The following is a 69,674-nucleotide window of genomic DNA, read 5'->3' as shown; positions in this document are numbered from 1 at the left end:
TCGGCATTAAAACAAAGATTATTTTCCATTAATGATATGAACGAAATGCAAAAAAAGCTAATAATCGGAAATCCTTCCTCATATCTTCGTATAAACAACTAGTGTTCCTGTTGCAACAACCGCGAAAAAATTATTAAATCGTTCAAAATAAACAAATAAAATAAATATCCAACCTCTAATATTATATAACATAAAACACATAAAGAATTTCGCATTTCACTCGCATCAGCTGGTGCGTATACTATGTTCATTGATACTCATACTGGCACTAATCAATCACACTGCCACTAATTTTAAATGCTTAAAATGTTTTATTTTTCAACATTATAACGGATGATTGACGTAGGATTTTAAGAATAAAAAACACATTCAGATTTGCAATATTAACTTGTATACTGTTTTAGTTTATAATAGATATTATGAAATAATTTGTTTTTATTAAATTGGGATAAATTGCCAACAAACTCGAGGGAAATATAAATTTTATTTTTCGCAATTTTTAGAATAAAATACCGAATAACTTTTATTAGACGTGTGACATACATACATATATTTAGAAGTTACACATTTTATAATAATTCGTTTTGTGTTTCTTTGTATTTTTAACTACAATATAAGGTCTCTACATACATTTTTGTATTTCTTACACATTTCAAAAAAGCAGTCAACATCACTTGCGGTCGTTTACAGCTTAGGGTTTTTAACATTTCATGTATATATGTATATGTATGTATTTGTATCTATATTTATTATATATTAGAACTATGAAATCCTTGCGGCCTTATATATGTGTGTGTATATACAAACACTCTTAGGCTATAATATTTATTTTTTATACATATGTATGTGCGAGTAATAATACTTGTTCTTACCTAGAATCATATGTAGTTAGCTAGTACTTGTAGTTTGATTTCTCATTTGTTAATACTTATAATTACATATAGACGTACTATGTGGAGCGTCCATATATTCTCTTTTGTATACTTCCTTGCAAGTAATTTTAGGTTTGTACAAGTAAACCGATAACAGTAAATAACGATCAATAGTTTTTTCTTTCTTTTTTTCAACTATTGATATGTATGTGTTTGCAGTACATACATATGTGCTTATATGGGGCAGACAATGGAGGGGAATTCGCTATCAATTAAAATATTTTAATATATTTTTTCTATATTTCAACTACTTATATATTTGTAATTTCACTAGTAAGTTATATTATATATACGAGTATATAATATTATGAAGCTATGGCTGTCCAAATAATTTTATAGTCTTTACTATTTGTGAATTGCAGGCATACTATGGATATGTGTGTTATATATTTTTTATTTAACTAGATTTACATATTTCATTAAACGCAAAAATATATTATTCATTAAATCGATAACGTACAATAGTTTCCACGAAATTTTAAAGCATGTTTTGAAGCTTTTAAAGAAATATCTAAAGAGCAGAATGTCATCTTTACCTCGAATTTTGAGGGATGCAGCTTAACATATTTCATCATTTCGCGTTGTGTCGAAGTTTACTTTATCTATTCTACTCTAAAGCAGTGTGGCATCCTAACTGTATATATTTTCGAAAATTACCTAAAGTTAATAGGGTCCTATTGAGAATAATCATACTACTTGGAGGGCATGATCACATGTTATGATCTCTTCTATTGAATTGATTTCGTATGTGGTTAATTTCCTTAAATTCAAAATGAATTAATAGTTAGAAAAGCCTTTCTCAGCCACAGCCTGTTTTATCATGCCTTAAACACTATTCTACTTCGTTGCCCATCTATTCTTAAGAGAAATCTTATTCTGCAGAAAAAGCAATAATTAAAGATCATAAGTATGTATACTCATATGTTGCTGGGAAAGTGAATACATGTCAACATTTATGAACGGATGCGTCTTATTAATATTATTATTATAATTTCATATATAGGTTTTTATATATGTATGGTATATATAATTCATCTCACAACTTACATTAAAATGATATGTATGCGTTTTCAATTTGTAGATAATTTGCAAGTACTTTTATTCAACTAACTGTTTCAACATTTAACTTCATCTCAAAATTTCAGCTTTATTTAATGCATTTGTTTAACATACATATATACATACATATGTATGTATTTCTTAAGTGTATTTAAGCTAACACACCCGAATCAACATTAACACTCAGATGTTCATGCTTTAATATTTTTTGAATTATTTCTAATTAATATTTTTTTTTTCAATTTTTAACAGCAAACAACCGTTTACTTCCTAAAAGCGTTTCTCATACATTTTTATATCTAAATTTGTGTGTATGTAGAAGAGGGTTTCAAATAATGGAAGGTCACATGATAGAGTTTTGCATCTCACTTGCAGTGCAACAATAGCGAACATACACACTACAAGTATATACAATACTATATATTTTTATACTTTTGCTGATATGTATACGTTACAAACAATGTATTGCTTAACAATTTACATCTGGCGCTCAAAAATAGTTTTTTCATGCATCTTCTTTGTCTTGAAAAATTAAAAATGTAAATTGTGCACATAAATTGAGAATACTCGGAACGTTGCGAAATAACGGTTTATCTTGAATTATTTTGATCAAACTGAATGAGTCACTTAATGAGTTAGAATAACATATAACCATTTTTTTTCGTTTTATGGTTTGACCATTACATACCTATAAAGAAACCTTCAAATTTTTTTGTTTATAATTTCAATATATGAATCATATCTTTTTTAATTCAGTTCATCGTAAATTACGAAATCTGGGTCTCTACTGTTAATTTGCATTTATTTATATGTTTAATATAAATCAAAGAATAATATGAAAATTAAACATTTAGCCCCATAGAAGGGTCGTAGTAAGATCGTGAAACTAAAACTTTCGATGTCTAATATGAGAGTTCTTTAAAGTCGCGATCAAATAGAGAAAAATTTATTCAATGATAATTCACTAGCAATGCGTTTGAACTTCTGCACATGATTTATTAATGATGAGAAAGTAAATGAATGACAAAATTTTAAGACTCTCACTCAGAGTTGCAAATAGTACGAACATTAAAAAAATAATTGAATTAACATTTAAATTATTTATTATTATTAAACATTATATATACATCTTAATTAATTATAATTTTAAAATTTCTAATCACAAATACCGGATTGAAAAATACAAATAAATTGAAAAAAAAAAAAAAATTTAATATAAAAATTCGCTACGCTGCTAATGTCGAAATTTCTAATCCCAAACACCGGATTAAAAAAGAAGAAATACATTTGTTATTCCAAAAAATGTATTTGGGATTAACACATAATAATTAAGAATTAAAAAAATAAGATTTTTTTTCGAATGTCCTGGTTTTCGAGCTTAAATAAAAAATCCATATACAAAGTTGAATCCAAACTTTTTTAATTTGAAAACTTGCAATCCTGCTCACACAGATAAATTCTAAATCCTTTTTAACAATTTTGTATATAAAATTATTCATCTTTTTTACCTCTAGATGGATGGTTAAGTAAGACTTCACCCTATTAAATGTCTTCAACTTTCCGGGTATTGATTTTTAAAAATTTTTAAACTCAAAAAAAAAGAAATTTTAGTTTCTCATTTCATATATTAAAAAAAAAGTTCAAATTTTTTACAAGACATTTTTTAGTGCAAATATACATCTTTTGGTAAATACTTTTTAAGTTACTTCAGTTAATTATAGGTATGTTTTTATAAATAAATTGTTAAGTCCAATACGGATTGATATGTTTATTTGTTTTTTTCGAGTCTTTAATGCTCATTCTAATTTTTTAGCGAACTCCTTTTTAATTAAAAATCTTTTATGTATTGATATGTATAGCATATTAAAAACTTAGTTCTTTAAATGTACCATAAGTATATAGTAAAACAAAGTATTCAACTATTTTTAACAAAATAAATTTCACTATGAAAAGTCATGGTATACAAAAAAAAGTTACCAAACTGGAACAATAAAATATATATATATTATTCACGGCACCTGAGCACTTTGTATATTCTTAAAAAGAGTTTTACTTACTGAAATGCAAATTTTAACAAATAATGATGCAGAAAATATAACATTACTTAGTATACCTATTCAATATTTAAGCAAACAACAAGGTTAGTCACTACTGCGTTTTCTGTGCAAAGTTCATCCTTATAAACTGTTTTAGATTAGATTCTTAATTAAAGATTCTGTTGCAAGCAAGCACAAAATACATACAGAGAACAAACGAACCTATATAGATAATTAGAGATACTTATTAAGACATTTCTGTCTAATACTTATTTCAAATAGAAAGTTTAACATTGCATTACTTTTAAAGTGTTTACAATACGCACTATTCTTTAAGTAGTTATTAGCCGTAAAACACATTTAACAAAAAACAAAAAGCACAAAGTGTTAACACTGGCAACACTACACAAAAATAGTTTATAACAGCAGATAAAATATGTATATGTATATATATTTTTGTATATTTAATTTAGTTTTCTTCTACTTTCGCATTTTTTTTGCGTTGATATGTTTGTTTCATAAGCTTAGTCATTAACATAATTGCCTTCAAACTCCATTGTCCAACTGCTTGGCAAGCATTCCTATAAGTCTACACCAAATATAATTGCATTTAAATTTATGTTTGTATGTGTATGAGTTTCATGAGCACTTTTGCTTAAATTCTGTATTTTAATTTGGTTTTTTCCAATCATTTAAGATGATAGCGAATTTTCCTCTCTTACTTTTCAGGCGTTTTTTCCACTATTCAAATTCGAAAATTTATATTTTAAATAATTAAATTCAATTTTATAAGAATGCATCTGTAGGTGTATTTATGTGTATTTGAATATGTGCTTAGAAGGCAGTATTATCATGCTCAGCAGTTGGCACAGCCATACCTTGACCGCTTAAATTTAGACCCATGCCCACATCACAGCCGACTCCGCCTCCTCCGCCGCCGCCGCAGTCACTGGCACTGCTGCCACCTTTACCCGTCGCCTTGCTCAACATTTTCTGCACTTGCGCCTGCGCTGTCTGCTGATTCATGCGTTTCGCCTCGGCTACGGGTAAATCGTCGTCGGACTCGAGCGCCGGATTAATACGTCCGTTACGCTCATCTTTGCCAGCCATCGTGGCTGCACCATAGGAACGTGCCAATGGACCAGCCATAACAGAAAGCTGAAAATTGTGTTGAAAAAATCACAGAAAAAACACAGTGCAGTAAAAACTATATAAATAAGTAATTATATTTCAAAGGTCGGTAAATTATAAATTATTTAATTAATTTTATATTAATTTCAAACAAGAAAAAACGTTAATTTCGGTTGCAACGAAGCAAGAATACCCTTCACAAATAAAAAAGTGTTCCATATAAGGACTTCATTTGGATCGATAAGTTTGTATGGCAGCTATATGCTACATTGGTTCGGTATTGGCGATTCCGACAAACGAGCAGCTTCTTGAAGAGAAAAGGTCATGTGTAAAATTTTAGATCGATATCTCAAAACCTGAGACTACTTTGCGTATATACAGACAAACGGACGGACAGACGGACATGACTTAATTGACTCAGCTCATCACGCCAATCATTTATATGGGTATATACTCTGTAGAGTCTCCGAAATTAAAAATTAATAAAGCTTAGTCAGGGTATAACAAACAAGGGAAGGTAAATTATTAATAAAGTAAAGTACTACATGTGATTCAACTTTTGCTTGATGTTTTTGATTCAAGAAAACAGTCAAATTGTTATATAACCGCGCAATGAATAATATATAGAATATGGGTTTTGAATTTTATTCTTTTTAAAGATGACATTTTTGCAATAAAAGAAAAAACAGAAAGAACCATGAACGAATTCAAGGCGACATGAGGTATCAAGATTTTTTCTAGCTCAATCTTTCTGCTTACATTTTTCGAATTGTATTCAAAACTTACCTGCTCTCCAGCTTCTGAAGGCTCTCCCACTCTTTGTACATCTTCAGGAATATTCACTACACAACGAAAATAGTCGTAATTCGGTGGAAGTTTGCCCGATTCGAACATCATTCTGAAAGTTATGAAAAAATATAAATTTAACACTTAACTTCTCTTTGAGCAACTAAACGCTTGGTACGTACTTTGTCCACCAAGAAACACCTATCAGCGTGATCAGACTCATTAACATGGCCGTGGTACGGAAGGGGAATAACTGGGTTTGTGTCTCCTCGTCGTAGCCGGGAAAATGTATGAGAGGCGCCAGACCAAGCATTGCCTCACCACCCGACAAACGAATTAAGAGCGCCACTATATAGGCAGCTAAGCTGCCGTAAGTATTACAGTGCTTTTTAAAGTGTACGACCATCAAAAGTTGTGGGAACAAAATGACATACACCAAATCCGAGCACATGGACCTGAAATTAGTATAAAACATAAATAATCTGTTTAAATATTTCAAATCTGACGTCGCATTTACCAAAGGCCATAGATGGAGGGAATCGTAAGTGCCATTATAGTTGAAAGTATACCCACAATTATTATGGCCACGCGCATTACCCAAATAATTTCCATCTCGGAAGCTTTTTGTCGGAAAATTAATTTGTAAACATTGCGCGCAAACATGGATGCAGCCGAAAGCACTGACGAATCCGCCGAGGACATGACAGCTGCCGAAACGGCGCCAAGACCAAAGAATGATACGAAATCGGGTGTAAGATACTGTAGTACCATAGGTAATATCATGCTAGTTTGCTCGACGGTTAGTGGATAGGGGCCAGTATATTCGGTTTCATTCCATGCTTTAACAGAAAACGTTAGAAAATTTGTATTACAAAACAAACTTTATAACTTTAATGAATCATTAATTTAGTCACAATTATTGTGAATTTACCTGTTGCTTTGGCAATGGCGCCAATGAGTACCGGAGGGATCGCCATAAGGATGCAACCAGCTGCCGCAACATATGACAACAATTGAGCACGACCAGCTGTCTTGCTTGATAACACTCGCTGAAAGTACACCTGCCATGGTATGCCACCAAAGACCAATAGCAGTCCATAGTCTATGTAGAACCATTGTTTCACCGGTTCCACATGCCCGATCCAGTCAACCTCCATTGAGGACAAACTCTTCACGTGATCATTGGCCCAAGCGAAAGGTATGCACATCCACAATCCAATAAATATGCAAAATAGTTGTATAACATCGGTATAAGCGACAGAGTATAAGCCACCGAAGAGCGTGTAGAAAATGGCAATACATGACGAGAGTATCACCGAAGTGCGATGGTCCATGTCGATAATTACAGACAGCGTAGCGCCTATAAGAATTACACCGTTCAATAAGAAACGATTAAGTTATTGACACATAAAGCACAATACAAACACACCCAAAGCGGCTAAAATGCCAGCAGCCCAGAATACCTCTCCACAGAGGGCCGGCAGAAAGAGCAAACCACCCATGCGTTCACCAAAAGAGTCCTGTAGCGGATCCAACATGGTTATGTAACCTTGTTTCCGCATAGGATTTGCAAAGAAAATGCCACCTAAAATTATACATCGCACGAGCAATGAGGAAAATTATAATCTTACTCTCGAAGTGCTTAACACTTGCATGGACAAACTTACCGAAAACCAAGCTTAAGGCATAACCAAATGGCGCCTGACACCACACCAGTCCGGATGTGTAGATGGCCTCTGCCGTGCCGTTTATGTAGCCACCACCCACCCAAGTTGCTGTTCAGCAAAAAGTAAGAGAGTGCATTATTTCAATGTCATTGCTGTATATAAAATTTCTAGGTGATTAGACGTCACCACAGCCGTTGACCTCCAACACATGCACAACGGACTCACTCTACTCACCGGTCATTGTGAATATGCCTACGAAAAGACCAATTGAGCGTCCTGCCAGCATCACCTCCTCCTCGGAATCATTGCCTGCCGCCTTCTTACGTCCCGCCCATATACCCACAACCAGAATTAGTAGATAGAAGAGCACGATGCTCACCACACCAGCGATATTAATCATGTTGGGACGTGTATTATCTCCAGATTATTGTTTCAATCAAAAATGTACTGTAATTTCGTATGATTCGAGTGATGACCTTGTCCAAGCGTAGTTTCAATTTTCTATTATTTAGTTGTCATGGACATATGCGAGCCAAAGGAACACTAGTTAAATGAAAATAATGTGAATAATAAATACTCACTGTAGATTTATTATGAATTTCAAAGAAGATAAACTATGAAAATCATATAACATTTATAATTTAAAAATTAAAAGTTACTAATGCATATGTGTGTAGGTACATATATATTTTGTATACGCTGAACAGAGTTATATAGTATATAAATTATCAGCCTGATGAGCTGAGTCGATTTATGGTCAACGTAATCGGTCTACTGAGCGTACTATTCGCAACACCATCACCTATCTTGAAACCCAGCACTCATTATTGGATAATATTCGACCGAATAGACAACGTCCAGCACGCAGTGAAGAAAATGTAACAGCCGTAGCTGATAGTGTACACGAAGACCGTGGAGAGTTGATTCGGCGTCGTTCGCAGTAACTCGGACTGACGTATTGAACGACTTGGCGCATTTTACGTCGAGATCTTAAATTGAAAGCAAGATCAAAATACAGCTTGTGCAAGAACTGAAGCAACTCGCCCTTCCTAAGCGACATCGCTTCTCTCTATGGGCTCTTGAAAAGTTCCAAGAAGATCCGAAGTTTTCGAGCCAAAATTTTTTCAGCGATGAGGCCCATTTCTAGCTCAATGGGTATGTAAACAAGCAAAATTGCCGCATTTGGGACGAAGAGCAACCTGAAGAGATTCAAGAGCTGCCATTTCATCAGGAAAAAACAACGGTTTGGTGTGGTTTGAGGGCCGGTGGAATCATTGGTCCATATTTCTTCAAAAATGATGTCGGTAAGAACGTGACCGTCAATGGCTACCGTTATCGCGCCATGATTATTTGATGCTTGAAATTGAAGCTTGTGATCTTGGCGACATTTGGTTTCAACAAATGTTTCACTTCCCACACATCGCATCAATTAATGGATTAATTAACATAAAATTTCGTTGAGCAAATAGTTTCACGTTTTGGACCGGTCGATTGGCCTTCAAGATCGTGTGATATCACACCGTTAGACATTTTCCAGTGGGGATATGAAAACATCACGCGTGTCATTCGCCAGTTACCAGTCGAAATACTCGAACGAACCATCGAATATTGAACTTAACGGATGGACCATCTGAGACGTAAACGCGGCCAACATTTGGAAAAGATAATCTTCAAAAAATAAGTTCCAAAGAATGTTCTTTCGAATGATAATACACATTATCCATTAAATTTGAATATTCTGTGTAAAAAAGAAGGGAACCTCGAAATGGACCAACCTTTATAAATGAAGAATATACTATCAAACCACAAGTTAAAAATATTATGTTCTAAAATTCGATAGGATTAAGAAAATGTAGAAAAATTGGAATGACAAAAATAAAATAATCATTGGAAATAATAATAATTTAATTGTGTGAATTTAATCATTAAAGCGTTGCCATTTCCTGATTAACGCTGAGGTCGCGAAAATGCATGAAAAGTTCAAATACTGTCTATATATATACAAATATTGCTTTAGAAGGATCGACCACAGTCTTTATATTGAAATTTACCGCTGTAATAACACAACACATAAAGATATATTGAGTAACGGTATACGCAGGTCAGATTAAACAAATAAATTCATTCACAAATTTTTTTACTGGAACTTGAAGCAGAAAGAGAAAGCGTACACAGACACAGCTTAGTTAAGCACAATTACATTTATCGAAGCATACTTTTAGGCAATGATATTTGATTGGAAAGTGTCAACGGTGAATTGTTGAGTTCATTATGAGTGGAAGCAAATGGAGGGAAAGAGCGCGATTACAAAAAGTAACAACAATAAAAAAGGATAAAATTATGTGATTGGAATAAGGGAAAGAAGTTCTTTCGTATTGTTTGACTTTGAATAATGATTTAAATGACGCCTATAGATAACAACCAGTTCGACGGAATTTGCGTTGTAATCAAAAATTATGCAATAGTTGGAAATTCTTTCTAATAAAATAAATAAAATATATTTCAAAGAAGTCAACACACCTTTCAGAAACAGTTTTAGTTTAGATACTGTTTTCAATTAATTTAGAATATTCAATTTTTGTATTTCGTTTTGGTTACTTAAATAATTGTATACTTCTTTTACAATATATGCTTCGAGCATGAATTTAATGGCCAATTTATGTTTTATATTATATTTATTTCAAAAAACTCCGAGCACAAGTATTTTTGTTAATGAAAATTGCAACTATCGCCCCAGCGTAGGGACGTCTTTTGAGACGGACTATTTCTCGTTTTAAAATGTAACCCGCACATGTGCTCGAACGTTTGTCAATTCACAAAACGCTCGCATCAAAGATGGTATTTGCTATTTCGTTGAATTCAAATCAAATACACTTTATTTTCCGTTATTCTCACAAGTTATGTAACATTCGATTACAGTTTAAGATCTAAGACGTTGAACGTAAAGTATATTTATGCTCAGCCGAATTAATGATCGCAAACGAAAAGCATTGGTGGCATACACAATCGACACGCACTACTACTACTATGTATACACTCGGTAGAGCGCCTTAAAATATATAACTTTCTTTTCAGCGTCCACCTTGACTGGACACACTAATTGCTGGACGAATAGGTATGCGCGAAAAGAAAAGTGCGCCTGAATGTATACTTCAGACGATTTTTAATGACGTCGAAAGCAATTCCATTCCGATATATACTTAATGTGACGCTTCTTTGGATAATCAAATTAATTATTATTTTTTATTTTTAGTTATTATATTATTATTATAATTATTTTATTTTGCTGCAGTCATCACAAACCGGCGCCTAAGTCGGTGCTAACGTTTCGGTGGCAATTCGGTAACTGATTGCCAAAGCCTGGAAGAGTTCCTGTGAAGGTATTTAATCGAACCGTGAAATTTTAGTGTGTATTTGTGACTGAGTGCTTGATTTATTTTTGGAAGTAGTCGGAAAATTTGAGCGGCTGGAAAACTAGGGGCAGCACATTCACGTAGGAGCCGTAATGGAAGAGCAAAATAACTTAGAAGCCAAGGAGGGGAAATGTGGTAAGAAATGTAAATTCAACACGAGCGTACATTAAAGCATATATACTTAAATACATACATATAGTTATTATAGAATAGTAGAGTTAATATAGTACAAAGTTTATTTAGGATATGAAATAATACATAGTGTATATTAACACATGTAATTTTAAATTTGTTCTAGCTTAGTTGTGATTTAACACATATAATTAAAATGTCTGCATTATATCTTACAATTTTATTTAATTTTTTCTCTATTGTTTTTTTTTAATTTTCCATATAATTATAGATGTAGATATATATTTATATAGTTTTTATATAAAAAAACTAGTAAAACCCATCTGGCATTATAGTTTACGTCAAAATTGATTTGCATTAACAGCTGCTTTTTAGCATGTAAACGATTAACTTGAGTTTTTGATTGTACATTAAATGTTTATTACATTTCGCGCGCACCAAGATTCTACTATTTAAAAAGTTTAATAACACAATATATTGTGATTTGAGTGCGGAAAATATTTGTGCTTTAATCATATAACTTAGATTTAATTTGGCACAAATCATGGAAGAATTCAAAATTCCTCTTATGCCACCAAACACATCAGGCAAAGTGGAAAAACCTCCAGAGGCGCAAGCAAGCGAAGTTAAAGATGTGAACAAAGATGAAATAAAAGATATTTCAAAACCGCCTAATACCACTAATACACCAAATCAAGTTTGTCCTTACAAAGTGCCACCATGGTCCGAGCCTCCACCCGAATCTACCAACTATAAATTTGAAGTTTTGAAATCGGGTCAAATTATAAGTGAAATCGATAATTTACAAAAGCAAGCGATTTGGAAGTTTGGGCGATTACCACCACCAGCCAACGATCTCGAATTGGCTCATCCCACGATTTCTCGTTTTCATGCTATTCTTCAGTACCGCCCCAACAAGGAACATTTACCATCTGACTCAGAGAAAAACACCGATAATCCTAGTGCAGATCCCCCAGAGGGTTGGTATATATACGATCTTAATAGTACGCATGGAACATTTTTGAATAAGCAACGTATACCCCCTCAGGTTTTTATACGCATGCGTGTTGGTCATATGTTACGTTTGGGTGCCAGCACAAGATCATATATTTTGCAAGGTCCAGAAGAAGATTCGGAACCAGAGTCAGATTTAACTGTAACAGAACTACGTGAACAACAAAAACAAAAGCAAGCTGCCGCAGAAGCTGAAGCGATAAGGAAAGCAGCGGAAGCAGAAGAGCAGGAACGAAATGAGGGCATCAATTGGGGTATGGGGGAAGATGCAGATGAGGAAACTGACTTAGCGCATAATCCATTTGCAAGCACAAACAATGAAGAACTATTTCTCGATGATCCAAAGAAAACTCTTCGGGGCTATTTCGAACGTGAAGGACTGCAATTGGAATACAAATGCGATGAAATGTCTGCAGGATCGTTTGTTTGCCGCGTAGAACTACCACTTGATGATGCATATGGCCGCCCCATTATAGCTGAAGTTGTGCATAAAGGTCGCAAAAAGGAGTGTGTTGCGCAATGTGCTTTGGAAGCTTGCCGAATTCTAGATCGACACGGTGTTCTACGTCAATCAAATCAAGGTAAAAAATTTAAATAAATCGATCATGATAACATAAACTATTAATGTTATTATTATTTTTTTTTTTTTTTTTTGTTCAGAACCTTTAAAGAGAAAAGTAAAATCTCAAGCAGATTCTGACGATGACGATTTTCTTGACAGAACAGGGGATATTGAACGAAAAAAGCTGCGAAAATCAAATCCTACAACTAATGTCGCCTTAACATACGAAGATTTGGTAAGAAATACACATTTGCATTTGTTTTTTTCGAGACTAATTTTATCTAAAAATAAACATATTTCTTTTAACTTCAGCTAAAGAAGGATTCTGAATTAGAAGTGGAACTGCAAAGAGTTGCGGAGGATATTGCGCGTTATCAAGAAACACAACGACGGCTGAAGGCTTCTCAATCGCATAACAGCGAAGATCTAGATCACTTTATGGAAAACTTAACCGATGACTTTTCTAACCAGGACAAAACGGAAATACGAAAATTGCGGGTAAAACGGCTTATCTAACAATTTCAATATAAAAAAGCGATATTAATTGACATTTCTTTTTTCTTGCAGTTGGAACAACAACGGCTCAATATCGAAAAACAAAAGGTGCAAAGATTAATAAAATTAGCAAAGCCAATAGATTTCCATTTAAATATGTCCAACGAAAAGGCAAAGGCTGACTCTGCAAAGAGACAGCTACCCATGATTGGAAAACGTAATCAATTTAGTAAATTTAAGATTGCAAAGATGGTTACAACTAATAAGAGCGAAAAGACAAATAAGACAAATTTGGCTTCCGATGAAGAAGAACTGGAGGAGGATAATGAAATCGTTTTGCCACACAGCAGTGTTGTAGCTAAACCTTCTTCGATAGAAACGGTTGCTTCTGGAGAAGAAGTAGCCATGGTTACGAGAGTTACTAAAGCATCTTCGCCATCCTCAGATTGTGCTAAAAAGCTGTACGGCCCCGCTGTAGTCATACCTATAACCAAAAACGATAAGGAAGAGCATGTATTAGATGATACAACTATAAAATCATCCTCAACAGAATGCGCCCATATTGAAGATTCTACAGAAGCAGAGAATACAAGAAAAAAGCGAAGACAGCGTCAAAGGCAACGTCAAAAGCGGCAAGAAATTGATATGGAAGAGCTCGAGGAACACGAGTCCAGTGAAAAGTATGCCAAATGGGTGCCGCCACCTAATCAAAGTGGTGATGGTTATACAAAATTGAATGACAAATATGGATACTAGGCTTTTTTATTTGAACGTATTGTATCATGCATTTTTATAAAAAATTGTAACTACAATCACAAATAATTTAAATTTAACGAAAAATTTTAAACAACAAAGAAACGTAATATTAACTGCCTTTGGGTTTTGCCAGTTCAATAATTCTTGGCGATGCTTTGGCTTTAAGCGCGGCTGGAGAAATTGCAAAGGGATTTTCACGTATATGTGTATTTTCGTACTCTTTTGGCTCAGCCAACTCTTTAATGCGAGCGGTGGGGCGTGCCTTAAGTGCATTCGGAGATATAGAGAATGGATTCTCCTTTAGGTCCGATTCTCCCACTCCTTTCTCGCGTGCTGTAGCTAACTCCTTAGTGCGTTTGGTGGCTAAAATTTACAAAATAATTAAATATTTATTTATACAAGTATATATGCTATGTATAAGTAGGCAAATGTGTAGGCAAATTGTTGAATTACCTTTGTAAGTTAATGCTGTAGGATTAATAGGCACTGGCAAGCTTTGAATAAGTGCGGAGTCATCATGCGCTGTTGGTTGTGCCATTTTCTTTATATTTTCCGACGGCTCATACGACTTCATGGCTGGTGTTAGTGTCCAAGGCTCTTTAGCCGGTTCTTCAAGCGTCTTGGGTAAAGCAAGAACCTTGAATCGGCTCATCTTTTCGAGTTTCATTCTTTGCACAGGCTATGAAATAAAAAAAGTAGATAAGTGATTATTTTCATTCAAATAAATTTTAATTATTTCATGTTATAAATTTTTTTCCAAATGTTTTTTTTCGCTTGGTATTCCGAAAAATTGGCTCTCTAAGAAAGGCTCTTTAAGTATTAGCTCTTAGTTTTAACGGGAAAGTTCTCCGCTTTACCGCTATCTATTATTTCGGTTTTTTTTTTTTGTAAAGCTAACCGTTTAAAAGAGATTAACGGATATCGCATCAATATAACATTTAGCGGTCATACAAACTGAACGATCAGAAACATGAAATATTTTTTATTTGTCGAGATATTGCTCGAAATCCGGCACGGCTTATTTTCCAAAGCAACGGTAAAATCTTCTAAGAAATTGTACAGATCGGACTATCATAGCAAATAACTGCCATACAAATTGACCGATTAAAATCAAGATTAAGATCCGTTGCCACGACAGTCGGATCTAAGTAACCGGAACGGATGCCGATTTTTATCCGGCCAAGCACTGTAAACTCGGCACCATTCCTCAAAATTACTTTAGGAATGTTTTCGGCCGCTACAACAACAACAAGATTAATATCTTTGTAACGCCATAAGCAATGCACATGTGTTCGGTATTAAAGCTTCGGTACAGCCGAAGAAGTTAACGTTTTTTCTTGTTAATTTGAATTTAAAATTACCAGTTTCGGTTGCTTTGGCTCTTTTTTGGGTTTCGCCAACTTTTTCAGATATTTTGTGTGTTTTTTCCATTCAGCCTCATCCCATTTCTGTATTGGCACTCTGAAAATATGTTAACACACATACACATATACATGTATACACTTCTCTTCATCCGTAAGAAAAATATATATAATTTACTTTTTCTGTGGCGGTTGTATGTTAGCCAGGCGACTATATACAGACAGTAAGTTCAGACGAATTAAGCGATTTATGCCCAATATTCGCAGGGGTTCAAACCAGTCCTTAACTGTTTCTTTAAATAAAAGTAGTCTCCTGTTAAAACAAAAGAAAATAATCAACAAATTGTTTATGAATTGATCAATACATTCATTGACTTACCGCACTGCTGGTAAAGCCAATTGTTCTGTGCGTGTTCGTATGCGCACATCTCGAACAAATTCAATGGGTTTTTTATATTTACAAGGACATTGGGGTATAAATCGACCTTTGATGGGCCGATTATGCTGAGCGATTTTAAGTAAACGTTTACGTTTCGTAAACATATGCTTGTGGCGTGCCACTAGCCGATGCCAACTCTTATATATGTCCGGTAGAAAACAACTTATATTTTCGGGCAAATGATCAAATGTAGGACAACATTTGGAACTCCTTGAAACTTTATGCATTTTTTAATTTTTTTTAATTTTTTTCTACACTACAAATTTTATATCGAATTTCAATATTTATCAAAACAACTTCATATGGTTGTATTTTGAAAAAATTATTCCGAAATTCTAGATTTTCAAAAACCAAAAATAATCAATAAGCAGGTGGAAAACTGACTCAAGTGAAATGAAAGTCAAATTCTTATACTCAAATCAGAGATTGCAAATATGCTTTAACGATCAATTGCCTTATGCCGAGGTCAAATTCCAAAATAATATTTGGCGGTTGGACACTGTATTTCAAATCAATAACGACCGATGCAAAATACAATAGCCCACTACCAAGAAGCATCATTTGGAATAAGAACTCGCATTTAACCTACAACTAAATATTTATTCAATAAAAACATTAACTTAAAATTTAAATAAAACACATACATAATTTGCACTTTCAAGTAAATTAAATAATTCCGATAAGGCCAAACACTAAAGCGTGTATGTCTTCGGCTTGGCCAACTCCCTTAGACGTGGTGTAATTCTAGCACGAAGCGCATTTGGAGATACTTTAAATGGATTGGCGCGGGTATGCTTGTCAAAGTAGTCTTTTGGTACTGATAGTTCCACTATCCTTTGAGATGTCTTTGCCTTTAATGCATTTGGACTTGTTTTGAACGGCGCTTCTTTGACTTCCGGTTTGTGCTGATAAACAGGTGGTGAAGCCAATTCTGTAATACGTTGCGTAGCTGTAAGAAACGAATGCAAATTTGCTTAATCTCTCAACATAAATATTGCTTTGTACAATGTGTTACTGTGGCTATTAATTAGGCTATATCTTATATAGGCTTTGAAATATAATTATAATTATCTAGCATTGTATAAATTTTTTAAAATTTTTAATATGTTTATGTTTCATAAAATTATTTTAATTTATTATGTATTTCTAAATTCAGTAAACAAACCTCTATAGCTGAGCGCCTTTTCCTTCACACGGTATACCTCCTCTGGATCAAACACTTCGTAAATACGAGGTTTGGATATTTTTAAAATTCTATCAGAGGGCGTGTAATATTTCATATTGTTGGTTAATACCCATTCTTTGGGTTCATCGCTTTCATATTGCTTTGGTTTCGACAAATTTTTGAAACGTCGCAGTGCCGAGCCTGCGCCCTTGGCTTTTGGCATAAGTCCGAAACCCTATTAAAAACGTTACATATTACATATTAAGCTAGGTATATTCGTTTGAAAAAATTTTCCATATACAATAGCAATATTTGGGCAGGTCTAATAACAGAACTTAAGTCAGTACCTTCGGTAGCTTTGGTTGCTTCGCTTTTTCTTGCTTTTCTAGCTTAGCAGCCTTTTGTTTCTTCTCTTCATCTTTGTTAATATCAACTCGTGGTTTGGCAAGCTTCTTTAATCGCTCCTGCCTCAACGTCTCCTCAGCGTCGGACAGTTTCTGCGGTTTTTCTCTGAGAAAAAATAAAAATTTCAATCAATGCGAAGCGAATAAGCTAAATAATTTACTTTTTACCACTTACTTTTTAATGGGAGGTTGCTTGTTCGACAAGCGGCTGTACAAAGATAGCATACTCTTACGTAACATTCGATTCACAGTGGATTTACGTTGATTGCTGAAACTCTTAAAGGAGTCACGTTCTTTTAGTTGCATAAGTCGGCTGTGAAGTGTCATTATGGCTTATCAAATTGAAAAAAAAAAATCAAAATGGGTCACTCAAAAACTTACATCACAGGTGGAAAAGCTAACTGTTCTGTTCGAGTACGGGAAGGTATATCATCTCGCACAATCTCCACCTTACGATTACCAATCTCTGGGCAAAAGCAAGGCGTCAAATATTTGCCCGTTTGACGTCTCGGCTCAGCAAGAGCCCAAATGCGCTTATTTTTGGTTACCATACATTGGTAGCGTTCAAGCAGCTTGGAATATTGTGATCGCAATTCAGGAAAGAAGCACATGTGCTCCGCGGCCACTGCCAGCGGAGCTATACAGCATTGCGGTCTGTATGCTGGCAGATTTTTCATTAGCATTTTCAATTTAACACGATATCTTTATGAAACGACTGATTCCGTTCAAACTTTATGTGTACCCGATGCACCAGCGGATAATACAAGCTTGTTTAGCTTCGGCAGTGGTTTTTAACATTAGGCTGAGCCCTTTATTTATGCAAAACTTATCGGTTATTTTTTTATATTTTTGCTTTCAACCAAAATTTTCCCGTTCAACTATTATATACTGAAATTTTGAAATACAATTCATTATCGCTCAATGACAAATTTATCTGTTCGTCCTTGATATCGTAAATGAATGAATCAAATCGAAATTAAAAATTAATTAAAAAGTATTGTACGTCTTGACCCGCTGTTATGCATTCGTATCTTTTGCGAAATAATACACTTTTCAGATTCCTGTATTAATATAATTGATTTTATTCTGTCTCGACATTTTGAAAGAGCGTCAATGCAGAGCACAGGACAGAAGCAACATTTGCGACATATTGGTATGGCATGATGTACATAATAAAGTTTACTTTGCTAAGGCTTTAATTAAATAAGATATTTTCTGTAACGTGCAATTTTGTAGAAATTAAAATTTAAATAATGCATTATATCATAAGAAAAAAAGAAAAAAATATAATAATCAAGTTGTTAGCCGATATTAGATATCTATGTATATATGTTTGTCTAGGTAGGTCAAAAATTTAACTAGTGTATGTATATTAGATTAAATGTAAATCGTCGATTGATAATAGTACAACGGTTATAACATAAAAGGTTTTTAAAGTACATATTCGCCAAATTATTACTTCAAATAAAAAAACAATATTTGATGCTAAAAATTTTGTTTTGATAAATCTTAACAATATTTTCTGACGATCTTTTGAAGCCCTCGTTGGACACTTTTGTTGGCTGAACGTCTTTTACTTTTATTATGTCTGATATTAAGCCAAAATAATTTACTCAACTAGCTTTGTTACTAGATTTACTTGGTCGCGCACAGCTGTTACTTTGTTTAATGAATGTTGGCTATGACAGCACGTGTATAGTCTTGTGTTGTCGACTGGCCACCCAAATCCTTGGTCCGTACCTTGCCATCTTTCAGAACTTTGTTAACAGCATTAGTTATCATTTCGCTGTATGTTGGCAAATTGACGTGACGCAACATTTTCGCGCCACAGAGAAGCATGGCAGTTGGGTTGGCAACATTTTTACCCACAGCTTCTGCGAAAGTGTGTCTTGCACCCTATAATAACAAGTTCGTTAAATAAAATAGATGTTTACATATATCACATATGTTTATCTAACCGGTTCAAAGACGACCGTTTCGGCCGAATATGATGCGCCAGCAACGACACCGGCTCCACCAACAAGACCGGAACCGATATTGTCGAGTATGTTACCATAAAGATTGGGTGTAACCATAACGTCAAACTTGAAAATTGAGATAACGGTAATATATTTTTTTATGGAAAAATATTTGTCTCACCTGGTTTGGTCGTTGAACCATTTGCATGGTTGTATTGTCAACAATCATTTTCTCAAATTGAATACGTGGATACAGTTTTGCCATTTGCTCGCAAGACTTAAGGAAGAGTCCATCACCCAACTTCATAATATTAGCTTTGTGCACAGCAGTAACCTTCTTGCGGTTATTCTTGGTAGCATAGTCGAAGGCGAACTTAGCAATGCGTATGGACTTCTTTGAGGTAATGATTTTCAAGCATTCCACAATACCCGGTACAGATTCATGCTCAAGCGCCGAATATTCACCCTCCGTTTGTTCACGGATAATAACGGTATCAATGCTCTGATGGCGGGTTTTTACATTAGGTAAACTGCGCACGTGCACAACGTTGGCGTACAGATCCAACTGCCTACGCAATTTCATATTCAAAGTTTCAAGTTCACCAGCAACGCTGTAATCGGGAGTGGCCAAAATTCCCTGCAATGAAATATGCATGTTAGTGATGCATTGTAAATAAATAAAGTGCATTTTAATTTCTTTCTTACCTTAATACAAACTTTATTCTTTTGAATTGAAGCTACTACATCTTCCAATTTGGCACTCAAAATTGGATTAACTTCGGATAAAAAGTAGTTTTCGAAGTCTACTGGTGCATTGGTTGCCTTAATAAGGATGTATATATTTTGAAAAATATTGATAAATAATGTATACATTCACTGATATTTTTAATTACCTTGAAGACTTCCTGTAATGCATATACCAATTCCGGACCGACACCATCGCCTGGAATCAATGTGCATGTCACACGGCTACCTCCAAGAGCGCCAGAGTCCTGTTACGATTTACAATAAAAACTAACATAAAAAAAACTATATAAAGATTTATTTTCTTACTTGGTTAACTGCTGATGTTGTATGAATGGAGCGGACTGCCGTTGCCTAGAAATATATTATATTCAATTACCATAAATCTATCAATATAATAAAAGCTTGTTGAAATTAAGGCTTGTAACCTCAAAATTCGGACTAAATTCGCACTACGACGATTTTGTTTATGTAAGAATTGGCAAGTAGTAACAAATAATGGCAGTTGCAAACTACACCAGTATTTACTCACCTGCATCAGCGTGCGACCGAAGGTTCTTGCTAACATTGCCATGTTTATATATTTTAGTATCAACAGTTACAAAACCCCAGTTAAATATAAAGTTCCGCTCCGTTCAAAAATAAAGTTGGAGAACAATCAGCAAATCGATTTAAGACCTTCCAGTGGGAAAATTCCATTATTCAATAGCAAAGGAAAACTGTCAAATCGTTAATCGAACAGATGATTGTAAAGGAATGTGATTGCCATTTCCTTTTACTTGAATACAAACCAAACAAAAACTTAGCGAATATGATAATTTTTATTTTATAATATATAAGAAGAACTTCAGCAAATTTATAAATTAATTATTATTTCGTAAATGTATAGAACATGTGCAAAGTGTGTAATTTTTTGTAAAAACTCATTATATTTATTCACAAAAAATTAAAATAAAAACAACAATGAGATGATTAAAAAATAAAAAATTTTAATTTTCGAGGCCTCCTTCATTGGGGAGCCTTAACTATACATTTACCAAAAATTTTATGGTAACTGTCGTTTTTTTGATGGCAATATATAGACAACGGAAAAACTTTTAGCAAAGCAATATATGGTAAATGCGACATTCTTTTTAGGTATTTTTACAAACTTAATTCAAAACTTATGTTTGCAAAGGGAATAATCTTATCCAAACAACGGCAAATAATGTGATCGTTTTTTCTTAATAAACAAAACATCTATTCACAATATTTATTATATTATACATATATATTATAAAATATAATAACTACCTAATTTTACCATATATTGTATTGAAATCGTCAATGCAGTGCCGAATTGCGATGGTCCTGTTTACATTATGTAGCCACCGGTGTGAATATCTTAATTTTCTCTCTCTCTACATTTATTTGCTGTCAACTGTTATCATTCTGCACCGAATGACACAATTGACTTTTGATTTAGCTTTTTATAAAAAAATATATAAAAAAATTTATTAAGATAAATTAAAAAAACTATAAAATTATCAGTAAATTCATGGTATAATTATTGCAAATTTTGATGTTCTAAATTCTTATCTAAAGTGCTAAATCATACTTTCGGATGGCTTTAAGAGTCGCTTTACGTCTATATAAAAATTGCTCTAAACTTGTTGCCGGTGGCAGTTCTCCATCACAGTTCATTCGATTGAAGTGTTCAAGGTGAGCCGCAGAAAACTTTTAGAAAGCTGATGTCTGTCTAATCTGTGTAGTTATCTTTTAGACCTTTTTTCGTTCAACGAGAAAGGTGATTAATTTAGTTTTCTTTTTTAATCCTTAGTGGATCTAATATTCCGAAAATGCGTTTCGTACAATTTTTGCGTAAAAATGATAACCGTAGGCGGCTTGGAGTAGTATCTGAGGATGGAACAAGGCTCGTAGAATTATCCGGTGGAGCTTGCATTTCCAACGATATGGTTTCATTTATCTCTCAAGGTATTTCAATGGAAGAGGTTGAACGCAAGTTAGAAGGTCTACCAAGTGAAGAAATGTCCGATTCCCACATTCTTTTACCGCCTGTGGTGAATCCACAAAAGATCATATGCATAGGATTGAATTATAAAGATCATTGTGAAGAACAAAACAAACCTGCTCCCACCGAGCCCATTTTTTTCAGCAAGTTTAACACAGCTTTGACAGGACCAACTGGAGATGTTATCGCACATAAAATCACTACGGTAAGTCCAAAACGAGAAAGTTTAAGTATGTGTATGTAACTGATCTCGTGTTGTGATAAAAATTATTCCGATAAGTGTTTAACTGATAATGAATTAATTAAACGCCTAGTCTATTTTGTTAACCTTTTATAAAATAGACTTAAAATATAAAATTTATGATTTTTTAGAAAATTGATTGGGAAGTTGAATTAGCTGTGGTCATTGGAAAGGAAGCCAGAAAGGTGTCAAAGGAAAATGCCATGGACTATGTATTTGGTTACACAATAGCTCAGGACATTTCTGCTAGAGATTGGCAAAAGTCACGTAATGGAGGACAATTCTTAATAGGAAAATCAATGGACACATTTCTTCCTTTGGGACCAGCAATTGTCCATAAAAGCCTTATCAAAGACGTATATGACCTAAATATTCGCACAGTTATCAATGGTGTCGAAAAGCAAAACCACTTCACTGGAGATATGATTTTCAAAATTGACGACGTCATACATAGATTAACGCAGAGTATCACTCTGAAGCCAGGTGATCTTATTCTAACTGGTACACCAAAGGGTGTTGGCATGTACCGAAACCCACCAGAATATTTGAAACCTGGTGATGTTATTGAAACTGAAATACAATGTTTAGGTAAGATGGTTAACAAAGTAGTCGCAGACTCTTGAAGCAATAATTTGCAAAGGGTGTATCGCAAATAAGTGTAAAATGGTTCTGCATTTAAAAAGTAACTTTTGTGATTTGTTAAATTTTTGTTATAATTGGGAAATTATTGAAACTGTAACTAAAAATAAAGAAAATCCTATATAAATTGTAACGAATATATTTTTTATATATGTAGTTTTTGTCGCAAGCGAAAAAAATGTTTGTGTCGGTGTTCCACATTTCAGATAAAAGTTTACATTCAGTTAAATTAAGATCTTTGTTTAAAATCTTTATATCATATTTTATAGGTAATAAAATAAGCAAATGATTCCAATACAAGCACTGGATTACAGATAATGCAGATACCTAAGCACAATTATTTTAAACCTTAAATGGTTTACTTTTTGTTGCAAAGAATTCATCCCTTTTATGGTATGGCGCGTATGGGTCATCTATGTAGTATTTCGGACGACGCCAAAAACTAGTAACCATTTTGTCCAGCATATAACTCTGTGTTGAATTTGTGAAAATGTGTTGACGTAATCTTCTGCGCAGCTCGGGAGATTTTTTAAACATTTTTTTATTTCGTCCCGTGTGCGTGCGTACCCAGATTCCCCAATCGAGACGTTTAAAGCGTTTAAGAACTGCCTTTACGGATTTTCGTTTCCCTTTATTAAGCGAAAATTTCGTTAAGGAACGCGTTTGCTGTTGAGTAGAACCAAAACCTGGCACAAAAGCATTTAACACATTGGTTGGAACTGTTGATGAAAGCTTAGAAAAAAGATTGGAATTTGAAGTTGCCCACCGGTTACATACTTGGTAAGAAAATGCACGCCTCATTGGGGCGATTGCGGTATTTTGATTTGCTAAATAAGTGACCGTACGGGCGGCTGAAAAGTTATACAACTTTAAGATATTGACTTATTTAAAAATATTTACAAATTTACCTCCAGAAAATAATGCCCGAAGCATTTTTTGTTTTATTTATGTGGTCCGATTAATGTGTATAAATTATTTCAGATTGATTCCATAACCAGAGTAGAATATAACCAAAAATACATATGATATTGACATTTAAGCATGACATTGCTGCACTGCATTGCCGACACATGTAGATGTCAGTTTTTTATTATTGTATTTCGAATTTCCTTTCCTCACTTGTCATCGTATCATTTCCACTCTCTGTGCAAAATAGTGGCTCAGTTTAGAGTAAAGCAGAAAAAAGTTTTCGTTTTTGTCTTGATCGCGGGAGGACGTTCAGCACCGGCTCGTAAAGGAATTGGAATTGTACACACGATATTAAGTTTTCCAAAATTTATAGCAATATGTATCGTCTAGCATTAAAACGACCATGCCGAGACGCCATACAGGTTAGTGTGAATATCTTAAAGAATTGTGTTGTAAAAGATATAAAATTGCTTATGTGCCGTCATCACATCTACGCGTGAGGTACTACAATCACTATCACTCAACAAAACGGAAAGCAAAGGGGCAACGAGCGCTCTTCTCACCTTACCACCCGTGTAGACAAATTGATTGTTATGTCATCTTTTAATGCAATATTCCTACGTTTTGACCAAAAATAAACCAAATGCCAGAAGAAAATGGATATGAATCTTAAATAATACATATTCTTTGTAGTAGCATGTTGTGCGAAAACTCTACAAAAAACTACACAATATGAATGGCAATTTTTGTTATTATTAGTTTATTATAAGATTTCCGCTCCCCCCCTCGTTTGCGTACTGTGATCACTTTTTTATTTAATTTTAATTGCATTTCAGATCACATTGAATCAATATAGCCGAAAAAACTATAGCAATGGTCTACCACCAAATGTACGAGAAGCCGGTTTTGGCAAAGTGCTGGTATTTCTATCGCCCCTTGTTGCTGTAGGCGGAGTTATTGGATATGCGAAGTCAGTTAATATCATACTTAAATAGAATTTATTCATATAAATAATGTCAATAACAGATATGATCCGAAATTTCGAAAACAAGTCGAACAAAATGTTCCTGGTGCTGACTACGTTTTGAAAGTTGCTTTAGAGTCAAAAGATCCTCTTGCAGACATAAATAAGCAGTTTGATGGTGTCAAGAAACAATTCAACAATGTTACGAAAACGATTGATAGCGCCACATCAACTGTCACCGGTTGGTTTGGAGGCTCCGAAAAAACCGCTCCTAAGCGTAAGTTTTTTAAGTTGTACACTGGATAATTATTGATAAATAGTAAAATATTAAATTACACAATGCAGAAACAGAAGTTGCCCCAACGAAAATCTCCCCGCCAGCAAAACCAGTGAGTTACAAACATATATGTTCTAAATATGTATATTCATAAAAAAGGTTCCAGTTCAACACAAAAGTTTATTCATCTAGGTTACAGCAAGTGCTGCTAAGGAAGCGTCTCCTGCTGCAAAGCCTCCTACTGCCAAACCTAGTGAACCTGTCCGAATAAGTAAACAACCTGAACCTTTGCCGAAGGATGTGACCGACTTGGAAAATGCTGTTGAAGTTGCAGCTGCACTTGCTGTGAAAGAGTACAACAAAGCTATTGCTATTCTCAAGAGGTATTTGTCTTCCACTTTCCTCAACTTGTCTAGTTATATAAGTTTGAACTCCCATTCCAGCTTTAATAATGATGTACGTAAAGTCGTTGATGATGCCATCGACAATGTTGACACCACGAGATGGACTTCTTTAAGGAACAAGACAAGTGCTCGTGATACTTCCGTTGCTACTGCAGAAAATTCTGCACGTGAAGCTATTGACAAAATCGGTAATCAAGCACAACACTTGAAATTGTTAAATATTTCGATATATTACCCAAAATCATAATTTTATGTATTTAGAAAAGTGTGAGATTGCATTAAGCAAAGCTGCAACCGCTGATAATCATGAGCAGATCGTTACCATACGCAAAAAAATTAAAACGTTGGTGGAACACATTAACCACGTCAAAGATGAGTTATATCAGCATAAAGATCTTGCCACTGTGTCCGAAAAATATTGGCGAAATGTGAGTATGATATAAAAAGCAATAGCGATCACTGTTTGAGTAAACGATTTATAATATTGGTTATAGGTGGAAAAGGCACGCAACTACTTCATTGAGGAAATTGAGTCTATATTCCCCGGTTTAAATTTGGCGGATCAGAAACTAAATCTCTCAAAAGAAGATTTGGATTTATTTATCATGCATGCTTACTCCCATGTACTGGCTTACCAAAAGGAACTGCAACGTTTGCAAACTGATGGTGAATTAAGGCTGAAACGTGTCATAGATTCCTTTCGCGGTGATAACGAATCGGAGGCAGTTAAAGCCCAATTGGATTATCACTTGGAAGCTGAGAAGCGAAAATTGGCACTCGAACATCAGAAGAAAATTTTCCAAATCCGAGCTGATTCCGAAAAACAATTGCGTCAGCAATTGAAAAAACAAGCTGAAGCACATATTGATCACTTGAACGATGCGATAGCCATGAAGGAAAGCGAAATGAAGCGTAACTTCACCCGTGAATTGGAAGACAAATTGGCCACTGAAAAAGCTAATTATAAATTACAACTTGCGGCTATGGTTGGAAAAATGCGCGGCATGGATGCTGCTCTACAAGGTAGGTACACTTTTCCCTTGCTTATAAAGTGCAAATTTATAACAAGTTTCTTTATAAACGCTACTAATAAGAAATTGATGATGAGCTTAAAGGTACAGAGTTCACCCAATAAACCTTTTTATAACCTGATATTAATATTAAAGTTTGAGCAATATGAAAATAAATTGCTTATATTTACAGCGCGAGCTGAGGCGGAGCGTTCTGCCCATCAAGCGCAAGCACTTTGGGCTGCCTGCCAGGCCTTATGGGCTACAGTAAGCACTGGTGAACCTGGCGTACACTGGCGCAATAAGTTGCGTCCTCTAAAGAGTGAAATCAAGGCGATTTCTAAAGTAGCTGGTAATGATATAAAACGATCCAATAATTGTATCCCATGCTATAAAGTTTTTTAATTTTGTTGTAGAGGGTGACGAGCTGGTTTCTGTTGTCATACAAAATTTACCACCTGCCGCCAGTGAGCGTGGCGTGTTCACAGAAGATGCATTGCGTGAACGGTTCATTAATGTAGAGCGCGTTGCACGCAAACTAGCGCTTGTACCCGAAGGCGGGGCTAGCCTACCCATCTATTTCCTGTCATACTTACAATCATTGTTCATTTTGAAGCCTGACGATCCCATTTCACAGGATGAATTGCAAAACAAACCGTTTGATTACAGTAAATTGGACACCTATGATATTTTGAATAGAGCTAGGCAAGTCAGTTTGTTGTTACTTACCTTAAATATATATCTAATATCATTTGCTTTTTGCTTCAGGTATTTCGTTGATCGTGGAGATCTGCTGCAAGCCTTGAAGTACATGAATCTATTGCAAGGCGGTGCGCGTCGTGTTGCATGTGATTGGTTAAATGAAACGCGTCTAACGTTGGAGACCAAACAAGCTGCCAATACGTTAATGGCCCATGCTGCTGCCAGTGGCCTATTATATCTGTAAATTAAAATAATGAATTGACTTAAACCGTAATAGAAGAAACACATTTTTCTTGTTGTTGGATAATCGTTACAACAACAACAAGAAGAATCGATTGCATGCGGAAGTCATTTGGTATCAATCAATTACTATATTTACATTACACTTATCCGGCAAATTAAGTCAACGCTTTAAATAATTATTTAAATATTCCTTTTACATAATTATTTTTTTTTTTTTAAATATTCATTAATTTATAATTGTTGATTTAGTTGCGCATTCCGAATGTAAAGAAATGAACAAGTTGTTGTAATGTTGATAAAGAAATAAAGGAAGAAACACATCCGCAATGTAGCTTGAGTAAAAATTGAGATATCTTTATGAAACTTGGTAGACATGTTTCATGGTACCGTGAGACGGTTGGTATTGCAGATGGGCGTAATCGGACCACTGCCACGCCCACAAAACGCCATTAATCAAAAACAAATAACTTGCCATAACTAAGCTCCGCAATAAGATACAAGACTGTTATTTGGTACACAGGATTACATTAGGGAGGGGCATCTGCAGTTAAAATTTTTTTTAAAAAAGTGGGCGTGGTCCCGCCTCTAATAGGTTTAATGTGCATATCTCCTAAACCGCTAATGCTATAATAACAAAATTCACTGGAAGCAAATATTTTTAGCACTTCTATTGACGGTGTGAAAATAGTTGAAATCGGGTGGCAACTCCGCCCACTCCCCATATAACGGTACTGTTAAAAACTACTAAAAGCGCGATAAATCAAGCACTAAACACGCCAGAGTCATTAAATTTTATCTCTGGGATGGTATGAGATGACTTTATAGGAACCGCGTTCAAAATTAGACAGTGGGCGTGGCACAGCCCACTTTTAGGTGAAAACCCATATCTTGAGATCTGCTTAACCGATTTCAACCAAATTCGGTGCATAACGTTCTTTTCATGTTTCTATGTCACAGTGCAAAAATGGGCGAAATCGGACTACAACCACGCCTACTTTCCATATAACACCATTTTAAATTCCATCTGATTATTTCACTTTCCACTATGCAAATCAGGCAACAATGACTGTATCGGGATAAAACTTTGCGTGAATAATGCGATTAAAGTATGCCACCTTGTGGCCAAAAACTGTCTAAATCGAACCAAAACTGTTTAAGCCCCTAAGTACTAAATATGTGGACCCCAGTGCCTATAGTTGACCTTCTACCGAAAATATCAGCCAATCCACAAAGAAATCTCAAACGAGTATACTATTTGACTTTGCGAGAGTATAAAATGTTCGGTTACATCCGAACTTAGCCCTTCCTTACTTGTTATTCCTTACATTTATACACGGACTAACGGGCACGGCTAAATCGTCTCAGCTCATGATGCTGATCATTTCTATATATATTTTGCAACGTTTTCTTCTGGGTGTTACAAACTCTGTGGCAAACTTAATATACCCTGTTCAGGGTATAATAATAACAATAAGTAAACTAAAATATACTTATAAAAAAAATTTTTCAAATTTGTTCAAAATATTATTGTTTTTGTAAATATTTTATTTGAATATCCTATCAGTTAAATATATACATAATTAGTAAGTGTAATCCAGTAGTTTTGAAATAAATTAAACTAGCGCCTGCATTCAAATACGAGATACGAGAAAATATCAATTCAGTTTATTGGTCAACTTTGCCGCTGCTATTTTCCGTTCGATTGCCAGTAATGGTGTCCAATGCTGAATACTTCCAACGCATATAAGCGACTCTCATGCGATCCCAAACATTTCCGAACGAGTCTATTGCAGGACGCACATCAAGTATGGCAAATTTATAATCCTTGTCCACCATGCCGCCATCGTAGTAATCAATAACGTAACGCACATCTTTACCACAACGATCAACGATCCAGTCATGACGATCGAACGGCAATTCATAGCTATTAAATATAAATAAAATTATAATTTCGCGAAAGAACTAAAAAAGAGAAAAAACAAAATACATACCCTAGCCAGCTGCGAATGCGCGCACGTGGACTGTAATCGGCAGCTTTGCCACCAAAACTCTTCAATCGTGGATTTCCGCACTCCCTAGCATGTAATGCTTCCCACTTAAGCACCTCTTTCCAGGCTTGTTCATTGTTGGCATTATGAATGAAAATAATGTCGCCCATATCTTTCTGTGAAATATCGTCATTCTTCCAACGCCAACCTTTCCTTAACATTGCATTCCAAAACATTTGCTGGCTTGGATATTGCCAAAACTGCTTACTACCGTCTTCTGTCACTTTTGGTATGCTCGATGTTTGACGGTCTGTGGACAGAGAAAAGGGTTGATCTGGTGCTGGTTGTTGATTGGCAGGTGGCATCATATTGAGTGGGTTAATATCACTTTGACCATGTTGAACGGGACATTCGGATGCTGGTGCAGTGGCAGTAGTCGTAATTTTCTCTTGTTGCCGTTGTGGTGGATTTGTTGGAACTGCACCTCCTTTCTGGTGCATTGGACATTCTGGTGGAGGTGCAGCGCCAGTGGCAAACATGTGAGTATGATCTTTAGGCATTTGTGGTGTTGCCTCCATACGGACGCTTGTAATTGTATTACCCATTATCAATCTATAAGTACATTAATGTTTATTATTAAACTGGGTCATATGATTTTACATCCCTCGTATACTGGGTCAATGTTGTTGCATAATTAAATCAATTTCAATGTCTTTGCGACTTATTGTCAGCACTTACATTTAAAACAATTGTAAATATAATATTAGTATTAATGTAATTTAAGAAACACGTCGAGATTACACGTCTAGCAATTTATGTAATTTTGTTACAAAAATTCTTTCCCCACGAAGGGGAGTCTCAAATCTACGAGTACTAATGATGTTATTTAAAGCTTTAAGGTTATAATATACACATTGAGAGTTTAATTTGACATTTGCTGGGGGATGCAAGTAGCGTTGCCATACTAAACCATAACGGTTCAATACTAGTGTGGTGAGATTATTTTTTTGTTTGGACATATTTGTTTTTAAAGCAATTCAAGCTTGTATAAGTAGAGAACCTAGAATAAATATAATCTAACAATTATTATAATCGGCGCGTAAGTTTGATAGTCAATCAAGTAAATGACATAAGAACGAATTAGAAATGAAAATTCCAAATAAAATATTTCGGCAGATCCGAACTCTATCTTTCGCTAGATGGTGCACTTGACGTAATGCGCTTAAATTAAAAATCAAATATCGTAAAAAAGGAAAAACTGCACTGAGAACGTAGATGTTATTAGCCAGTAGTTGATATTCGAATAAAAACACATTATGATTTTAATATACTCTTTAAAACGTAATTATTAATGCTTCAAGAAAATGTTTTTCATATTTTATAAGCTATGGATATTTGTAGAGGTATAAAATGGAAGCAGAGAACGTAAAAACGTACGCCTTCCATACGTTCTCTGCTGTTGGATTTCCCAGTATAAATTTTCCTATAAGTATAAGAAAATCACCAAAAAGTCCCAACTCGTATAAAGACCCAATACAAAACATGATCTCTATTGGTTAAATTTTAAATTAATTCATATCTACACTTAAAAGTGTTAAAGATCTGGTCAAAAAAATAGAAATAAAAAATTTAAGAGAAATTCTTTCTTTTCGAGGTAAATTAAAACTATTTGTACCTATTAGGACTAATATTATATATGTAATATTCCTGCAGTACTCTTCGTGAAAAAAATTGAAAGCAAATTTTTAATATAATATGTAAACAAAATGAATTATATATGGCAATCATCAATAAATATATGAGCGCCATATACTTATATTTACATACATATGTATATAATAACAAAAAATCATACGGCTATTTTATTATATCTATAATACTATAACAAAGGTCATCACGTTCTATTCTGTCGCTATTATCTACTTGACATTTGATTGACTTAAGTTTGATTTTAGTGGCTGTTTGTGTTGATCCAGTCCCGACCGAAGCTCCTTGTGGCGACCATCACTAATCCTTGGAGAATCATCTAATATCAATTGGACAGAAAAATTTGTTTTATGAATACATAATCTAGTGCCTGATCGAAGCAATTTTTATTAACAAAATGACGGTCTCAGGAAATTTTTTTCAGATTTTCGGAAAAAAACTAAATTTTAATTAATTGTTTATAAAAATCGATATTAAAAAAAAATCATTCGATTAGGCACTAGGCTTTCATGTTTTTAATAAAGATGCAATATAAATTTCTAACGAGCGGTTTTCGAGCTACAGTCGTCACCAATTCAAAAAACATACATTCTTATATATTTGCACGAACGTTCCAAAGCGCTCGAGAACCCTTTGCAAATCATCGAATAGCTCGAAAAGTATTTATCGGATTTACTTCAAATTATATACTTAAAAAAAAGCAAAAAAATCGATTTTATGAAAATTCTGCCTACCGCTAACACCTTAAAAATGGAGTTTAAAAATTGACTCCGACGGACAACAACGCCTCCTGTTTCGGAGAATAACTGCTAAATAGCATTTTGAAAATATCCAGTTCATTCGATGAACACAGACTTTGCAAAAATTCTATGTATAAAAGGGATAGCTTCGCTGAAGGAAAGGCATAGAAACATCTTTTGAAAATGGCAGAACCATATACTTAATTTATTGGAAATCTGATCCATAATTGAGCAAATATTTACAAATATTTAATGCTCCTTTCATATTTGTTTCATAATTCATTTGAATTTAGTATTAAATATAAATTTTTTTTATATGCATTCATAAAAAATGGTTTTTCTTAATTATCTCCTCTTCAAATTTTTACCTGTACCGCACCATCTAACACTGAATGCTTTCATAATAAGCGCAATTATGCGATGAGCTTTGTTTCAAGAATTTTTATATGCTTTTGTTTACTATATTTTAGGAATTGTTGATTTAAGTAAATTATGTTGACTATTTATTAGAGCCCATTTTACGCAAAATATATATTTTTTCACTCTGTTCCGCATTAGATGGCAGAGATGCAAGACAATCGGGGATTAGGTGGCCTGGCCAAGTGTAACTAAAGAGAATAAGGGCGAAAATCAACGAATCATTAATCAATCCTTTCACGATGCGGCGCGGTGCGTGTCCTTTTATGTTAAAGAATGACAAAAAAGCAAACATAACCTCTCCTTACACTTTCAATTCGCTGCAAGAATAAAAAAGAAAAGTTGAAGGCATTACAAAGAAGGAATGTCTCCATACGGAGTATGAAGAATGGCGTTGAAAAAGCAGGGGAGGGAACAAAATTACCTAAAAGATTTCACATCGCATCAGGGATAAAGCTACGATTCCAGAAAAAACAAAATATATATATATAGATAACGAAGGGAGAAAATCGGCAGAAGAAACAATGTAAAAATGTATAAAATGGCGATATTATTTGATGAGGGATCTTTGCCTATTTACATACATAAATACATACGTACATACATACATACATCCAAGCATTTCACAGAAGCGTTGATAAGATGAGTGACTGAAACTGATGGGTGTCGGTTGTTGAGTGGCTGGAGTGACAGTACGGCGTTGACATGGGGGTGCCATCCAGAGTTAAGAAAAATTGTGCGCCGTAAAACAGCATTAATATGAAGAAAGCACTGCGACCGCAGTGTAAATTTTTCAAAAAATTTGCAAATGGAGTTCCTTATTGCGCACATTTCAACATAAAAAATAAAGAAGAAGCAAACGAATTTCGCTAAATTATTAAGTAATGCTCTTTCGCAGTACTTAAATATGTACGTATGTGGTGTATGCATGTGGTGTGTGTATGTGTGGTGTGTGTGTATGTCAACTGCGTGGCTGGTAATGCAAATTTAAGTGCCTCATGTTCCCAAAAGTCTTAATTTCAGCTTGCTCTCACATACCCGTAACATGTCACGGATATACAAAAGTGACATTTAAGGAAAATAAGAAATTAAAATTAAGAATGTATGCCAGAAGGAGATAAAGGAGCCTACAATGGCAGCGACAGGCAGACCTACACCAACGCTCATTTAGTGTATTGTAATGTGTTGGTAATCGGGAAGAGTGGCCATACAATACGGGTATATGGAGCAACAAACATCATTAATTATCTGAAGGAATTCTCAGAGTCATGTCGAGACAGACAGTCGGACGGACGGAATGTATCCAAATATATTTTATTGTTGTTTATGATGAAAATAAGAGGACATAAAATGCACAAAATTCAAAAGTAAAAGTTTGTGGAAGATCGGAACCTTCAAGAAAACAATGCAAATTGCATTTGCCACTTACAAATTTTTGGTGAAAAAGCATTTTAATTATTTTGCCGTTTGACTTTTACATATTGTATATGTAATTATGAAATTGTTATACAAATTTAGGAGCAGCCATAATAAACAAAAAAAAAATAATAAAAATAATAATAAATAAGTTTCTTAAGAAAAATAGTCGACATCGGTAAAAATTTGTTATACAAATTTCGGTTTGAACGCTTTAGTTACTTTTCAAACGTTCAGTAACGTTAAGTTCATTGGAAATAGTTGATAGTGACAACATATGGTTCCAAAAAGATTGGGCTTTGTGCCACACAGCACGTGCAACAACCGAATAATTGCGAGAAAAGTTTGGAGATTCGATAATTTCAAGATATTGTGACATTGAATGGCCTCCAAGAAGTTGTGGTTTAACACCATTAGACTACTTCTTGTGGGGATATTTGAAGTCATTGGATTCTCTTCATGCTTTAGAAGTCAATATTGATTTTTCATGTCATACGACTTGATTGAGTGACAGAAGTACTCCAAAATTGGGGTCATCGAATTCGTTCCTGCAAAAGAAGTCGTGTAGGCCATTTGAATGATGTTTTATTTAGAACTTAATTGTATTTAGAATAAAAAACATTTAAATTACCTTAACAATTTGTGTTTTTTTTTATTGAAAAAAATCATATCACTCTTATTGGAAAACTCTGTATGTATATAGTTATTCAGGGACCACGAAAAAGCCTTAGAAAACAAAGAAAAATAAATAAATAAATTTCATAAGGAAAATAGTCGAAATCGGTAAATCGGTTTGTTTTTGTATTTCTACCAAAGTCCCATTTTCTTATAAACGAGTTGCATATATGTATACGAATATTTGCGAATACGAAAATTGCAAGTAACATTAAGCAACAATGCGAACTCAACTATTTTTTCCGAGCTCAGCGAAGTTGGTCAAAAAATAAACGATGTAGAATCTTGGGAATAAAATTTTTTCAACGCATCGTATCAAACTTTGGAAACAGCAAGAATATATAAAATTTGAGGAGCTGGGATGTGGCTAGTATACCATGTGATCAAATTTGACCCGGACTCACCGTTTTAGGTTGTGCGCGCAAGCCGAATCAATAAAATTTGTTTTCCTAGATTGGTTCGAGTGAAGTTTGGTCTCCATATCTGAGGATCCTACATGCAGCAAATGCATCATTATTCACATGCATCAGAAGACCTGGGTTTATGAATATGACGTTGGAACTGTTCAACAATCTAGCGAATGACGTTCCAAAAATAAACCGAAATCAAAATCGGTCAAAAATAAAAGTGATGCTCATTGCACGACCGGATTTGTGAGGAGAAAATTCGTTGTTTTTTCAACACGACAATGCGCTGTCACATTCTAACATGATTGCAACTGATTTTTTGGCCAAACAGAGAACGAGAGTTATCGCTCAGTTACCGTTATCGCAAGCTTTGCGTCCCTGTTTCTTTTCTATGTTTTAAGAACTTAAAAACTCGCCATCAGTGCATTAAACGGCATTTGCTGAAGGCCGACTCAGCCGAGGCTTATAACAAGTTTATGGAAGGTTGGATTAAGCGTTGACATAGCCGTATTAGCTCTAAAACGTTAAAACAGATTTTTTAAACTACATGAACATGTGGTTTTTTTTGATAAGTCGAGTTTTGTCGGTTAAAAAAAATAGGCCTCCGTAAGTTCTAAATGCTAACATATATTTATTCTATACATATTATATTTATTTATGCGTGTAGTATGACCTATTAGTTCACATACTACTCCTATATGGGTGCACTTGGTGTTTGTTTGTTAAAAAATAAAAAAAATTTAAAATTTCATTTTGTTATTGGAAATTCTTACTTCTTGCCTTTAATTTGCTTACCGTAACCATATTCAACGTCAAATTTCCAATAACATCGGTGTCAATCATAATTAGTAACAACGGCAATTTTTCATTAAAAACACGAAAGCCGACACTTTCGGAAACATGTAAAATAATAACATACATAATGCAAACACATACATACATATGTACATGTAATATGAATGTAGTGCGCACGAGAAACATCAAAATTTCTCATTCACATGCGTAACTAAAGCCTATTCGGCGAAAACCAAAGATGGTAAACTAAAATTAAAAAAAAATAGATAAAATTGACTTACAAATTTTTAATAAGTTTACATTGTAAAAATCTTGTAATCAGTAACTAAAGGCCGAAAGCCATAAAAGCCGTACACAGTTGGAGTGCCTAGTCTTGCAGCGCCCCGCGGCTATCTAGCTGATGACTATTAGACTTGGAAAGAATATGGCTAAGAGCGAAAGCAAAAGCCATCGCATCTGTTGCACAAGCATTCGATACGTGTATCAATGAAAGTGTAGATTTGTATACGCAAACGAATTCGCTGCGGCTATTTCCACATACTTGCTTGCACAGATGTATGTAAGTATGTATATAGGTGCTACTGCCGAAGCACATATGTACGTGTATATGTATACAATTCGCTTATATAGATAGGCATGTAATGTAATTTTTCTTTACAGCATTCAACGCTCGCAGCGCGTTACGATTGTAGCTAATTAAATTTAAAGATATTGGAAAGATTATCAATCTTTAGGGCTACTCACTCTAGGCTGAAGACTCTCACAGCATTGCATCTCGCAACACATCTCGTAAGAGTTCGTCATCTCTGAATGGGCGGGAAGATCTCAGACGCTGTTTTACGGCTGCACTGATGTTAGAACTCATAAGCTTTGCCTTGAACAACAAACAACAATAACAAAAAAAAAAAAGAAACAAGAAACGAATATAGAAAATGGTGAAAAAAATAATAGCACTCTTGGTGGTGCTAGTGGGTTTGTACGTTTATTTCATGATTGAAAAAATGATTAATGATTGCACTGCCAAAATTCAATTCGAATTGGGTACGCTTCAGCTACAGCTCGTTGCTTAGTATCTGCTGTTTGTTGTATTGTATTGTCGCAGCTTTAGTTGTGCTGCGGTCCTGCAGCACTATCGGCATGTCCGCTAGCTTAAGCATATACAAGCATTGAAGCTATATATAGCCAAACGCTTCAACAGCTATGACAGTATTGACGTCCCACACAAATCCATTGCAGCTTCCAAGCCATCTCGCTCAATACATGCGACCGCCAGCGAGCGGTTCGGTCAATGCCGTCCCACTGTTTCCTTTTTTGTTGTTGCCTATGTCGTCCAATGCGTGTGTCCTGCCTTGATCCAAATCAAACAATTCACAATGCAGGATCATCAATTACATCGCTTCCAGTATTGAAAGCCCAGCACTTTGCCGCTACGATTGCATTTAGTCTTGCAGAAATGATCCGGCTGCCGACGTTGTGAGTCGAGTTTCTGAATTGCTCACATATTATATATGTGATACATACTTAATATTAATATATTTATGTTTATTGCATTGTGTTTGTTTGTTTTATGGCTTTGCTCGTTTTGTTTGCTTTTAACGGTCGAAAATGGTCAAATGTGTTTGTTAACAACTTTGCGATGTGCTAATAAATGTTGTTTTAATTGACTGCGCGCTAGCAAACTCACGTTCCTTCTGTATCGTATGAGCGTCACGAGTTAAATTTGCAAGTGTTGAGTCTTACAGTTCCATTTGCTGTGAAAAGGTGTTGAGTTAGAGACCAGGCAATTTGCAGAATTATTCGGTAAATTAATATTTGCATATACATATGTACGTCTGTATGTGCTTTTACAATTACATAACTTTTCTATTGTTCCATTGCATTTATAAACAGTATTCAATAAATTCGAGAAATTTACATGCAATTGTATAGGCTGCGGTCGCTATGTTCTATGCGTACGCCACTAAACAGTTGCGATCTCTACTCTGACATCAGAAAATACTCTCCACTATCGGTAGCTTCTCGGCCAGAGCTCCTGTGATATTTTTGCTTGAACTTTACGAAAAGTACATCAGCTTTTCCTAGGCGCAATCCACATCTAATCCAATTTCCCATGCACTAGTCATAAGCCTCGGCTGGCATGGCTTTCAATGTTTTTATTTTTGGAGCGCCATTGACTAAGTTGTTTGTTGGATGGATCGACGATGATTAATGAATGTAGGGTCACGGCTACGTTGTCAAGCATCTTTTCTGCGATTCTGTTCTGTAAAAGATTTAGGACTTTCGGTACGAATCCTGCATTAACACGCTTCATACCTAAAACATTAACCAAAATATGTTGAGTCGATCCATAAGAGATGTTTTGACCCTCCTGTTTCTTTAACTTTTTCGATGTTAATACTTGTGTTCGTGATAAAATAGACTTTTCAAGTCACTTCTGTAACAATATCAACGATTCCATAGCGATGATTCCATTGGAAAAAAATAATTTCAAACAAACTCCTTGTTAATTTTTTTTTCTGGCAAAAATCGCTCGTCGTTAACAAACAGCTGTCAAACCCACATTAATGGACATATGGAGATCACAGGAACATAAAAAAGGTTGTATGTATTTAGGGAAACAAGCTCAAAATGGACTCGAACGGGTCAAATATCATATTATGGTAAAATTTAGCTCTTGGCCCCTATTATTTTTGTACCCAAAAATAGTTATATATAGATTATATAACGATGAAGCATATACAATAGCTGTAAGGGAAAATTTTTGACAAGAAAGCGGCGTTCAAAGATAGTGAGCATAGAAATGACGAATAGAAGACGGCATTTAGTATTTATATGTGATTTGTATCTGAAAAATACGCAGAAACGTTCGGCATTACAAATTACAGTAAAACTTTTCGTGTTAAAAATAGTTATTGAAAATGTGTTGTTCTACAGCATTAAAACAGTTATTTTTTAAATTATTATATATTTTTTATATTATATACTCGTAAGAATATTTTTATCAGTTTGGAAAATAAAATATTATTTTCGTTAATTTATATAATAATAAACAAATTATTGACGAACAACTTCGACGGCAGTGATCGTCTTCTATGGTAACATTATCACGAATTTCGTTGAACATTTACTTTAATGGAGCACTAGACGAGATGCTGAAGGCACGAAGTTTCTCCCCATACACGTTCTCAGAGCTGCAGCACGCAAAAGTGTTTTGTGGTCATTTAACCCAATACGGATAATTATTTTAATGGGTATAAGTGAAAAAATTATTAAATTACTGTTTATGTATGTGGCAGTGAACTGGAATCGGGAAACTAATGCAGTGGAATATCCACGAAGCATGCCGCAGGCAAGAGTTTAACATAATATGACAGGTAATAGTTGAGAGCAGTGATAAATGGCCGACAATTTAGAAAATTGCCCACTTAAGCCATATTTAATTCGTAGCCTTTGGTAAGCTGGCGAACTAGTTACTCATTGGCTGCTGGCACTGGCCGCTGTACACTGCACATACACTGAACCGGACTGGAGTGGACTCGCTTGTAAATGGTTGTAGAAATGTGTTTAATTACGGGTTCATTATATATCATTGTGATTTATTGATTAACTAATATGTTGTTTCGCTAAGTGGACAAATTACATTTAATTATATACACATTTCACCAAAATGTCTGCCGTCGATGCTGCAATGAAGCTTTGTGAACTTGTGTAAAAAATAAAATTATGTTAACCAAATTAGTGTCAAATGACAAATTCATTATGAAGTTGGGCGCTATTCAATACAAGTATACACGTTTTTCATATTTACATATTCAGCTGTCAAAGTGATTTTATTGCGTGTGTTGCAGCATTATCGTCGCGTTACGATGACGAGCGAGTGGAATGCGAAGTTCTAATCATTTAGCACATCAAAAATAATTTATGTTATCAGTCAATTTGAGCTTATCAACTCAGCAAAGTTATTCTGCTGCGCATCTACTAAATCAAGCATAATAGCATAGAGTACATAAATATTATATATGTATATGTCGATACAAATGAATGTCTGGGAAAATGTGTATTTGCATGTGGGTTTCGCCAGCAAATGTCTTTGTTGTTGTTGTGGATGTCACCCACCAGAGTTGGCGTTCTTCTTTGCAAAAGCTGCCATCATTAATCACTCAATCAATCATCAGTTCAATCAGTGTATTTGTTGTTGCTGTATTAAATAGATATCATTCTTCGTTGCTAGTTAATCTCTTCAAGAACGAAACTCAAGTTTTCTTTGCATGTTTGCCTCAAATTAGCCTGTTTTGTGGCATTGTATCTACCACTCATGCTACATATTTACGTATGTATGTATATGGACCCCAAAAAGTATTGTTGAGTATAAAATACTGGTAAACGTTTATATTAATTTCAAATTATCGTTATTACCATAACTTTTTATCTCTTAAATTCTTAGAAAGTTGGCATGAAATATCAATAAAAAATGAAGAACTTTTTAATGGAGATAAAACCAACAAACTCGTTCTTGATTAACTTCTGAAGTTATTGTTGTTATATGACAAATGGTTATATCTAAAGAAAGGATTACTTGAAAAAATATTTTTGTTGCCGCAATGTTTCGAAATTGAAAGCTATTCCGATTGACTCGCCTATTTATATATGCATACACAAATATATCAAATACTGAGACAAGAAATTATAAAACAACAAAATTTAACATTGATTAATATTTCTTCGAAACTCAGTTATTACTTGCAATTTAGATAGATGTTACATATGTGGGTGATTCCATAAGAAGAAAGTACGACGTCAAAATCATTTCATTGAAGCAAGTAGTAACGTGTTGAGATTTAATTTTTCCTCGGCTGATCAATAATTAGGATGTTCATCATGTACATTCAATATCCGATATCACTTTCAAATTATTCGAAATTAAATCCTGGCTACGGGCCTGCCACCACTGCTGCAGTGATCAGTGGATGAAACTTAAAATAAAAACTCTGATAGAAGATCTACTGTCGAAAAACTGTTTAATTTTACTTGTTTTTAGCTTGTCAAAATTGAGTTTTGATCTGACAAAAAAATAAACTGATAGGTCAATGTATGACGAACTACTTATTTACAGAACATGTAGGGAAATTTTGATGGTAGTCGGTTCATTTGTCTCTGAACAGTCACTCAAGTACATTTCAAACCTCTAATTTTGAGAAAAACACGTTTAAGATAAACTGATAGAGATTACTGTACTGCTTAAACTAAGCGCCTATACTCAAAAACTATTTGAGATGTCGATTTAAGATTTTAGTATACTATTTTTAAAGGTATAATCTATCGAAAAATGAAAAACTTCTTTTTATTTCACTCAAAACTCAAAAACGCAAATTTTGAATATCTAGTTATGAACATGGTGCGCAAATGTTTTAATTTTTCAATACATACCGCATTTAGGATTCAAATTTTCACTTTGAATTTTCAATTAAAATTGGTTAGTTTTTAGTTTTAAAAACGGTGTTTGCGATTAGAAATTTTAAAACTATTTTTATTCAAGAATTTATCAATTGCAAAATAAAGCAAATAAAAATAATTTTAAATGTAATTTAAATGCAATTTTTGCAACTCGCAATTTTATAAAAATAAGAAATAATGCAGCTCATTTAAAAATTTAAAGAAAAACTAGTATTTTGTTTTCACATGTATTTTCAAAACATTTTCTATATACATATATTTATACTTTCACACAAGTCTTACTAGTATGCAATCGCCAAGTTCTTTGTGGCATTGCTTAAGTGCCACTATCTCCCCGATATTTCACTGCATGTCTAATACGAAAAGCCGAAAGCACATTAAAATAAAATCAATAAAAATCCATTTCATTGCAGAAGTCCTTTTTTAATATTCCTAACTTTGTTTCTGTTCACGTGTTTCCTTTGTTTTTCATCAAAACCAAAATTTCTGATGGGTGGCTTAGAACAAAAAAAAAAAAAAAAAAAACACGAACAATAACAAGAGAGTAGCGCGCATACGCCCGCACATTCGCAGTCACATTTACCTAACCGCCTATCTATGTGCATATGTATGTTTGTGTATGTGTGTGCTTGCACGTAGTTCTGCATGAATATTGACGTCGTATGGTGCACAGCTCGCAACATTATAATGTGGCACGTTGTGTATCATTAATCAAAGTTGTGCAGCAAGTGAACTTCCTTTGCCGCTTGACAGTCACAACTGATTGTAAGTTTGAATTGGGATTTCAGCATGGACTTGAATGTACTTCGCATACACATATACACATACATAACACGTAAGTTATGTTTACTTGCCTGTAGATTGGCCCACACTGGCACCTCGTTGTTATTCACATTGTTGCTGTTACTTAGGCGACGATAGCTGCTGGGACAGTCATAGTGGCATGAAGGCGTTTGGCCATTGGCGGCTGAGCAGGCTGGGCCACCTCTTAAGAATTTACAGGAGTCGTTGTAGTTTTTATTGCAGGCGCTCACTAAAAGTTGCTTGCTTGCTTTCTGCAAATGTGCAGCGTGTTCGAAGTCATATCAGTAGCTTGGCCAATATGCGTGATAAAAGTACATGTGGGGTTTGGTGTATATAGAAAACGCTAATGCAGTTTAATCATCTTCTTCTGTGGTTTCTCACGGGTATGTCTTTTAAGAAAGCAGTACAAACCAGCGGAATAACAGGTTATATCGTAATATATAATATTTAAATAATCGATTGGTATGCTCATTATATCAGTAATTTATGTATATAACAACAACAACAACAATACATTTTTGTACTTATATACAACTGGGAATAATTTTGTGTTAACAAAAATAAAACAAAATCATTAATTAAATCCATTTTAACATGTATGAGTGTGTTTGCATAAGGGTTCGCCTTTCGCCTATTAAGTTATTACATGCTATTTATGGTAGTTACCCTAATACTAAGCACCTACATATGTATGTATCTACATATATGATATGCAACGGAAATTTTTCCTGTGTGCGCAGCTATAGGAGCCATTAGTCGTTTGAATTATTTAAGATAATCATTAGAAAAGTGTGCTCCACAGCTAGATAATAAACAAATAAAAATATGTTGTATACTGAGCCCATAGGTACAGTGGTATACACGCTTTTAATCGATTTTACTCATTAAATAGATTTGTTGCTGCAATATATAAAAAATTCGTTGAAAGTATTTTTATTTTGGTTTGATATGTTTTATGTGCAAACATACTTTTTGTTATATAAAAACTTTAATTTGTTAAATCAAATTCATTGCGTGGAATTTATTAAGGTACTCAAGTATTTCATCTTTCGATCAAAGGTCAAAGGTCATTAATTTTACGATAGGATCTGGGCTAAAAGCTGCCATTAAGGACGATGAACTTCGACTTGAGGTCTCGAAACCACAGTAACCATTGATATATGGTTATCTTGCTTGAATATACATTTATTGATATTATTTTCATGAAAGTTATAAGGACTTTTCTAACACTTAATTGTTCTTTTTTGGGAGCATCTGATTTTTCGCTGTGGTCTGCTGTACCAATATCATAAGACAGTCTCATCTAAAGTTTCTTAGAATTTCATTTAAAAAACAATTTTATTCATCATCACTGATGTAACCCTTGATTAGGTGGCAGATCTCCAGGAGGAACTCCGGAAAATGTAAAAAATTTTCTGTTTAAGCTTGTCTTAAATCCTAAAACCAACAAAATTGTTATAATAATGCATGCATCCAGGTAATGATGGAAGAACTAGAGAACATTTAGATTTTTGACAAAATTTTGGCTTTTTCGAAAAAAAAACGTTTATTGTAAACAATTTACACTTCAAAGTGGCTTAAAAAAGTCTGACAAAAATATCTGAGAAGGTCGTGTGAAAAATCGTTGGATCCAGCCGTTTAGGACAAAATTTTCTCACCGGCTCTGATACTGTTTCGATAAAAACGCGTTCAAAGTTAAAATTAAGTTAAAGAATTCGTACAAATACGCTCATTTCTCCGAAACTCTTTGCCGAAACAACTTAAAGTTTTCGAAGAATATTCAAAAATATATGCACATTTAATATTTATTTATTGAAATTCACAACTATATATAACCCGTTAATTCAGTTTTTTCTTTCTAAATCTAGAAAAAAATTTCTTATCATAAAAATTATTTGTTTTCATTAATAAACTTGTAAGCCCTAAAAAAATTATATATCTATTTGCTAACGATTGAAATTACAAGCGAAGTCTTCCGGTGTTTAAGCCCTGAAGGTTTCCAGTTACATGCTTTTATAACCATTTTGGCACAAATAAGGATATATTGAGATTTTATGTGAATAAAATCGATATGCAAATGTAAATAAAATTTTTTAAATTGTTTTTTTTTAATAAATTGCTAAGTTCTAAATATGATAATATACATACATATATGATGCATTTAAGTATTTAAATAATATAATTATTATAATATAATTATTACAATATAATTATTATAATATAATTATTAGATATTATAATAATAATTATTATCTATTCTTCTGGTTTTAAATTTTTTGAAAAAGTGGTCTAGGTTGTTAGGCTATATTCCAGCTCTAAACATAGCGGAACATCATAGCCATTTTCTTTTTCTATCGAATTGGGATCAATATATCAATTGGGAACATTATATTCCGCCTAACTTTAGTGAAAGTTTTTTAGTGTCACAAATGTTCACAATTATGTTTGTATTTTGAATATTGCTACCAGACAGCCAACGACTTTTTGTCAATTCTGGAAAAGCAGATCCAAATAATTATCAAAGATGTAATCTAAAAATTTCTAAACACTAATTTTACATAACGTCAATAAAAAATAGTAATAAATTAATAAGTACTTTCCATTACATTAAATTTTATTTACGAATAATTTAAATTTTACAAATTTCATAAATCGTGACAAAAGCATTACGCAAAAACCAAACAAGTGCAATCAATTACGTACCCTAATGACTTGAAATTGGGCATTACACAGTTATGCTTAAGTATTGTAAAGATCCTATACAAAGACAATATTATGGCGCATCGATTTACAATACAATTGCAAAGAAAGTTGCATGTCATCACATCAGTTATAGTTGCAGAAGAAACAGAAATAGTAATGCGCGTAAAAGCAAATGCAGTAGCGACAGCAGTCAAGTCGGACGCCACGTTTCAACAACACAAAGTTACACATACGCAGTCATATGCAATACAATGTATGTAAATTTATATAGAGTCAAGAAATTAACAATAACAACGTCAGCAAGCGGCGTGTAATAATAATGAACCGCACGCGGTTTTATTCATCGACAATTTGTTGCAAGTCAGCATGCTTCTGAACGGTAGCAAAAAAATTAAAAACGCCAACGAATACAATACACATTTGAAAAGTAATACGAAATTGAAAACCAAAATCGTAATCAGAATGAAAACGAAGTAGACAAGCAAAACAATTGCGATGCAGCAAACCCAATGTCTGCAGGCTTATACATATTCACATGCACAACTATTGAGTTAATATGTATGAATGTATCGCTATGCATATGTATATAGAGAATTATTGCATCTTTCATGCTTACGGCATTCGCATGCGAAATCTCTTTTCATCGATTTTTCTAAATATTTAAAATACATTTTACTTTTTATTTTCAGTCTGACACTTCGTACGTGTTATGTTAGTTGCGAAGACAAGAATCTTGAGCATGAGTTTTTCAACACAATGTGTACCACTACGCTGCTGTGGGAGGAGCTTGATGAATTGACGAGTTCTGTTCATGCGCCATTAAAGGCAACGTTCGTAAACAAGCATAAATCAAATTCGACAGAAAGGCAGAGTGCTGATGGGCAAAGAGTTTTTGGCAATCTATTACATACGTGAACAAACAAAAAGTGGGTATGTTTGTACAGTGGGGCGAAAGAGATGAATACTAAAAAAATAAGAAGTAAATAAATTATAAGGGCCGTTGTATATTAGATGGCATTTTTTTTAACAAGGTAAATTTTGTTTCTCTACTTAAGAATGGAATTTTAAAATATCGGAGAATTTAAATGGTGCATCTGAAGTGGAATCAAACAAATAATGTGCAAATAAGAAAACAAAACCATTTTTTTTATCAAGGTGAATAATCTTAAAGGTTATTTAAGAACACGCCCTGGCCGTGTTTTTTATTTCATATATTTATAAAACTTTTTGTAACTATTAGAATTATGCTGTATTCATTATGTACTATATTTCTGCAGCATGCTTCTAAGCGAAATAATTTTTATTTAACCAAAATATTTTTTTCTATAAAGTACAATTTAAGTACCAAAGATATTGTTGTGATCAAAGTTAATGTAAACAATAGTTATATCATAAATCATTTATAGCACAAATATTATAATAAAATCATGATGCTAAAAATTGATACAGATTTTCGAACATCCGACTGACTTCATAACGCATATATCAGTCAATATGTGAGTTCTTACTGAAATTCAGAGAGAAAGTTTTTCTAATAATATTATGTCCTGATGGCAAAAATGAATAAAAATAGAGAATTCATGTGGAAGCGGTCTACGAATTACACCAGCTCGCATATACTACATATAATGCTTTCGTTATTCAAGTAGAATTTATGACAAAAATGTCCGACATTGTGTGAGTAATATTCATAAAATTGCTCAGAAACAAGTAATCTTGAGTAATTCACAAATGTATGCAATTAGTGATTTACGACTTTATTCGCTAAATATGAATAAAATTGGGCTAGACGTTAGTCTGAGCCTAATATTCCTTATAAAGGGTTTTTCAATAAGAGTTATATGATTTTTTTTCAATTTAAAATAAATCACACACTTATTGTAGAGGAAACTCAAATGCTTTTTATTTACCGTGAAGTACAATCGATACAATTAAGTTCTAAATATAACACCATTCAAATAGCCTTGACGACTATTTTTTGCAGGAACGAATTCGATGAACCCAATTTTCGAGTACTTTTTCCACTAAATTCATGTGTCATGAAAAGCACGTTCAATATTGACTTCTAAAGCTGCTAGAGAATCTAGTTTAATGCTAAAGACCAATGAATTCAAATAACCACACAAGAAGTTGTCTAATGGTGTTAAACCACAACTATTCAATGTCACACTTTCTTGAAATTATCGAATCTCCAAATTTTCTCGCAATAATTTGGTAGTTGCTCGTGCTATGTGGTCATCTTGTTGGAACCAGATGTTGTCAAGATCAACTTCTTCCAATTGCGGCAATAAAAAGTTGGTTATCATCGATCTATACCGCTCTCCATTGACAGTAACGGTGTCACCAGCTTCATTTCGAAAGAGGTACGGACCTACATATATATAAAAAATGGCCGAAACGTCACGTTCCTAAGAACTAATAATTTACTAAATTTCGTCACTTTGCATGAGTTTATAATGCTCTAAAAAGCTCTGCACAAATTTTATACTTGTGGGTTGAAGGCTAAATTTATACCTAATAGAATATAATATGTTAATAAGTCGGAAAATAAATGTATACACTAAACTTACCACTTGGTCGCACTGTTAGATTGTAATAGATTTTCTCTCTCCTGAGTATAGCGCAAATAGAGGTGTGTTAAACATTTGCAGTTTCATTCGTACAGCGCTTGCTTTCCCGTTTCCTCCACAGAGAGGCTCTTATTGCTGTGTCATGGTGGTGGAAAAAATGGCGTACATATACAAAAGCCAACAACAGCATTGTGAACAATAGCACAGCTATGGCTTCTCCTTTGCGGACAGTTACATATGTGTGGGCAGAACCATAGCGTTTAATTCGAGACGCTCACACCGCCGCACAGTACTACCCTTGAATGTTTGTGAGTGTGTTTTGTGTGGAAACCAGTAAATCGAGTTTTACGGCAAAATTTAAATGTGAGTCGAACGAAGTCGGACTGTAGACAAATACTGTTGGACAACAACGATTGAGCGTAAACGGCTGACTGAATGACAGACAAGGGGAACAGGTTCGCTGGTTGTCGAGTCGCTGCGAGTTATACACAACAAAAGAACGGCTCGTCATGAACAGACCGAACGGAACGTAGGAATCGGACCGTACGCGTATTTGAAAGCGGGCTTTTAAGTTTGGTCGCCAACAGCGACACTTGGAATATTTGGATTATTTATTTAAAATTGGAATTGCTTTTGAGTGCGAATTGTACACTACCAACGCGTCTAAACGAATTTCTCGAAAACGACTTCATAGTCAAAAACATACTAAATATAATAACGAATATATGAACATAGATATCCGTGCGCGTTGCAAAATAATGTAGTGAATCGTGGAAAAGTGAAATAAGTGTGTTGAAACAAGCTAAATTCTAGATACCTAGAAAAGCATTGTAGCACATTAAATACGCAATGATAAATTTATGGGAAAAAAAAAATATTTTTGTTTAAACCAAAAAAATTTTAAATGAAATGAAATAATAAATATGTATTTATTAATTGTTTATAAAAGCTACCAAATGTGCTGTGTATTTGTTTAATGAAAATCGTGCACAACAATTTAAAAAAAATCAATACAATTCATTATACAAGTTATTATCTCCTCGCCAATAAGAAAACAACAGGTCCTTAAATTAAGTCTCAGACAAATTAAAAAACAACAAAAAAAAACACATAAAAATTATTCTGTAATTCTGTGTCACTATGAGCTCATTCCTAATGGGTTACCCACACGCGCCGCATCACGTTCAAAGCCCGATGGGTATGGGTAATGGCTTAGACCCGAAATTTCCCCCCGTTGCCGACGACTATCACCATTATAATGGGCACTACTCTATGACGGCAACGACGGGACATATGTCGGCAATGGGTGCAACTATGGGCGGCGGCTTGCCACCTAGCATGCCGACGCATCCTCATGCTACTCACCCTGCCGACATGGTCAATGATTATATGGCAGCCGCTGTTCATCATTCTGCCGCTAACCACCATCCGCCGCACCCGCATGCCCATACAAATAGCGCACTCTCAGGTCACCATCACAATAACGGTTATACGAATTATGCTCCTACACCCACTCATCATCACCACCAAAGTCTCGGTTACTATGGTCATCATGCGGCTGCGATGCATTCTGGTCCGCCGGAATTCATATCGGCTGGAGCGGTGCACTCAGAACCTATTGCACCGTTGGGAAATGGTGTTTATCCACCGCCGGTAAATACGCCAAACGGAATTAGCGCTTCACTCACCTCAAATGGATATTATAATGGTTATTATGGTACAAATGGCAGTGTCGGCAGTGCTCATTCACAAGGTCATTCGCCACACTCCCAAATGATGGATATACCCCTGCAATGCACTTCGACGGAACCTCCGTCCAACACTGCACTGGGGCTTCAAGAATTAGGTAAGCACATATGGTAGACAAGATGCGTTTCCTAGCATACAGAAATAAGGTAGTTAAATGAAATTTTTGAATATACTTGTACTTTCCTGAAGATCAAAAAGTGAAGCAAGAAGTGTAGAAGTTCTCCAAGTGTCTCGCAGTATTTTAATAGATGAAATATGTATATTAAAATTGCCAGAGAAACCTATAATTAATGGTATGAGAAGCGGTAAATTCTATCATGTACAAGTTTGTAGGTTTAGCGTTGCCTTTAGTGAGGCGACCGTTTTCAGGAAAAGCTTTTGTTCTGCATTAATCTATGCAAAGTAAATCTGTCGAAAACTACTTTAATTTCTTGGGGAGTTCATTAATTAAGTTGAATAAAGAGCATTTTCTATTTAACATAATATTGATCGATAAAAATATTTAGATATGAAAGTTTTAACTGTGTAAAAATAATAAGAAATACAACTTTTTTGGTCAGATTATATCTATATATTTGAAGGCATTTCCAAATACCTTGTATTGCTTCATTTGTGTCGATGAGTTAATAACAGGTAGCTTAGTATATATGGAGTTTCTTCTAAATGAGGTTTCACTGTATTACTAATTCACTGCCTACCCATTTACCATCAGAAGCGGTAGAGAGAGTTGTTTCGTAAACTTGACACACAATTAATTCTTGGTGATCTTTGGCTCTATCTTACGATTCCTTTAATAGGTTATATCCACTTAAGAATTTCAATGTACTTATGTATCAAATGCACATATATCTAATAATATTCTTCGAAATTTTGCAGTTAATACGGCAAATGATTTCATAGCTTAGTGTAATCGACTCTTAAAACTTTTAACGTGGTTTTATCAAAACACTGTTTTCAGTGTCGGTGAGGAAAATTTTCTCCGGCTGGACCAATCAACTTGCAATTTTCACACAACCTTCTTAGATATACTTCTCAGATAATGATTGCAGGTATAAAATTTTTTCAAACGACTTTGTTAATATTTTCACCAAACAAGATGTTTTTGTTTTGCGAAGCCACCATTTTGTTTTAAATCAAAACTTTGATTAGTTCTTCAATCATTAGCTGTATTAATCGATATTAATAATAACTTTTTTTGGTTTTTGAATTTGATTCTTGATAATTTTAAACAGAAAAATCTTTTTCACAGCCAGTCACCTTTCTTATGGAGGTCTTTCTGGATATCGAATCAGGGAACAAGGGAGTCAAAAATTTATCAAATCCAATTGCCGATTATTAAAGTACATTAAATTCTGTAAATTAAGCGTCTACTTGAAGCCTTTTTTAAAGTTTTTTTTCAAAGAGGCATTTTTAAACATATTTAAAGAAGAGTAGAGCTACGACTGTCGAACGAATGTATCTGCAGTGTTTAACGCTGATTGAAATTATTAAAATTACCAATTCTATCCAAAATAAGATTTTTAGGCTATATGCTTTTTGATTTTGCATGTATGTATATTTTCTATTTATTTAAAACGATAACGTTCAACTTGCAGTCCAACCTATTGAGGCTAATTACACTCTAAGTTCACATATAGTATATAAGCTGGAAATACTCTTTCTCCAAATTTGAAAACCTTAACTTTTTGTTATGCCTGTAAAACAGCTATTATAAGGCGAAATCCTAACTGATATATATATATTTATTTAAAATGAACATAAATCTCTCAATTTGAAAAATGAATATAAGAAATTAATTGTTAAGCTTCCATAAATTTTAGCTTAAATATTGTTATAATATGGACAAATAGCGGTAAAATCAGGAACACTCTCCTTAAATTCTGATAACTACATACTCGACTTCGCTCGTCTTTAATTTTTGATCACAGTACTTGAATCTCATGCTATAGTTATATATCTTAAGAATATATATTATATGTTTTCATATTGCTTTATAAAGCATATAATTAAGTAAACTAGATAACTAATAGTATTTCTTTAAAGGTCTCAAATTGGAAAAGCGCATCGAGGAAGCAGCACCAGCCGGACAACAACTACAAGAGCTGGGTATGAGATTACGCTGTGATGATACTGGATCGGAAAATGTAAGCTTACGAAACGAACTTGCACTGTATTTATTTAGTTGGAGTGATAAATTTTTAATTATTATTTTTTTTTTTTTAAGGATGATATGTTGGAGGAGGATCGTCTTATGTTGGACAGATCGCCGGACGAATTGGGTTCAAATGAAAATGATGATGATTTGGGCGATTCGGATTCAGACGACGATCTAATGGGAGAAACAACAGATGGCGAAAGAATCATATATCCGTGGATGAAAAAAATACATGTGGCGGGCGTTGGTGAGTGCATAATAAAAAAATATTCAAAATGTTTGCGAGTAGTTCCTCATACAATTGCTAAAAATGCGCTCAAAACCGAACTAAAACTCATTACACTTAAAATTAAGTGACAGTTTAAACAGTCATTAATCAAATATATTCACGTTCAAAGTAATATTAAAATAGATCAAGAAATGCCGTAAGAGAACTTCAAGTTTCAGAGTGCGTGCGCTGCACAGTGGCACGAGTGTCTTTCGTCACTTACAATTCAAATACAAGATATACCATAGGTCGTTTAAATGCGATTTCATACTATAAATAATAATAAATGTGTTCCACTTAATTACCTGCACTTACCGCGCTTGAGTAAAAAGAAAGAAACTGAGAGTTTCAATTTCATTTTATTATGACATGCCTTACTAATTGTTTGTTTAAAATATGGTAAATGACTCCCGTGGGATAAAAATATATTTAAACGCTGGCCAACATCACACTAAGCCACACGCCTCTATTAATAATTCAATTATGTATATATACATATGTATATATTCATACAAACACATATTTTTGAGTTGAAGTGTAGCTCATTTTTAACAAAGTGAATAGCGTCTGCGTGGAATGTGGGTTCTTGAACTTGCACTGTTGGCCGGCTAAGCAGCGAAAGAGTCAAATGCTCAAATGTCAAATAATTTAGATAGTGTTCGGAGTCAGCGCCAGCCTCGGCGCAGAACGATAATCAGGTTCCTATTACGCACACATACCTACGCGCTCGTGAGGTATGCATGTACTTGGACACGAGTCGATGATAAATGTCACAACATTAACATTGAATGACACGGCTCATCCGTCACTCGGTCGGTGTCATCGCCGCTTGTGCGCGATTGTGGAACTGTGTGCGTTGCATTAGTTCGACAGTAGTTGCTAGCGTGCTGCTGCAAAGTTGTTGTACGAAATTGTTGTGCCCCAAGGCATATAAGTATTTATCTCCTTCAAACGGTTGCTAGTTGTTCTCTGGAGGGTATTCATTGCTTATTACTTGTTGAACATTCATTTGATATTCATCATCTGCATAATCGACTAAACATTGACATTTCATCTCAGATAGCAGGGAAAGTTTGCTGCGGCAAGGTGTAAAACCGATGTTTTTGGGGCCAAGTGCTTTACAGTTTTGGTTTTCTGTGATGGACAAAATAAAATATCGGTAGCAACATTAGAGCTTTAAGTTTGATTACAAAAAAAAACATCTAATAATTATGCTTAAATGAAAAAGTTTACTCCAAAGCATTTTTTCGAAGAAAATTGAATTTTATACTTGAATATGGTGCATTTTCTTAGCAGTGCTAATAGCAAGTATCTTAATCTATTTAAGTACGATTATGGGTTTTCATGACTGAAATTAATAGCTGAGCGACATGTCAACATACATGTGAGGACAAACCTCATCAATGCTTATATCTAAACATGTGAGCATAAAGACAGTAATTAAGAATATATATGTGTTGTGACACAATTAACTCAGTTTTCTGCCTGTGTCACAAATGCAATTATCAACTGGCTACTGGAAAAATAGACTATGTTACTGGTGATGAAAATACCGCATAAGAACAATTGTACACGTGTATGTAGATATGTTATGTACATTTATGTGTATTCCCCCATGCACTTTTTCATGACCATCGGTCTATCCATAAACTAGAAAGCCATTAACGAAATGCGTTGAAGAATTAATTATACTGCGTGTTAAAAGATAAGGAACTGAAAGAGAGTAAAAAGCCCGTTTATAAACTTTTATTTACATTTCGCGCTACATGTGTAATATGGCTTTAACTATATAAGTATAATATCGGTTATCATTTTAACGGTTTCCTTTAATGCATTTCGCTTGGGCAACTAACGATTGAAGTACAGATAAATGATATATTGACCATATAGAATATGATTCCAAGTTTTTTGTTTGGTTACTGCCGCTAAAGATATTATATTTCAAGCACTTTAACAATATAATTTTTTTTTTGATATTATCGGATCAATTCAAGTAATAGGGTGTTGAAATCGTTGACAAATTAAACAAAAAGGGATTATAAATAAGTTGCAGCTTTCCAGCTTTTGCGCTACTTTCGTGTCTTACAATTTTTTAACTATGCTCAAGTAATAATTGAGAAAGATATTCATTAAAAATAATTGTGTCAAAAAAATTTAGGTTTTAGAAAGTTTTTTAGTGATACAATATAGTGAAATGTAGTCAATTTATTTTTCAAATAAATTCTATTTCATATATTACTCTAAAGCGATGGAATCGGAGTAATCTAATAAAACTTCTTCAGTAAGCTTAAGTACTAGAAGAATTATTGAAGGCATTGTTCGATATTTTCGTGTGAAATCGTAAAGTGTTTATTTGGAAAGCAAAAATTGGCATATGTATATTAAAAATCAGAAAACCTGTTGACTTCGGCTGCACCAAAACTTTAATATATGTAGGTATATATGGTATAAAAAAAGATCTTGATCTTGATTTTGATCGGTCAGTTTGAATGGCAACTATATGCTATAATAATCCGATCTGAACAATTTCTTCGAAAATTGTATCTACCGTTGACTTTGATAATAATCCACATAGTCCGACAGATAGATATGGCTAAATTGACTAACTTTATTAGAAAGGTCATTTGCATATATACTTTATAGGGTATCTGGCATATCCTTCTGGGTGTTAAAAACTTCGTGGCAAATTTATTATATTCTATTTATTAAAACAAACTGATTAAATGTAACCAGTCCAAAAAAAAAAAATTTTTTCACGTATTTTAATATTTTATTATCGCTTTCTAAATATGCTCCTGAGCCAATACAAGTATGCCAAGGCTTAAACCAATTTTCCAATTACTTGTTATACGCCTCGGCTGGGATGGCCTTTAGTGCGTTCAGTGAAAATTGCTTTTCTTCGCTTTCGGCTCATTTTTGGAGCGCCAATCGTTAGATTGTTGAACAGTTTTGACGTCATATTTATTAACCCACGTTTCGTCATTAGTACTCGACGATCTGCTGGTCCATAAGAAATGTTGAAACCTTCTATGATAAAAATCGTTAGACAAACCTTACAGAGGTGGGAAGCCAATGAAATTCTGAGTCTATCGGTAGGCATACTAAATCAGATTAAGTATTACTGCGTGGGTAGGGATTAAATATTATTTTGAAAGTAATCAAATAAATCTGTAAGTTGAGATGACATTGCCGTTCACTTAATTTTATGATATCAAATATTATGCAATTAAATTTTTATTTATAATTCCAGTATGTATATGCTTTAATGCACTATATGTATGCACCAAAGTGTGATAAACTTTTAACTTTTGAATAAAAAACCCTAAATATGCATATCGTCACATGAAATCAAAACAACGCTAAGTTACAAAAAATTCAGATTCGACTTGCTACAAACAAAACAAATTTGCCAACCAAAACAGTAACTTAAGCTTTTAGAGCAATAATAAACAATATGACATGCCATGACATTGTGTGTTTTCTTCTTAATTAGTTTTTCTTTTGTTATATTTCTAATAAAACATGCTTCGATTTGGTTTTTTGCTTTTATGTTTTTTGCTTCTCCTGTAAAATTTATAAAATGTAACTTAGGGATTTTTTAATTTTATGTGACGATATGTATGTACATATATATTTAAACCGCCATGAAAAACAGCTCACCGAAAGAGAATAAATATAAAATACATACATATGTATATTCCTTAATACAACCGCCCAATGCAATATATTTGTAGGTATATAGAATTGCTTAGATATGGCTTCAATGTGGCGCTTAGAAAAAATCACAAATCGTAAAATTACGAAATAACAACAACCGTAGAAAAAATTCAAAGCACAAGTTCAATATTAGGTTTTAACACGGGCGAATTCAATAAATCTCTGGTCATGCGAGTACATAGCCTTGTAAGCGAGTTTCAATGGCAAATAACCATTCGCTACAGTACGCGCTCCGCCGGCTGCGCCTGATGAGTTTCCCAAATGTTGCAGAGACAAGGCGTGCGCGCGCAGTCACTCGATGACTTGCGAAAAATCACAACCACCGCTCCAAGGAGATGCAGGCGGCACACAGATGCCGCGAATATGCTCAACACAGACGGTTATGAATTGTAAAAACGAAATAAGTACATACAACACGAAAATGTTGAATAGAAAAAAACTGCAAAACAGCAGCAGAAACAAAACCAAAAACTCGACATAACAAGCAACAAACAGCGTCATCATCATCGCCAGCATCCACAAATCAGCAACAACACAACAACACAACGGCGCAATATCGACAATGTCGAGAATGACGAAGTTAAATTTGAAAAGTTCGCTTTTATGACAGATGAGACACGAATACTCGTTTTCGATGAAAACAGCAGTGCCAGACAAACGAATTGACAAAGAGACAAATACATCAATCGCATTGGCGACGCATTCAACATCGAATGAACGGCAAATTAAAACTGCCTCACATTTATTTCTCTCTCTCCCTTGCTCCTGCACTGTCAAACAGTAAAAGCTTCAAAGCAAACAAAAAACTGCACATCTCGGCCTTGGTCGTATCCTCCTAGCTTAATTAGCGCTCTTTCGACTTGATACAGCACAATCAGCACTCATCGCCATTACAAAAGTGAACAAATAAACAACTTTTCAATATCACACTCCCTTTATCGGAATTTTGTATTGTTTGTTCATTGTTAGCATGCTGGCTTTGGTTCTTTAACACTTTACGCTAATCAAACCGTCCATGACTATAAGAAGTTGTGCTTAACCTGTACTAAAATCAGATCTTAATTTCTCATAAGGTGGTCCACTTCATTTATATCGACTAAAATTATCAGTTCTTTTTATTGTGTTAGGAAAATATTAGAATAGCAGTTATCGAAAGGAAAAGCTGAAAACATGAACTCGGCATCGGCTGAATTGTACACAATCGCGCTCAAGTGGTTCACTTTATGTTTTGATTTAAGTTCATATTAAAACGAATTTCAAGGTCACTTGCAGCTTTTGTATTCATTTTGTGCTGGCGCGGTAAATGCGTGATCGTTAGTCGGCTTTGTTCGCTTTCGTTGGTCATTAAGCTTAATTTTTTTTTTGTAACACTCCGCATCAAGTCTCTATTGTTCAATGGTATACTAGGAGTTTACAACAGCTGCTCCACTACGCTGGTATTTAGAAATAAACTTCCTAGAGTAAAATACCTCTGTGTAATATAGAAATGTATAAAAAAGATGACATTGGCCGCTGAGGCTGCTAAGCATATAAATAAATGTATTAATACGAATAACATTCTTGTTGCAAGTAGAACATATTAAGTGAAACATTTTTTGTGCCATCATTTTTGACAATCGCACAATGTCTTAGTTATTATTCAGTTAGCGAAGATTTATCTCTGCAGAACTTTTCATTCCTCGAATACAGTAATGACCACTTTGTGGTTGTCCTTTCATCGACCATTTCGCATATTTTATATGTATCTTATAAAGTGCATGAAAAACATAATTTTTTTTTGGGAAATTGTGTATATGTTATACATAAAACAAATCTAGTTTACATATTACCTCTGAATGCAAGTTGTTGATTCATTGCTCCTAATTTCTGCTTGTTTTTATGGTTTCGATTGGAAATGTTTATTGTTGTTATATCTACTGTTGCTGTTATAGAGAAGATACTATACGGTATACCCTGGCCGCCGAGAGAAAAACCGGACCCAGGAGTAAAAAGGTGAAGGCCACCTCCCTACAGGAATGTTTCTAATACTTTATAAATTTTATTAATAATCTTCCCACTTACTACCTCAATGTTTTTAAATAATAAATTTGCTTTCTTGTTGATGTTGTGTGGAACCAATTTGTTTTGTACGATTTTGAAAATCAATTATGTATAAATCAGTTCATACATAGACTTTCAGTCAAAATTTTTTCAGATTATACGGGAATACCATACATGAATATAGGGATAGCAAGACTTGGCAGTTAATAAGACAGAAACATCTCATTCAAATGTTAGAAAAAACGGTTCTTTTGAAATCTATTGACAATCATGATTAAGCGTTTGAACATGTAGTTTTAAATCGTAATTTTTCTAGCTTTTCGAGTTTTGGCGGCAGCGAATGCGTCGATAATAGTCTGTAAATCCAATTTCTTACCTAATTCTACCTCTAAGGCCAGTGAAATCTCTCCTTGTGGCGAGCCTGTTCGATGAAAATATTTGATACTTGCTAGAGCACTAAACGAACGTTCACCACTTGAAACGGGTAAAGTGTAAAATATGCTCAAAGCGATGCAAATATTTGGGAAAAGTCTTTCTAACTTTCGAGCATTGATGACATTCAATAAATTGTATGGAGTAAGCCGAGTTTCAAAATTTGCATCGTAGACGTGCCTGAGCTGAATAGTTTCATTGGACAACTTATCCGATATATCAACGGAATACTTTTTTGCCAAATTTTTTACAGCTGCGTTGAGTTCATCTTGCATCGTTAAAACAAAAGAACGCTATGGTGCTTCGATGTGAACAATTTGTTCGAAGATTGTAGTGCAGATTTAAACAATAATATGGATCGATTAGTTTGTATAGCAGCTATATCCTATAGTGCTCTGATATCGACAGTTGTGACAAATGTGAAGCTTCTTGGGGAATAAGGACGTTGAAAAATTTCAGCCCAATCTCTGAAAAACTGAGGGAGAGTCATCAAGTTTTCTAGAGGTGTAAGAGTCAGGTATAAATAGTTAGAAATAAATGTTTTTCCTTTTAAAAACGCCCTCTAAATGCAACACACATATATGCTAAGGTATATAACCATTTATTAGTGAAGGTTGAACTACCTTATGTATTGCTATAAATTAACAAACTATTAACGCTTGCATGGAGCACTACAAATATATAAATTTAGCATTTAATACTATTAGTGCGAAAAATTTGGGGCAGCTTAATTCAACCCACACGCATCTATTCAATATTTTATTTGATTCAATTCTATTATAGGTAGGTATGTTTGTATAATTCACTTTGAAGTATCCAATACCCACACAAAAACAACAATCCAACTTCGCGTTAAACAAAAAATATGAAAATACAGTTGAGCAATCTTCAAGCGAACCTGAAGTGTTTTGGTTGAATGTAAGAACATAGTAATGATTTGACTTGAAAGTAGAGTTATTCTAAAAGTAATGTTATATATTTATAGGTTTAAATATTCAAAAAGTTAAAGAATATAATAAAACTTTGAATAGCATCATCTCTGTATGGCCAGTATCGCTAGTAAGGGCTTTAAGCAATTCCTACAATAGGAACCTACTCTAGAAGACCAAATTCGGTGTATTTGACGTTCTTATACAAAAGTGCTTTGAAAAGGATGAAATGTTAATATACAGTTTTCAGTCACTACGATTGTTTTAAAATATTATTTGTTTAGTCAGACAAACAAAACCGCTGTAACTAACTGCATAACTAAAAGAAAATTTTACTCTCCAATAGTTTACTGTTGAAGCATTACCCGTTTTAGTTGTTTTCACTTGTGTGTAAGCAATTTTAGAGATAGCGTATAACATACCTCAAACATTCACGGTATCTAATTTAAAATAGTTTCCTTACTTTAATATAATATATTGTGCGGTGTGAGTTAGAGTGGGCTGGCCGCTACGAACGAGTAACGCTTGTTCGCATTATGAATATACTATGAGCTCATATTTATTTTAAGCAACAAATTGCAAGTCATGTGACAAGCTGCTGATGCAGCTCCCGCTGTTGTTGAAATGTTGACTTGCTTTTTCCATAAAACATGTGCATATGTACATACCCCTCTCAAATATTGTGAACGTACACATATTGTTTAATATTTTCTTGAAGCACAAATTTTAGAATTACATGTAAAATTAAGTTAAATTGTTTGTGATCTGCTCTTTGAAACTTTAATTTTTGCGTATTGCGCCCAAAGAGCCGTTAGCCTCGGTGTTCATGTTGCCCCATCTTTAAGTAAATATGGTAAGAAAAATTTAACATTATACTACATCGGTTTGAATTCACTAGAAAATATTCACCTCATTTAACCAACAACTTAAAAGTATGGACTACTATTGCCTCTTCTGAATTGAAAACAAAAAATTCTGAAGCCTTAATTTAGGCCTCATGTCTATGCCAAAATCTGTAATTTTGTTCGGTGCCTCATCTTGGAAAAAAGTTGAAAAAAACTAATTTTAAGAATGATTTGAAAAACTTTCTCCTCATTGTAAACTTACAGTTAGCTCTAAAACTTATTTCCTAATTATTAATTAATCTACATGTCTAACTAACTATTTTTTACTCACGGCTTTTGATTATAAATGACATATATAACCTATAAATTTTATAAAAATGGAAGGAATTTAATGAAGTTTGTGTAAAATTTAACCCCTAAATCTTTTTCCTTCTTTTTTAGTAAATTAATTTTTAAATCGAATTCTGTGCTAAAACAGTGCTAAAAAAAACAATTGTAGTCTGAAAATAAAAAGAAAGCACAGCTATGGTAAATTTATGCGAAAGCATGATTCTGTGCCATCTGTCCATCAATATCTTTCAGTTACAGAATAGCCTCTAAAATAGCCTCAGAGAAATTGGCATACAACTTAGAAGATTATTCAAATTTGAATGAAGACAGATCAGAACAAAAATTTAATTCATAAAGAAGTTTAATCTTTCTCTTCATTATTTAATTAGCACTAAACAAAACATTACATAAATATTAATGAAGATTAAAATTCAAACCTGATGGCTATTATCTACATAAGATCGTTTTTCGGTAATTTTATGCAAAATTAGTAAAAATGTGTGCTAATTTCTTAAACGCTTCTCCACTATTATACAAAGAGTCACAATGGTGGTCCAGCGTAAATTCAGAAGCCTGACACGAGAACGCGTAAAAAGTAAAAAAATAATCAGTAAATTACAAATTAAAGTGTTGTCGCGATAATTAATCATATTTCATGAAATACATTCTTGCATGTGCCACCGATCAAACGAGAAGAAGCCAAGTTGCGGATGGGTGTGAACGAAAACAATAATTAAAGGTTGTCGTTCATTACAATCAAGCGACGGAAGTAACAATGTTATCGGTGACTATTGGCCGGTGGTCGACGTCGTTGTCGATTGCGTATGCCCAGTTGTCGGTGTTTCGCGCAACAGTTCTAAGCTGTTTACACGTACTCGTTGTCGATTTTGTCGAATCTACACATACCGCTGTCGAATTGTGTTCAACCGGCAAGGTAAAACTGATCGCGTTCGGATTAAAATGATAAACGAAATTAACGTCGGCCAGCCTAATAAGCCGGCAACATGGTTCGAACATTCAAATAGCAAAGCGAAAGAAGCGAAGCAAAACAACAACGAGGCAAAGTGACAAAGGAACTGGCGCACCAGTTCACCTACATATGGTATAGTATATGGGTACATATGTACTCGCGCATGCGTTGGTTGCAGTAGTGTCTCTCAAAAGCGTTAAGTCATAATTGTGCGATCAATCATGCATAAATTGTGAGGAAAACAAACACGCCGACAACAGCGAGAAACATCAGCCGATCAGCCGGCGAAGATGTACAAGTTTCAATTCTGGAAAATTGGTGAATGGAGTGAAGTCGAAAATTGGCCCATATCAGCAAGTCCATTGTCATCGTTTCAACCGAAGACTTTGCCACATGCTATGGTAATTGCCTTTTGATGTTTTCGTTATGGTACTTTTATTTTTACAAAGTTCCAACACAATTGCTACTTGTTTCTTACTTTTTTATATATGTACCTACATACGTAAATAGATATGATTATTATATATTCATAAATGAAAAGTTGCTCTCGCTGGTTGCTTCAAAACGGCGTTGTGATTTGTCGAAAGGTTATTTGAATATTTTTCTGAAGTGTCAGATAGTGTCATAAAAGTCTCAAAATACCTGATATATTTTTCAGAGACTTTGAGAAGGCGAACGCTAAAAAACTTTCTTCAAGAACTTTTAATTCACCACTTAAGCTTTCGCTCATGATTTGTCATATATGTATTTAAAAAGATGAGCCCGATTTTTTTTTTTTTAATTTTATATATTAATTTTATGCTACTAGAACTGGACGTATCAACATAAATACCTATTTTTGCGTTGAAATGAAATAATTGAAGAAAATACTTAAGCAAACTTGTTTTTTTTTTTTTAAGTTCCTTTATCCACATATTATATAACTTACACGATATTACCTTAACTCCAAGCAGACTAGGTTACACCTATATAAGTATATTATGTATATAAGTATACAGTTGCTTTCATAGCTTTATTGGCCCTCGTTCCTTTATTTAAGTTGTATCATCCCAATGATACGGCACTTTACTTGTAATAAATTGGCCTCTTTTTTGTTGCCACATTAAGCATGCAATCAACACTCTCCGACTGCTTAAGAAATCGAGACAATGACTACGCATTTGGGGGATAGCAGTTGGTTAGGCTGATGTCGGGTTGCCATCCGTCATCAAGAATTGCATTCATTGGTGTTGTTGGTATGTGCAATGATACGCAGTTATTGTACAACAACAGTTGAAATTTTTGCTTTTGCGTATTATCAATGTTTTCACCGTGTAAATAACTTCGTTTTGTTGCAAAATAGCTGCTAAGGTATTTGCGCTAAAATATATAAAATAATAAGTATGAAATAAAAAATGCGAGAAATTCTGGTGTTGCTTTGCGTTCTGTAAAGTTGTTTAAAAAATTGATATCTTCAAATTTAGTGGTGCACAATAAGAAGAAATCTATTGAAAATGGTTTTCGTAACCGTTATGAGAGAACAAACAGCGGAAGTAGCTACTAACAAACTTTCGAAATACAAATAATTGGAATACCATCCAATACCCGAACTACAAGTAGTCTATATAAACTGCGCTAGCAAACCGAAAACCACTATTTTTTCTCCTAGTTTGTTAAATATTTTTAGCGTGTATTTGGCAGCTGTTTGTTTACGATGCGAAAAGTTTTTAGGGCGATTTTTACCATGAAAAAAACTGAACAACGTTTTGAGTGAAATTTTGACCCTACATTAAATCAATGCTGGAAAGGGTTTATGCATATGACGTCGAAACTGTCCAAAAATTTAGCAAATGGCGCTCTACAAGTTGGCTGAAGCCGCGAGAACCAAAACCAGAACCAAGCAATGAAGGCCATCCCAGCCAGAGATTCAGCGTTGGCATGCTTATATTGGCTCAAAGGAAGCCTATTCTGTAGACGATAATAAAGATTTTTATTTAAATAACTGAACATGTGGTTTTTTTGGTTAGTCCGGATAAGATTTGACCAGATGACTCTTCGTGTTTGCGACTTCTGACTCATCAGAAGAACTGTAACTCGTATAACGAATATCCAGTGTTTCGTTGGCAGCTACTTCTTGAGTAATATTTTGCTACTAGCTTATGAAATGGTGGAGAAAAATAGTCAATATCTCAAATAAAACGTATTATATAAGAATTATCCAACAAAATATACTAGTTGGAAAATTTTTTTAAATTTTTAGGGAAAAACAAAAATCGTTTCTTAAAAGCGTATTAAGGATCTGAGAGAAGTGAATAAGACATACTGCTTCTTTCTTTATGTATGGTATACTTATCCAAGCTCTTAAATAACACAACAGTTAGCAAGTTATGTAATAGCTCCAATTTTTCATGGGAAACACCAACCGAAAATGGTCTTGGACTCACAAGGTGTTTCTATTTCGTGCGAATTTGAAAAAGTAAGAGATCAATATCTAAAAATAGCTTCTGCAGTTATATAAACATTTAGCTGTCATCCGCTATTCTTCTATTCATCTTAAATGTAATTCCCAATTGGGCATTCGCCTGTCTTTACGTCTTATTTACACATTTATTGAGCGAAAATAAAGCTTTCATTGAAATTGTTTATCGGATTGTAAAACCAATCAATTACAAAGCTATTTACAATATTTGTTACAAAGCAAAAATTTAAGGAAAGAACAATAGAAATATATAAATATTGAAAGACAAATATATTTCCTTTAGCACAAGTCATATTTCACTTTGAGTTAATATATTTTTCGTTGATTGTCTTAACTGTAAATAAACTTACATTTGCTCAAGTAAATTCATATGTATGTATATATGTATATTTACTTTTGTGTGTCTTATAGCGAAGAAAGTTCTTTTGCGCTGAGGCAGCAGGTGTTGGCAATTCTTGTGAAATTTACACAATTTTCTTGAGCCCACTATTTGAGCAAAGGGTTGATTTTTCTTGTTGCCTCGCGAAAGTAACCAACTGCTTACCATTGCCCTTGAGGGAAAGTCTCTTTTAAGTTATACACTTAGTTATCAGTTATTGTCCGTTTTTTCTTCGCGCACTTCACAATTTTGATGTTGATTAATTGTACTGTCGCGTAACAACATACTTTGCACTGGCCTTTGCCCCGTCAAAGAGTGACAGCGACTGCGACAGACGCATCAGTTGGCACACCTTTCGCATACGAATGCACAACTGTGTTCGTTTTCCGACAAAGTTAAATTAAAATTTCCACTAAAGTCAAGGAGTCAGTACGAATTTAGTTGAAGTTTGATTAAATGCGCGAACATTTGGCACAAATGCGGCTCTCGCTTGAGGGGGAATGGAAAGGAGTACATAACGATTAACTGTCAGTTTGCCATAATTTGTTGGCTTCAAGTTTTTGCTAAGCGATAAAAGCACAAAATGCTTAATTAAGTGGCACAAAATGAACTTGAAGCTGAAGCTCTCTAATCATAAACTTGAAGATAAAATTTTATATAGGCCTGGTTTCTTAATTAAATAAAATTATAATATTTAAAATTATTCGCTGTGAAATGTGTAATTTAAAATAAATAAAAACCATTTGTTGTTTTTTTTAGCAAATGGCTCCTATCAGCCGGGCATGGAACCTAAACGCCAACGCACTGCTTACACCCGCCATCAGATACTCGAATTGGAGAAGGAATTTCACTACAATCGTTATCTCACACGACGAAGACGCATCGAAATCGCGCACACATTGGTGTTGTCGGAGCGACAAATCAAAATCTGGTTCCAAAATCGACGCATGAAATGGAAAAAAGATAATAAATTGCCCAACACGAAGAATGTTCGCAAGAAGACGGTCGACGCGAATGGAAATCCAACACCAGTAGCGCCGAAGAAACCGAAAAGAGTGAGTGCAAAGAAGCAAGCGCAGCAACAACAGCAGCAGCAGCAGCAACATTTGCAGCAGAGTAGTCAGCAACAAACACAACAACCTCCAGTAATAAATGAGGTAAGTTTGAAATTAAATATACACGTATGTATGTACATAGATATACATAATGGTTGTTTAAACTCACATTTTTAAATATTCAAATAAAATTTGGTAGAGTTTCACCACTTCATATATGTAGTTAGATGGTAGCTGTTAAAAAAATGCAATAACTCTGTAAGAATAATGTTAAGGATGTAAAATTATTGACTTTAGAAGATATGTTAGACATCTCATGACGTAACCGCAACCGTTTAGATTTTTATCCGACTGAGGCCTGTTAATTCAAATTATTTGAATAATACAAATATTTTTTGCCGATACCAGAACCACAACAATAATCTTAAAATTATCAAGAAGAAAATGGGGTTTTCTAAATTATTTAAAAAAATTTAAAGTACATTTATACATATAAAAAAAACACAGTAAAATTTTGAAGAAAAAAATTTAATTGTTATCGAGTTACACCCGATCTCCGACGGTGCTAAAAAATTAGGTTATCCACTGGTTCGGTAAAAATCAAAATTATCTCTAGAAGATATTTCCGTACAATGAACTACAGTTGAAAACTAATTACAAATTAACAAAATGTGTTGAAAAAAAAATTGAATTTCACACAAAATTTTGGTTAATTAAAATATTGACCAAATCAAAAAACTGGCAAATCATTGTATAGAAACTATATACAGAATATGCCGATAAAATTTGATAGTGATCAGAGCAATTATCTCCAAGTAATCAATGCATCAAATGCGGGTAACAAACTGCATAGTTAATTGTTAGTTTTGAGAAAACCGTGTTTAAAGATAAACTGATGGAGCTGATTGAACTGAGTGCCGGTAACTCAAAAAATATTTGAAATATGCATTTTAAATTTTAGTATGTTATTTTTAAAGGTGTAAAGGTCGACAGTCCCATCGAAATACGCAAAATAAATAAAATGAATTTTTTCCAATATTCACACTAGGTGTGGAGTACACCTTAAACAAAAAAACAAACCTTTGAAATATGTATGCACTAAATAAAATATATATTTTAGTGAGAATAAATTAAGATCATTGAACTTTCAATTATTTATATATTTTTTCCAATTTCGCTATATATTTCAGTGCTTGAGAACGGATAGTTTGGAAAGCATAGGTGACGTTAATTCGTCGTTGGCGAATACACCATATATGCCCGTTCCAAATGATCCCACGAACATGCTTAATGCTGCAGCGCTGCACCAGCATCCATGCAATAACAGTAATAACAACGGAAGTGGCAGCTATACAGGATCTCAACAACAACAACAGCAATTGCCAAATAGTCATACGAATGGTGGCATTAACGGTGTACCTGGCAGCTTGCAAGCAACCACCAACAACAATCAAATGCATGCGAACCATCATAACGCCAATCAACACACGCACACGTCGCTGCCGCCGCCAACGCAACAAACGGATATGATGGCGAATCTGCAACATATAAAACAGGACTATGATCTAACCACACTGTAGAAATTGAGGGTATGGGGCAGACGCGCGGCCTAGGGTTCTTAAAGTATACTCGTTAACAAATTAATAAATTTCATATGAGTCGTGAATTACATTTGCCTGTACTATTAGTCTTTTGAATGCGTACAAGAAATGTAATTTTTCTATTTTCTAATAATTTTATGAGTTTGCTCTCACTATTTTTCAGTTGTCATATATTTTTTTTTAATTTGGTGATATTCTTGTTATTTACTTATAAAAAATCTGAAAATGGAAACTTTTAATATATTTTTTAGTTTCCTATTTTTCTCTTACTACAACTTATGAACATAAATACGCTAAAATAATGAAGCTCAAACTATATTTATCTTAACGTCAAAAATACTTTATTATGCTTTTATTCAAAGGCAGTACATAATTAAGTAGCTTTTTAAATTGCCATTTTAATGATGGTCAATAACAGATTCGGAAAATGCAGTGAATTAGTTAAGTTAAAATTTTAATGTACATATATACATAAATACAAATACATATGTGCATATGTATGTGTGAACACAGTGCTTTTGTATAGTCTGTACATATGCATAGGTAGTGATTTAAACTGTAGATATTACTGTATTTACAAATGGATTATGTAATTATATACATATGTATGTATGTATATAAAGTAATGTTATTGCATAATTTAAATAATTTCTTGGCGAAAGAAATGATATCAGTACATACATATAAATAAATACGTAGTTATAGAGTATAGTTGTAGTTGTAATTTAAAAAAATGTTTTATTTAACTTTATTATAATAATGTATAAGACGATTGTACACAAAATTATAGACAATATTAATACCAAATATATTGAAATCAATATCAGAGTTGTTGGTCTTTATAATTTATAAATATATATTTTTTTAATTAATGTGATTAAAATAAGGTTTTTGCTCAGCAAAGGCCGAAAAGTTCAAGATCAAAGATCGATCATGGAGATTAACTACAAGTAATTACATATTTTGTGTCTTCTCAGATTAGAGTTTTTGACATTTTAAATAGTTGCCTACTTCTTCCATATTCTTAAACCTTCTTTGGTTTCTATAATTTATATACATATATGCACATACTTAAATATTGATGCGATAGCTTAGTAAATCTGGAAAACAATCAATGGTTCGATCATTATTGTTAACACTGTCGACAGATTCGATTATCGATGTACCCTTAATAGTACGAGAGGAGTTGTTTTTGAGAAATATTATTAATGAAAACTTTAAAAATTAAATTTTAAATCAAATGTTTTAAAAATATTCAGTGAAATATGTGCTTTGAGTTTTTGTATATCAGTTTCTCGTTTTTGTTCTTTTTCAGTTCCCGAAAATTTCCACTTGATACCCCGACTAATTTTTTACCATTCACAGATATTTAGAATAATCAATAGTGGAAAAATACAAAATATTTCGATAGAGTCAATAGTTTAGAAGCTCCTAAAAAGGGATACTTAAGATAAAACATCAAAGCTTTACTCCTTTAAAATTTATTAATGTTTACATGCCTATATTTGTCCTACCATATAATTCAGAAAAGATCTTGGTTTTTATATTTTTTAACCAAGTTCCATTATGATTCTTCCGAAAGGATTCGAAAATGTCAAAATAGAGAGTAGGAAAGTGGCTGAAAGCATTTAAAACAAGAAGAAACTTTAACATCGGTTGCACCTAAGCTACAAGGTGCGTTCCAAAGTAAACAGTAAAAAAGTAAACTCTATACTTCGACTAGTGCGTTAGAATCTGCTATCCTTTATCGACTTCCAGTAAAAATTTCATGAGATTTCATCTATTGGAAGTGAAGTTATTGCGTTTTAATGTGTCAGTATGTTTTTGTCATCGGTGCGAAAATGAGCTTCGAACAAAGAGCCAACATTAAATTTTGTTTTAAAATTGGTAAAACTTTTACTGAAACCTTTCAATTGATGAAACAAGTTTATGGCGATGATTGCCTATCCCGTAGCAGAGTGCATGAGTGGTTTCAACGTTTTCAAAGTGGTCGTGAGGACATAAATGAGAAATGAGCCGAAACATAAAAAATCGCGCCTGGAGAAGTCAAAAGTGAAGACAATGCTGATTTGTTTTTATGATTCCAAGGGTATTGTCCAGAAAGAATTTGTTCCACCCGGCCAAAACGTCAATGTGGTATTCTACCTTGGAGTTTTGAAGCGTTTGGTGCGCCATATTCGACGTGTTCGGCCCGAATATCGCGAAGATGGAAGTTAGCTTTTGTTGCCCGATAATGCGCCGTCTCATCGATCGACGCTTGTGGCCGATTATTTGACCAAAATCACATTTTAACAATCAACCACTCCCCATATTCACCTGATATGGCCCCGTGCGACTTCTACCTTTTCAGAAAAATGCATTTGCCGATGAAAGGAAAGCGTTATGCAGACGTGGAGACCATTAAAAAGGCTTGCACCGGTATACTGGCGGCCATACCGGGCAACGAGCTAAAACACTCGTTCGACATGCTTTTGGACCGTACAAAAAGCTGTATTAAAGCAGAAGGAGACTATTTTGCTTAAAATTAATTGATTCTGCCGATAAAACCATTTGTTTTGTCTATTTTTTAAAAGTCCGGTTTACTTTGGAACGCACCTTGTATATTATCCTTCACAGGTGCATTTGTTGATTTTGATAGATCAATTTGTATGACAGCTATGCACATATATCCTATAAGGGATATGTGAATAATATGTTCGTAGATTGTTGCGTTGCTTGGACAATAAGCTATGACAAATTTCGCGAAGATTTGATTTATTGACTTAACATACATACATACATGTACACTCCAGATCAATATTGACCCGGACTGTTGCATTTAAACTGTATGTGCACATCAAATCGAGGAAAAAATTTTAGTTGGATTGGTGCAATGATTTTTTTATGTTGTGTGAAGTTTGATCTGCATTTTTAAATTAGTGTGTGTTTGGCAGCTGCTTACGACGCCTCAAGTCCAATCCTCCAATCTTGTGAGTACGATGGCTGAGCGATGCATCTTTTTTCGTTTTTGGTCAAAAAGTCAGTCACAATCATGCTAGAGTGTGACGGCGCATACAGGCCTTATGGTACGAGTCTAGTATTGATACGCTTCTTAAACAAAACAATAACCAAATTGAGTTGATGTTATCGTTATTAACAGAGGGGGATGGTCAAATCGTATGAGGCAAGTTTTCGATGACTTCACGACTTTCACTGGTTAGTATTTCGCACTGTTTTACAACCCAATAAATTCTTCAAAATACAAATGGAATCCTTCCAGAAAGTAACTAAATTGAACTTCGCTTGTGAAACTATGTTGGATAACCACGTAAGTATTTCGCCAACTTCATTGCGCATTGTCATTCCTCTTTGTCATTTAATTAGGATATGTTTAATCATCGCTAATATTGTTACTATCTCCATCCACTGTGACATTCCAATGTTTTTCAAGCAAAGAGCCTAAGTTAATACGGTGAAACCTTCATTATCGGCGCGTTCCAAACAATGACAGTTTATCGCGCACAGCCACACCATCGGCATTGTCAACAGTCATCTTTGGATTGGTAGTCAACGTCATCGTCACCACACAACCACTAAATTACTTACTCGCGAGCTGATGCAAATGCCCGATAATAGC

At 34.1% G+C, this 69,674-nt stretch overlaps 10 protein-coding genes across 13 annotated transcripts; 4 read left to right on the top strand and 6 right to left on the bottom strand.

The window, feature by feature from the left end:
* Positions 1 to 2,876: 2,876 nt before the first annotated feature.
* Positions 2,877 to 10,810, bottom strand: ChT (choline transporter). Its single transcript, XM_014240201.3, has 9 exons — positions 10,132 to 10,810; positions 7,846 to 8,154; positions 7,612 to 7,719; positions 7,374 to 7,529; positions 6,876 to 7,304; positions 6,462 to 6,783; positions 6,127 to 6,399; positions 5,945 to 6,056; positions 2,877 to 5,185 (listed from the first exon to the last, which is right to left on the bottom strand). The coding sequence occupies exons 2-9, from the start codon at positions 8,009 to 8,011 to the stop codon at positions 4,862 to 4,864; spliced, it is 1,890 nt and encodes a 629-aa protein (XP_014095676.3). The 5' UTR covers positions 8,012 to 8,154; positions 10,132 to 10,810; the 3' UTR covers positions 2,877 to 4,861.
* Positions 10,811 to 11,542: 732 nt separating this feature from the next.
* On the top strand, positions 11,543 to 14,109 carry LOC106621370 (kanadaptin). 2 transcript variants are annotated; one of them, XM_036361492.2, is made up of 5 exons: positions 11,903 to 12,136; positions 12,205 to 12,751; positions 12,831 to 12,967; positions 13,045 to 13,230; positions 13,300 to 14,109. In XM_036361492.2, exons 1-5 carry the CDS (start codon positions 12,047 to 12,049, stop codon positions 13,981 to 13,983), a joined length of 1,644 nt encoding a protein of 547 aa, XP_036217385.2. In that variant the 5' UTR covers positions 11,903 to 12,046; the 3' UTR covers positions 13,984 to 14,109. The 2 variants fall into 2 exon arrangements, with proteins under 2 accessions (XP_014095682.3, XP_036217385.2); XM_014240207.3 differs by having other exon boundaries at positions 11,543 to 12,751.
* Positions 13,972 to 16,098, bottom strand: LOC106621371 (Testicular haploid expressed gene). The gene is made up of 5 exons (XM_014240209.3): positions 15,724 to 16,098; positions 15,523 to 15,657; positions 15,345 to 15,444; positions 14,437 to 14,662; positions 13,972 to 14,346 (listed from the first exon to the last, which is right to left on the bottom strand). The coding sequence occupies exons 1-5, from the start codon at positions 16,008 to 16,010 to the stop codon at positions 14,093 to 14,095; spliced, it is 1,002 nt and encodes a 333-aa protein (XP_014095684.3). The 5' UTR covers positions 16,011 to 16,098; the 3' UTR covers positions 13,972 to 14,092.
* Positions 16,099 to 16,216: 118 nt separating this feature from the next.
* Positions 16,217 to 18,265, bottom strand: LOC106621364 (uncharacterized). The gene is made up of 5 exons (XM_014240199.3): positions 17,734 to 18,265; positions 17,528 to 17,665; positions 17,296 to 17,458; positions 16,949 to 17,183; positions 16,217 to 16,732 (listed from the first exon to the last, which is right to left on the bottom strand). Exons 1-5 carry the CDS (start codon positions 18,033 to 18,035, stop codon positions 16,476 to 16,478), a joined length of 1,095 nt encoding a protein of 364 aa, XP_014095674.3. The 5' UTR covers positions 18,036 to 18,265; the 3' UTR covers positions 16,217 to 16,475.
* Positions 18,266 to 18,410: 145 nt separating this feature from the next.
* Positions 18,411 to 20,771, bottom strand: Idh3b (isocitrate dehydrogenase [NAD] subunit beta, mitochondrial). Its single transcript, XM_014240196.3, has 7 exons — positions 20,587 to 20,771; positions 20,364 to 20,408; positions 20,204 to 20,302; positions 20,016 to 20,132; positions 19,492 to 19,947; positions 19,311 to 19,436; positions 18,411 to 19,248 (listed from the first exon to the last, which is right to left on the bottom strand). The coding sequence occupies exons 1-7, from the start codon at positions 20,626 to 20,628 to the stop codon at positions 19,018 to 19,020; spliced, it is 1,116 nt and encodes a 371-aa protein (XP_014095671.1). The 5' UTR covers positions 20,629 to 20,771; the 3' UTR covers positions 18,411 to 19,017.
* Positions 20,772 to 21,512: 741 nt separating this feature from the next.
* LOC106621359 (oxaloacetate tautomerase fahd2, mitochondrial) lies at positions 21,513 to 23,078 on the top strand. The gene is made up of 3 exons (XM_014240193.3): positions 21,513 to 21,755; positions 21,874 to 22,270; positions 22,438 to 23,078. Exons 1-3 carry the CDS (start codon positions 21,658 to 21,660, stop codon positions 22,927 to 22,929), a joined length of 987 nt encoding a protein of 328 aa, XP_014095668.1. The 5' UTR covers positions 21,513 to 21,657; the 3' UTR covers positions 22,930 to 23,078.
* A 91-nt stretch (positions 23,079 to 23,169) lies between these two features.
* On the bottom strand, positions 23,170 to 24,015 carry mRpL35 (mitochondrial ribosomal protein L35). 2 transcript variants are annotated; one of them, XM_014240195.3, is made up of 3 exons: positions 23,854 to 24,015; positions 23,723 to 23,796; positions 23,170 to 23,677 (listed from the first exon to the last, which is right to left on the bottom strand). In XM_014240195.3, exons 1-3 carry the CDS (start codon positions 23,876 to 23,878, stop codon positions 23,288 to 23,290), a joined length of 489 nt encoding a protein of 162 aa, XP_014095670.3. In that variant the 5' UTR covers positions 23,879 to 24,015; the 3' UTR covers positions 23,170 to 23,287. The 2 variants fall into 2 exon arrangements, with proteins under 2 accessions (XP_014095670.3, XP_014095669.3); XM_014240194.3 differs by having other exon boundaries at positions 23,170 to 23,796.
* A 71-nt stretch (positions 24,016 to 24,086) lies between these two features.
* Positions 24,087 to 27,782, top strand: Mitofilin (inner membrane mitochondrial protein mitofilin). Of its 2 annotated transcripts, XM_036361491.2 has the most exons (12): positions 24,087 to 24,276; positions 24,691 to 24,824; positions 24,881 to 25,095; positions 25,164 to 25,207; positions 25,288 to 25,478; positions 25,539 to 25,687; positions 25,761 to 25,927; positions 25,994 to 26,522; positions 26,594 to 26,614; positions 26,703 to 26,861; positions 26,926 to 27,214; positions 27,278 to 27,782. In XM_036361491.2, exons 1-12 carry the CDS (start codon positions 24,232 to 24,234, stop codon positions 27,453 to 27,455), a joined length of 2,121 nt encoding a protein of 706 aa, XP_036217384.1. In that variant the 5' UTR covers positions 24,087 to 24,231; the 3' UTR covers positions 27,456 to 27,782. The 2 variants fall into 2 exon arrangements, with proteins under 2 accessions (XP_036217384.1, XP_014095679.2); XM_014240204.3 differs by lacking the exon at positions 26,594 to 26,614.
* A 1,196-nt stretch (positions 27,783 to 28,978) lies between these two features.
* Cchl (Cytochrome c heme lyase) lies at positions 28,979 to 30,341 on the bottom strand. The gene is made up of 3 exons (XM_014240197.3): positions 30,181 to 30,341; positions 29,446 to 30,054; positions 28,979 to 29,378 (listed from the first exon to the last, which is right to left on the bottom strand). The coding sequence occupies exons 2-3, from the start codon at positions 30,045 to 30,047 to the stop codon at positions 29,120 to 29,122; spliced, it is 861 nt and encodes a 286-aa protein (XP_014095672.3). The 5' UTR covers positions 30,048 to 30,054; positions 30,181 to 30,341; the 3' UTR covers positions 28,979 to 29,119.
* A 17,228-nt stretch (positions 30,342 to 47,569) lies between these two features.
* Dfd (homeotic protein deformed) lies at positions 47,570 to 66,770 on the top strand. Its single transcript, XM_036361495.2, has 5 exons — positions 47,570 to 48,976; positions 50,923 to 51,023; positions 51,104 to 51,281; positions 64,162 to 64,559; positions 65,648 to 66,770. Exons 1-5 carry the CDS (start codon positions 48,271 to 48,273, stop codon positions 66,035 to 66,037), a joined length of 1,773 nt encoding a protein of 590 aa, XP_036217388.2. The 5' UTR covers positions 47,570 to 48,270; the 3' UTR covers positions 66,038 to 66,770.
* The last annotated feature ends 2,904 nt before the right edge of the window (positions 66,771 to 69,674 follow it).

Source organism: Bactrocera oleae, chromosome 2 (assembly GCF_042242935.1).
Source record: "Bactrocera oleae isolate idBacOlea1 chromosome 2, idBacOlea1, whole genome shotgun sequence".
NCBI classification, from domain to species: Eukaryota; Metazoa; Arthropoda; class Insecta; order Diptera; family Tephritidae; genus Bactrocera; species Bactrocera oleae.
Note: the sequence above shows the minus strand (reverse complement) of the source record. Positions and strands in the feature narration are given on the sequence as shown.

Coding starts and splice junctions, on each gene's coding strand:
- ChT (XM_014240201.3), bottom strand. CDS start 8,011: ATGATTAATATCGCTGGTGTGGTGAGCATCGTGCTCTTCTATCTACTA. Junction 6,057..6,126: donor GGTGTTTCTTGGTGGACAAA/GTACGTACCAAG, acceptor CATAACTTTCAG/AATGATGTTCGAATCGGGCA. Junction 5,186..5,944: donor CTTCAGAAGCTGGAGAGCAG/GTAAGTTTTGAA, acceptor CACAATTTTCAG/CTTTCTGTTATGGCTGGTCC.
- LOC106621370 (XM_014240207.3), top strand. CDS start 11,701: ATGGAAGAATTCAAAATTCCTCTTATGCCACCAAACACATCAGGCAAA. Junction 12,968..13,044: donor CCTTAACATACGAAGATTTG/GTAAGAAATACA, acceptor TTTTAACTTCAG/CTAAAGAAGGATTCTGAATT. Junction 13,231..13,299: donor CGGAAATACGAAAATTGCGG/GTAAAACGGCTT, acceptor TTTTTCTTGCAG/TTGGAACAACAACGGCTCAA.
- LOC106621371 (XM_014240209.3), bottom strand. CDS start 16,010: ATGCATAAAGTTTCAAGGAGTTCCAAATGTTGTCCTACATTTGATCAT. Junction 15,445..15,522: donor ATACAACCGCCACAGAAAAA/GTAAATTATATA, acceptor ACATATTTTCAG/AGTGCCAATACAGAAATGGG. Junction 14,347..14,436: donor TACAGCATTAACTTACAAAG/GTAATTCAACAA, acceptor TGTAAATTTTAG/CCACCAAACGCACTAAGGAG.
- LOC106621364 (XM_014240199.3), bottom strand. CDS start 18,035: ATGCTAATGAAAAATCTGCCAGCATACAGACCGCAATGCTGTATAGCT. Junction 17,666..17,733: donor TTAGCTTTTCCACCTGTGAT/GTAAGTTTTTGA, acceptor GACACTTCACAG/CCGACTTATGCAACTAAAAG. Junction 16,733..16,948: donor AAAGGCGCTCAGCTATAGAG/GTTTGTTTACTG, acceptor CGTTTCTTACAG/CTACGCAACGTATTACAGAA.
- Idh3b (XM_014240196.3), bottom strand. CDS start 20,628: ATGGCAATGTTAGCAAGAACCTTCGGTCGCACGCTGATGCAG. Junction 20,409..20,586: donor TCGGTCGCACGCTGATGCAG/GTGAGTAAATAC, acceptor ATATATTTCTAG/GCAACGGCAGTCCGCTCCAT. Junction 19,249..19,310: donor AAACGGTCGTCTTTGAACCG/GTTAGATAAACA, acceptor TTGTTATTATAG/GGTGCAAGACACACTTTCGC.
- LOC106621359 (XM_014240193.3), top strand. CDS start 21,658: ATGGCTTTAAGAGTCGCTTTACGTCTATATAAAAATTGCTCTAAACTT. Junction 21,756..21,873: donor ATTCGATTGAAGTGTTCAAG/GTGAGCCGCAGA, acceptor TTTAATCCTTAG/TGGATCTAATATTCCGAAAA. Junction 22,271..22,437: donor TCGCACATAAAATCACTACG/GTAAGTCCAAAA, acceptor ATGATTTTTTAG/AAAATTGATTGGGAAGTTGA.
- mRpL35 (XM_014240194.3), bottom strand. CDS start 23,878: ATGCTTCGGGCATTATTTTCTGGAG. Junction 23,797..23,853: donor TCGGGCATTATTTTCTGGAG/GTAAATTTGTAA, acceptor ATAACTTTTCAG/CCGCCCGTACGGTCACTTAT.
- Mitofilin (XM_036361491.2), top strand. CDS start 24,232: ATGTATCGTCTAGCATTAAAACGACCATGCCGAGACGCCATACAG. Junction 24,825..24,880: donor GGAGTTATTGGATATGCGAA/GTCAGTTAATAT, acceptor TGTCAATAACAG/ATATGATCCGAAATTTCGAA. Junction 25,928..25,993: donor CCGAAAAATATTGGCGAAAT/GTGAGTATGATA, acceptor TATTGGTTATAG/GTGGAAAAGGCACGCAACTA.
- Cchl (XM_014240197.3), bottom strand. CDS start 30,047: ATGGGTAATACAATTACAAGCGTCCGTATGGAGGCAACACCACAAATG. Junction 29,379..29,445: donor CGCATTCGCAGCTGGCTAGG/GTATGTATTTTG, acceptor TATATTTAATAG/CTATGAATTGCCGTTCGATC.
- Dfd (XM_036361495.2), top strand. CDS start 48,271: ATGAGCTCATTCCTAATGGGTTACCCACACGCGCCGCATCACGTTCAA. Junction 51,024..51,103: donor ATGATACTGGATCGGAAAAT/GTAAGCTTACGA, acceptor TTTTTTTTTAAG/GATGATATGTTGGAGGAGGA. Junction 64,560..65,647: donor AACCTCCAGTAATAAATGAG/GTAAGTTTGAAA, acceptor TATATATTTCAG/TGCTTGAGAACGGATAGTTT.